This window comes from Equus quagga, chromosome 17, assembly GCF_021613505.1.
Source record: "Equus quagga isolate Etosha38 chromosome 17, UCLA_HA_Equagga_1.0, whole genome shotgun sequence".
NCBI classification, from domain to species: domain Eukaryota; kingdom Metazoa; phylum Chordata; class Mammalia; order Perissodactyla; family Equidae; genus Equus; species Equus quagga.
Window position 1 is genome coordinate 17509157 of NC_060283.1, and position 72089 is coordinate 17581245.

The 72089-nt window shown below is 35.7% G+C and overlaps 3 protein-coding genes and 3 pseudogenes across 3 annotated transcripts; 1 reads left to right on the top strand and 5 right to left on the bottom strand.

Annotated features, from left to right (window-relative positions):
- Positions 1-277: 277 nt before the first annotated feature.
- Positions 278-1213, bottom strand: LOC124229266 (olfactory receptor 5M3-like). Its single transcript, XM_046644401.1, has one exon. The coding sequence runs from the start codon at positions 1208-1210 to the stop codon at positions 278-280; it is 933 nt and encodes a 310-aa protein (XP_046500357.1). The 5' UTR covers positions 1211-1213.
- Positions 1214-23377: 22164 nt separating this feature from the next.
- On the bottom strand, positions 23378-24310 carry LOC124229422 (olfactory receptor 5M9). The gene has a single exon (XM_046644633.1). It carries the CDS (start codon positions 24308-24310, stop codon positions 23378-23380), a length of 933 nt encoding a protein of 310 aa, XP_046500589.1.
- A 7203-nt stretch (positions 24311-31513) lies between these two features.
- On the bottom strand, positions 31514-32445 carry LOC124229539 (olfactory receptor 5M3-like; annotated as a pseudogene).
- Positions 32446-39702: 7257 nt separating this feature from the next.
- LOC124229653 (olfactory receptor 5AP2) lies at positions 39703-40656 on the bottom strand. Its single transcript, XM_046645010.1, has one exon. It carries the CDS (start codon positions 40654-40656, stop codon positions 39703-39705), a length of 954 nt encoding a protein of 317 aa, XP_046500966.1.
- A 9452-nt stretch (positions 40657-50108) lies between these two features.
- On the top strand, positions 50109-55945 carry LOC124229144 (olfactory receptor 1019-like; annotated as a pseudogene).
- Positions 55946-59881: 3936 nt separating this feature from the next.
- LOC124229145 (olfactory receptor 1019-like) lies at positions 59882-66853 on the bottom strand (annotated as a pseudogene).
- Positions 66854-72089: the final 5236 nt, after the last annotated feature.

A 72089-nucleotide genomic window follows, 5' to 3' on the forward strand; every position in this document is an offset into this window, starting at 1 on the left:
CATCCACTGCACTATTGAATAAGAAAAGCAAAATATTTTCATTCTAGCTAAGTATTTGAACAATTCCAATTAGTGTACCTGTGAATTTTGATTCAAATAACCTTTTAAATTAATTAATTTATTATTTTTTTAATTAATCTTTTCTACTTACGTCTGTAGGAATGGGTCATTCTAATTTGTTTCTTTGAATTTGAGACTTTCTCTTATAACTAAACAATAATCAGTTGATAAACAAATATTTATGAAACATCTAAGACAAAATCAACTCAATTTTATTCTATTTTGTTAAACATGTTCTGCTGATCACTTTGTTCATGGCGTCTTTCACATCCTTGTTCCTGAGACTGTAGATCGTGGGATTCAACATAGGGATAACCGTGGTATAAAACACAGCCGCCATTTTCCCCTGCTCCACAGACTCCTCTGTGGGATGTCTGAGATACATAAAGATAAAAGTTCCATAAAATATGATGACAGCTGTCAAATGGGACCCACAGGTGGAAAAGGCCTTCCGCCTTCCTTCCACTGACTGCATCCGTAGAATGGCAACAAGAGTGAACAGATACAAAATGATCACTACAGTCAGAGAATATGTGAAGTTAATGCCTGCCAGTATGATCATTGAGTATTCTTTTACAAAGGTCCCAGAGAAGGCCAGTTTGATGAGAGGTGGGTCTGCACAGTAGAAGTGGTTGATCTCAATTTTCCCACAGAAGTACGAGCCATAAGTCCATAATGTTGCTGCCAGACTGATCACAAAACCATATATGTAAGGGAAATAAATCAGTCGAATACAGACAACCCTTGACATTTTGCTGCCATAGAGCAGAGGGTTTCCAATTGCCATGTATCTATCAAAGGCCATTATAGCAAGAATAAAAATTTCTACATGGACAAGGGCAATGAAGAAAAAACACTGGATTAAACAACCAGTATAAGAAACAGTTTTTGTCTCTGATAACAGGTTTTCCAACATTTTAGGGGTGACGTTGGAAGAAAAGCACACATCAACAAATGACAAATGACTGAGGAAAAAGTACATGGGACTGCTAAGCTGTGGACTGATCTTAACTAACACGATCATGCCAATATTACCCACCAGGGTAATAAGATAGACCACTAGGAAAATGATGAAGGACAGAACTTGCCATTCCCGATGACTGGTTAGTCCTAAAAGAATAAACTCTGTCACTTTGGTGAAGTTGAGCATTTTCTCAGTTCTAAGTCAATATTAGTTACAAATCTCGGTAATAACTAAAAGGAAATTTTAAAATTAGATATTCATTATTTATATATTTATCCATACTCCCTTTTATTGTTTCCTTTATTAAATGTTTATGACTGGACTTTGCTACTCTTTTCAGCAAATCCTTTCCGAACACTTGCTAGATAACAGGCTCTGTGAAACTTACCAAAATGAACAAATACACAGGCCCTGTTACATAGCACTTATAAAAATATTGTGATTGAAATATGCTAGTACTAAATATTGTGATTAGCCAAATTTCCAAGACTACTTTTTAAACATCCCTTGTTTCCAATACTGGCATGTTTGGTAGTTTCATATTCTTAATATATCTACTGAGGGTTATAGTGGCTTCCATCTCTTCTCCACAATTAGAGATGGAAGCCTGTTAATCAAATAATTCATCAGTCTTAAATGTCAGATGAAAAATTATGTTTAATTTAACTTCCTACTTGCAGTCGTTTCAATTGAAGAGGGACAAACTGATCACAGTTGTCCTTAAAGCCAAGTATAAAGGGGTAAACCACTTATACACATTCATATATTGCGCAGATTCCCTAGATATGGACTCTTTTCAAATCAAACATGTACTTATAATCTACCAGCTATTATTATCTGTTATTTCCTAAAGATTCAAAGTAAGGCAAAGAGATTAATATCAGTATTTATAGCAGTATTAATATAAATGAACCGTCTGAAATCATAGTATGTTCTTGTAGAGCTAAATGGGGGAGGAAACTGGGGAATGATTGACCCTTCTTTGGAGACCCAGTGGACTTCTAGGAAAGCTTCTTGAATATTTTGAATACTCTCAAATATGACTGGTATCATATCAACCTCTTCCCAGAATATTTTACAAGTTATTTTCCTGAGAAAAGACAAGTGCCTTGCATGATGTTAATAGGTATTATGGAGAAAGTTTCACAAGTTTTCATTCATCAAATAATAGTGAGAAATCTTCATATTCTATTGAATCTCTTAGACGTAGACAATTTACCAAATAAAATTAAACTATAAGAAGTTTCATGGGAAAGAATTCTGTTATGCTTAGTCTAGCTAGTAATTATTTAGCTTGAAAATGAGAGAGACAGAGATTCCATTATCATAAATGAACATTCATTTCCTTTAGAACACAGAGTATAATTCTATTCAATAAGAATCTCGAGATAGCTTTCAACAGGACAATGAATTTCTTGGAGATGGATTGCGACATGCCACCCAGAGACTAAATGTCATTTCTAAGGAAAATGATTATTTCTAAAATGCTTATTTTAACCTCCAGGATTACACTTAAACTACAGTTTGATGGTTATCCATATTTATCACTGGGTAATGAGCAGGAAAGATAAGATCAGGCAGGAAGATAAACTTCATTGCCATATAAAAATAAAAACAGACCCTTATCACAAAAGTAATCCACTGCTTGCCACACATTCCATTTGTAAAGAAAAGTTTTCTCAAGAGAACAAAGAAAGTTACCAACCAAAGTATATTAGCTGGAGACAAGACAACTCCAGAGTCTAAGGCTCATTATTTAAAAATTGAGGCATTAACTAATGCATTAAAATTTTTAAGAATAATAGCAGTTAAAGTTGTCTAAAATTGGGTAAATTGCCTTGGAAATTATTTCTGTGTAGGCTGAAAACCTAATACTGAGTTGATAAATTTATCTCTAAAATTATTTGTTTTGTGATAAAAATATGGTGGTGATTTTTTGGATCTGACTCCAAAAACAAAAGCAACAAAAGCAAAAAGAAACAAATGGAACTACATCAAAATAAAAAGCTTCTGCACAGCAAAGGGAACCATCAACAAAATGAGAAGGCAACCTACTAAATGGGAGAAAATATTTGCAAATCATATATCTGATAAGGGGTTACTATACAAAAGATACAAAGAACTCGTTCAACTTAGTGGCAAAAAAACAAGCACTCCAATTGTTTAAAAAAATGGACAGGGGATCTGAAGACATTTTTCCAAAGAAAACATACAAATGACCAATGAGTACATGAAAAAGTACTCAACAGCACTAATCATCAGGGAAATGAAAATCAAAACCACCATGAAATATCACCTCAAATTTGTTAGAATGGCTATTATCAAAAAATCAAGAAATAGCAAGTGTTGGTGAGGATGTGGAGAAAAGGAAACTCTGGCACATTGTTGATGGGAATGTAATTTGGTACAACTACTATGGAAAACAATATGGAACTCCTCAAAAAATTAAAAATAGACCTACTATATGATCCAACAATTCCACTTTCTTATCCTAAGAAAAGAAAAACACTAATTTGAAAAGCTATATGCATCTCAATGGTCACTGCAGCATTATTTGCAATAGCCAAGACATGGAAACAAGCTAAATGTCCATTAATGAATGAATGGATAAAGTTGCGGGGGGTGTGTGAGTATGTCTGTATATATATATATATATATATATATGTATATGTATGTATATACGTACATACACACACTCACACACAATGGTATATTGTGGTATATTATTCAGCAATAAAAGATGAAATCTTGCTATTTGCAACAGCACAGATGGATGTTGCGGGCATTGTGCTAATTGACACAGGTTCTATTAGCATCATCACTTTACAAATGAGGAAACTGAAGCACTGAAAGACTAAGAAGGTCTCCCTGGGTCAGTTGTCTGCCATTTGATGAGATTGGGATGCAAACCAATTAATTTGACTGCAGTCTTGTACTCTTAATAACTTCATATTGCTGGTCTTTTGATAACCCATTTTGCTATTCTATTTCTTTCCGTTTAAATTTCATTTTGATTATCCTCCAAGACACAAGAAAGTTACTCTTCTAGTATTTCATCTTTGAGGCTCTAGGATAGCATTGTGTGACCCTGAAACAGGCTGAACTACAGAGATATTGGACCACTTCTTCTCCCTACTCCCCCAAGTTTAGGTGATCCCATAAACTTGGGATCAGGCAACCAAATGACTTCTGAGTTAGATCAAATTTATTACAGACATGTGCATCATTTATCAAGGCAATTGAGAATAAGGAATGTATAATTTATGAATAAGGAACTTTATTTTTATTAACCTTTCAGGAATTTCTCTTGAGGAAAAACAGTGAAGATATAATTACTGGTCCAATTATTCCCACTGATGCAATATCTTCAACTCCATTCACATGGATTTTGACGCAACAATATGAAAATCAATAGTCTTCGTAGAGAAGAGTCAAAGGGAATAAAGAGTCAAATTCAGGAATAAAAAATTTGCAAGTCATGAGTTTGCTTGTAACAATGAACTTGTAACAAGCTCATTCTTATGATATTTTGAATAAACTCTGGATAGAAATAAGAATATTTCCAAGTGGGACCAGCCTGGTGGCGCAGCGGTTAAGTGCCGATGTTCCACTTCTGGTGGCCTGGGGTTCGCCGGTTTGGATCCCGGGTGTGGACATGGCACCACTTGGCAAAATGCTGTGGTAGGCATCCCACATATAAAGTGGAGGAAGATGGGTACAGGTGTTAGCTCAGGGCCAGTCTTCCTCACCGAAAAGAGGAGGATTGGCAGCAGTTAGCTCAGGGCTAATCTTCCTCAAAGAAGAAAAAAAAAGAATATTTCCCAGTAATATAATTCCATACTAAAAGACACTGTGATAATGAATAAGTCTACAAATGAGGTATCAGTCTTCTCTTCAAAATATAAGTAGAAATTAAAAGATTTGACTGCATTCATCTGTACTGTAAAGCACATACAATTTGCAGACCTACCTTCAACGAAGGAGAACAGCAGATCAAAATTTCTCACTATTTATGACTCAATCTTCAACTTTGAGAACATTCAGAGCACCTCCTTAAGCAACTGTCCAGGTAATTATGAAAGAAATACTGAGTGAAATTCTAGAAATACCTCAGGGGTAGGAGTAGTTAAGGAGAGTTAATTGGAACAATAATTCTTAAAATTAAGAAATCAAAATTTTTGATGTCATGGAATAAACTTTTACCTTCACATGAATCTTCCCTGTTTCATTCACACTCAACAATTATGCATCTCAGGAAAATATTCTTGGTTTGCATCACGTAAAATTTTGGTCCGTTACTTTCTTTTCTGTTGTGCTACAGTTCTAATGAGCACCATCTGTCAGGATATACAATCACACAATGCATGCATTCTGCATCTCATAGTTCTTTTTATAGATGTCAGATGCCTCGACAGTGTAAAACACTTGCGAACATGTAGGGAAAATGAGTCCAAGTAGAGGTCATTGGTGAAGTAGTCAATTATAGTAGAAGAATGTCTCATTGAATTTAAGCTTTTCTGGGTGTCAGTAGAGCATTGACTTTGAAGTCAGGCAGATCAGGATTCAAACCTTGCCTCTCCCACTTCAACCACATGGCCTCGGATAAGTAACAATTCTCAGCATCAATACTCATCACTAGAATGGGGAAACTACTATCTTACGGTGTGATGTGAGGATCTGGAATAATATAGAGGTAATTCTCAGCACAATTACTATCCCATATGTAACACTCAAAAAAATTGAAATCGTTTGCACAGTTTCACCACAAATCAGTTTACAATTATGATCTGTCAACCTCTATAGTATTATGATTAATATTATCCTTATGTTGAAGAAAAAATATGCCTATGTTAAATAGTGATGAGGTTAAGATTCCCCACCAAGTTTAGGTGGCTAGTAAGTTAAAGAAGCAGAATGGCAACCTGGGTTGTTAAGAGACTCTAAACTCTATACTAATTAAATTTATTTAGTCTGGAAGATTATGGAAAAAACTTGTGCTCAGGCAAAGTTTTCCTCTGCATTCTTCAGCCACCAAGTACCCAGAATTTCTGAGTCCCTTCTCAGTTATTATGGAGAAAGTCCATGAAATGAACTCATTATCACCAGGGAATTCTGATGTAATATTCACTCTCTCAAGGAAATGCACATCTGAAAAAAAGAAAGTGTGTGTGTGTGTGTGTGTGTGTGTGTGTGTGTGTCAGAGAGAGAGAGCAAGAAATAGAGAGATTGACAGAAAGAGATAAATATGCTTTAGGGTTAGATGTTGGAGATTCTTAAATATAACGAAGTTGATAGATTTAGAAATAAATGTAGCAATAAGATCCATGTTTAAAAGTATTTTACAGAATTATTCTGAATTTTTAGCAAGTGGCAAAGTGCTTTAGGTTCTGCCAAGGAATTTAGACTGATGGAAATATGAGCCAGAAGAGAGACCTAAAAGTTCAGAAAGTACAAGCTAAAAGTTAACTAGATGAATTGCAAAAAGTGACTTCTCCAAGGTCACCAGCAGATTAATTTGAAATTTGTAAACTCAAACCTGAAACATGGTTTAACCATTGACCTTGGCATCATAATTCTCGATGTAACACTCTCCAAAAAACTAACTAAATGTCTTTCCAATAAAGTAAGTAGAGAAAGGATTTCACATATGAAAACAAAGAGATAACAAAGGTCATCCAAGTCTACCTTCTAACAACTATTAAAATGCTTTAAATTTGTATTTTGTATTCTTATCACACACACACACAAATTAACTATATATGGTGATAGATGCTAACTTAGACTTATTGTGGTGATCCATTCTCAATGTATACGAATATGGAATTATTAGGCTGCACACCTGAAAATAATAAAATATTGTATGCCCATGATACCTCAATCAAAATTATTTTTTAAAACATAGTTTGAAATTTATTAGTCATCAGCAAATAATATGGCATTTCAAGAGTTCCCCAATACATAGTTTTATTACCAAAACAAACAACTTTTATCTCACCTCAAAAGTGACATTAAGTATGTGAGATCTTGAATTCTTTAGGAAGTTAAAATTTTGCAACTATAGACACAGGAATATAATTTAATCTGAAATAGCAATGTGTTTATATGGAAATAGCTTTAAAGTGTTAATATAATAAGGTTCATTTCAAGAGCTCCTTCAAACAAAATAGTTGCTTAACGTGATGGAATTACATGCAGCAAATTTGAAAGAGACTGATATGCAGAAAAATTAGTAGAAAAAGAATGGAATTCAAAATGAAAAAAAATTCACGTATTATAGATGGTGTCTATGCTCCTTAAAGAAAAATGAGAGAATTTAGTGATGTAATTTTATAGTTTACTCTTCTCTGGGCTATGATACCGTTGTGATATGGGACTCATAGTAAGATTCTTGTTTGGAGGAAGAAAAAGAATTGCCTTGGTTGAGATATATTAAAAGAATTTAATGATATATGTATATAGATATGTGTATATGTATTTATCTATCTAGGGCAACATTCTTATTATTACCACAAATAGAACTAGCATCCAAGATTTTTGTTGCAGGTACTAAAGGAGACACCGTAATAACTTATTTTTGAGAATATTATAATTAGGCTAATTAAATGTATGTGTATAGAGAGAGAGAAAGAAAAGAGAGAAGAGTGGTTAAGAGCATCCATTCTACAGTTGCACCCTGAATCTCCATTCTAGCTAACACATTTATCAGCTGTGACTTATAACAAATTATTTAGATGCTCTGAGCCTCTCTTATCTGAAATGTGGGAACATTTTTCCTACATCATAGTGTTTTGTAAGGAATAATAATATAATGTACGTAGACATTTTACTACCTTGCCTGGCATGTTATAGGTAGCCAATAAATTTTAGTCAATGTTATTATTCTTATCATTCTACTTGCAATCATTACAGCATCATCAATTCAAAGTTTGATAGTAAGTCAATATCCATTATAGTTTTACTCCTCAAAATTGCCCTGTGCTGTAAGTAGTGTTTTCATGTCTTAACTGAGGATCAGAGTCTATGATCTTCCCAAGAGTACGTGGGTAGATAGTAGAAAAGCCTGAGCATAAGCCTAGATCTGTCTCCAAATCTTGTCTTCTCACTACACTATCTTGTCTCCCAAAGGGAGATACTTCAAGGTAGAGGAGAAAGGCATCCCTAAGTAATCAGATAATGATCTCAACACACTCAAACTAAACTGCATATTCATTACTCTCAAGAAACTTTGTGTTTGTTGAGATTGTCATCAGTTAATATGTTCCCATGACTGAGGGGACATATTAAAACTGAGAAATCAGTCATTAAAAGGCCCTTTGAAACTGATTAGCAAGTAAACCCACTTTTAGCAATGACACTGGGGAATTCTGTTGGCAATGAAAAGTTTGGTAACAAGGACCAGAGAGACAGTTTCATCTTCAACACTTAAGCAAACTCTGATTTCAGTTTGTTTTTACTTAATGACCAGCAATTATTTGATTAAAAGCAACAGATGAAGAATGGTAGCTACAGAAAACGGCATTTTTCTTAGTTTTCCCAGAGATTTTGAACTTTTGCACGGTGACTAGAAATGAAAAGTCTAACCTAAATGCTTTCATATTATGTAGTAGGAACAGGCAATAGGTGCTTGGGAACTTCCAAATGCTGTGGTGAGACACTGCATATTAATCCACCAAATAATTTGGAAATATAGTCACAGATTAAAATTTTTCAAATTCACTGTCTAATACTTTTTTCACAATTAAGGTTTTTGAAGTATGCTATACCAGAAGGCCATGATAGATGCATTAAAGAATACTAATGAATGTTTAATCCTTCTCTTAATAAAGAAATCCAAAAGAGTCAGCTAAGTAAAGGCCTACCTAAATGAAAATAGGATAGAAATATCAAATGTAAAGTATATATATTAGCAATGTAAGAATGGCACATGACACGTGTGCACAGTTTGGATGTAGGTGATGATCAGTGAGTTGCAACAATTTGACAAAGTATTGGTTTCAGTATAGCTTCAGAATATGGATTATTAACTGAACTATGATAAACTGCTTCTAAACTATGGTTTGACTGTTTTCAAGAAATAGGACAGGCCACAAAAAATCTCATCACAATCCAAACATTATATTAACAGATATCAAATTAAGTCACTCCAGGAAAAATAAGTAAAATAAACTTGATTGAAAGAGTAAATCAAATTTTCAGTTTAAAAGTGTCAGAAAAATAATTGCATATGTGTGTGTGTTTAAATAGAAACTTAACCACTACAAACAAGAGCATATGTAGAGGGTTATTCATGCATAGCCATAAACACCTTTGTAGTTAAACAAGAAATGTTGAAACTAGAGACAATAGAAATTAAGCACCAGAAATTGAGTAAAGAAAAAAATTAACTTTATGTAAATTCAGCTAGAAATTCAAAATAAAAAGAAAAATAACTCAATAGAAGTTTCTTTTCTAAGTTACTTTATCTGTAGTTCCTGACATATACGGGGGACTCATAAATTATTGTAAGAATAAATGAATCTCTCAGAAAGTTTTTGGCAATTTGAGTCCCAATAGTGCCAAGCTTCTCATTGTAAAATGATGTTTCCTCTTTCATGTACATCTATTTAATCATTAGTAAAATGGAATAATCTGGCCATTGTTAGCTTTCTGACTTCAATTATCTTAATCTCTATCTCCCCCATTCCCATCCTTCTATCCACACTGACTTCAAATAGTCCAGGGTATGCCACCCTTAGGTGTTTGTATTTGTTCTCTATACATGAAATACTTTTTCTTAGATATCTTTACTGCCCACTCATTTACCCCTGGACACTTTCACATTGGTGAAGTGTGAGAACACTGGAGGCAGTTGATATGGGTCCAAATTCTGGCTTTGCCATTACGTGCCATCACAGTACTTGGACGCATCCTGTGTCCTGTTTTAATCATCTTTAAAAGAAAAATAGTAATAATAACTGCCTCAAGTGCTGCCCTGAGGATTAAAGGAGTTAAAATATCTAAAGATCTACAATTTTTTTTTCTCAGCATCATTTATCACTATGCAATAGCGGGCCCTTGTAAGAATTTTGGATTTTACTCTGGGTGAAATGCCAATCATTGCGAGATTCTCTGCCAGGGATTGAGATAATCTAGTTTACTGTTTAAAAGAATTACTCTGTGTTAAAAATCAGCTGGAGAGGGAAAGGGTGGAGACAGTGAGCCTAGTGAAAGGATGCTGGATAAGACCACAGAGTAGCATTTTAGTTGATAAAAAGTGGTTGTTTGAAGGTAGCACAAACCAGAATTCCTACCAGACTGGGTGTGGAATATGAGCAAGAGGAGTCAAGGGTCACTGTAAGGATTTTTCCTGGAGCAACCATAGGGTTTCCATGTGCTGAGATAAGAAGAGTTTGAGAAAAGCAGGCTTGATGTGGGGAGGGGCAGGGTATTAGAAACTCAGTTTTGGACACTAAATCTAAGATGCTTAGTGCACATCCAAGTAAAATTTGAAGTAGGATGTTGAATATGAGAGTCTAGAATTCAGAGGAGTATACTAGATTGAAGAGCTGCATTGACCATTATTGGCATATGAACATTGTTAAATGGTATAAAACTGAATGAAATTAACAAAGGAAAATGTATAGATATAAATAGACAAAATGACAAAGAATTGAGCTTGCATCTCTCTAATGTTTAGAGGTGAAGGCAAAGAGGAGGAACCAGCCTTCAAACTGAGAAGAAACATCTAGGAGGAAAACCAGGAGTGTGAGAATCCAAGTGAAGAAAGTTAATCAAGGAATAATTAACTCTGCAAATATTGCTGATAGGTTAAATAATGTGACCTTGGTAAGGGGACTTTCAGTTGAAAACAAGAGGTAAAAGGCTTACTGGAATGATTTCTAGAGAAGTGAGAGGACATAAATTGGAGGCAAAATGTTAACATAAACAACTTTACAAGAAACAATGCTAGAAAAAGGGAATTTAGCAATAAGCAAAAAGTTTTAAAGTACACACAGTCTCTTATTCAACATTTCTATCTTTTAATATTTTATCCTAAAAATACTGGATCATTCTAAATAAATGTTGAATAATAGAATTTGTAATAGCATTATTTTACTAATTTGAAAAAATCACAAAATTTTAAAATAGGAACTGTTACAGATGTATTAGAAGGCATGCTTTGGAAAGAATATTAAATAGTGTGTAAAATCATGATACATTGCTGGTTAAAAAATGGAAATTATAAGTAGTAAATTTTCATATGCTCTATGAGCCCAATTTAACAAAGTGCATAAAAATATGAAGGAAAAAAGAGAAAAAAGACAAAACTTAAAGAGCAATTACTTCTAGTGGATGATTTATACATGTATTTTTTATATCTTTCTCTATATAACATTTTATACACAGTATATATACACTTTATATTCTGGAAAAAATTATTTTCTTACAAAAGTAAGGATATATAAAAATGCCCTGGACCTATCAAGGTTTTTAAACTTCAAAGATTTTATGATATATAGAAGCTGGTTGATTTTATTGAGTTATTACAGTAAATTGGGTGATATTTCTAAAGTCTAAGTTAATTGTAAATTAATAAGATAGAGATGGATTATATAATTAATAATACAGCAATTAGCTATTTGGACAAACAAATCACTTAGATGTTTGCCTCAGGTCACACAACAAATTAAGGCAATGTGATTTTAGAAAGTTAAAGGTTAACACTTTAGGATGTAGATACAGAGGATTTGCTACTGTTTTCATGTCTACACTTAGCAAATAAAAAATAAAGAGGTTTGTCTGCTTTATAATGTATAACTTCTAGGTATAAAACACACTATCAGAAAATGGTAAAACAAAAGATTCTATCAAATTCCCTCTGACTAAGAAAGTCAAGAGAAAAGGGACAAATGTAAACAAATGGTAACAATATATTAGACGAGTTTGAGATATTTAAAATTTTTTCCATTTGTTTTTGCTTTTCTTTGTTTTGTTTATACAAATTAAATTGGTTATTCATAATGAAGGACTAGAGTTTTCATGGTCAGATCATTCGATTTAAAATACGGCCTAATACTATTTTTGTTTGTATAGGGTAATCTTTTTCTAATTGAAACTTTCTAATCACAGTTGCACTACAGAGGGTCAGTGACCCTGAGGCTGTCATGTCTGGGGAACATTAGGAATTAACTCTCTAAGGAATATGGACTTCACTATATAAAGGGCTATATCATACATTCACATACACTCACTATCCCAGAGAGTCATTGAAAATGACTCTATGGAAATATTCATATTTTCCCCAACCAGATAGGTTAACAGGTAAGGTTGGTCATTTCCATAGCCCTCCTCTCCCAAATAATCCATAATTTCCCCCATTAAAATGAAAATGGCTGTAGCTAGACCCAGTGGCCTGGTGGTTAACTTCAGCATGTTCCACTTCAGTGGCTGGGGTTTGGTTCCTTGCTGTGGGCTTACACCACTCTGTTAGCAGCCACGCTGTGCTGGTGACTCACATACTAAAAATAAAAATAGAGGAAGATTGGCACACATGTGACCTCATCTTTCCTCAGCAAAAAAACAAAAAAGAAAAGAAAAGAAAATAGATGACCCTCTCTAACTCTGCTCCAACTGAAGCTCATGTCTACCCTCGAGAATGAAATACCCCTCTCAAAATAAAAAATCTCTCTCAGCTGAGCCCTGAGACTTGGGCTTCCTTCAGAAGGAGAAGACACTTTTTATCTGTTGATAAAACTTCAGAAGCCAATTCCTTTGGAAGAACAGCATTTGTTCTGTGAGAGTTGCCTTTCTCTTAGAAGAAAAATTTGATGGTTTAAAAAATGTGTATCAAAGACATTCTTAAGTGAAAGAAATATACAAAAATTGGAACTTGTCTTTTCAAAATTTGAAATTGATGAGGATGTGTGGGAGTTGTGTTTTTTTCCTTTTATTATTGATATACAGAGAAGTAAAATCAGTCTGTTTCCAGCGTATGAGCAAAAAAAAAAAGAAAAAAAAAACTCAATACAAAAACTTCCACTAATTATTTCTAAAATGCCCAAAGTGATATTAATCATGGAAGACCAAAAGTGGGACCAGACTCAATATGTTCCCATGTCTGCAAGGGAGCAAACGCTGGCTGAATCAATACTTCCTCATTTCCTCCTTCATTATATTCCCAGAATAGTGAGTTATAGTACCGATAGCTGTGTTAAGATGCCAGTTCAGGAAGACAAGGCAGTTCAAACACACCTCTCACAAGGTGGGCTTTGAGTCCACTCAGTGAAAAGCAAACAGATAAGGGAGAAAATTATTTTCATGTGAGATTTTATGTACACATGTATGTGTACATATGTTTGTGTTTTCATATATGCATATACATATATGTATGTATGTGTATTTGCATATGTGTGTGTATGTTTGTTTTGATTTTGGAGAACATATTATGTTCAAGTTATAGTATTAAGCTGTCAGTACAAGGAGAAGAGAAAATTAAAAGGACAGACTTTCTGACCCCTCACACCAAACTGTTAAAAAGGAAAAGTTTCTCTTTAGGCAATATCTTTGAGCAGGAAAAGGAATTATGGTTCTTATTTTACACATTTTATTTTTTTATTTTGATATGCTGAGAGTTTCTTATTCTTTACTTTCCTCCCAAAATTAAAGTTAGCTTTTTCAGTTTCAGAAGTGGATAGAGGTACATAACACCCAGTAACACCATGCAGGTTACATATCATAGGACAGAGTATTACTTCCAGAAAATCCTTCTTTCTCTTGTCCAAGAGATTACTAGCTTTTGAAAGCAGGATGTATACTATTGTTTCACTGAAGTTTTACCAGAGATTGTAGAAAACACTCTTGATTATAGATGTTGGAAGTGATTAAAATACAACACTATAGAACACGTTAATATAGAGAACTATACTTTTAAAATATCTATATTCTAGCCCTAATATGAGTGTATTTTTTTAATTTTTAGAAAGCAGTATTTTAAAATAAGTTAATTACATATGAATTCAAAATTTGCCTGATTCACAAGTAGAAACATTTTAATGGCCTCATTTTTTCTCCCCATTGAATATTCTGCTTAGCTTTTAATTTAGCCTGATAAATATTTGTTAAACTACAATAAAAATATCTATTTAAAAAGATATAAAATTAGTACACTCAAGTTTTGCTTCACCAAAAAGAAAATAAGGGAGCTGGAAATAAAAATTTTTCTTATCCTTATCAAATATAATTTTAAATGATCTGAATATAAAATATTAAATATCTTTACAAACAAAAAATGATTTGTTTGTTTTTTTATCTTTACTGTGCAGCTTTCAGTTGATTCATTTTTATTGGCCCTCAACTTTTGTCCTTGTAAATGTATAAACGGATAGAGAGGAGAGTTTGAAATGGGATGTATTTGTTTGTTTTGATATTCTACTGCAATGAACAATAGTTTTTTGAGCTAAAGCACACAAAAATTGGTGTGTGATGACAATTCCTTAGTCCCAATGATTTCTGTCTTACTCTATCTTGTCCTTTTTCAGCAGTGGAGAAACTGGAATAAATGACTGAAAGTAATAGCACAAGGGTGATGGAATTCATTCTTTCAGGCTTTTCTGTCCATAGAGAGATTGAGATCATTCACTTTCTGCTCATTTTGGTGGCATACACTGTAACTTTGGTAGAGAGTGTGGGGATGATTTCATTAATACGATTGGATTCTTGACTTTACAGACCCATGAACTTTTTCCTAAGTAATCTGGCCTTTGTAGACCTATTTCAATCCTCATCAATAGTCCCCAAGTTCCTGGAGACCATCCTGGCCAACCACAGGTCCATAACTTTCTATGCATGTGCAACACAGCTGGGCTTTTTCCTGAACTTCTTTATATGAGAGATCTTCCTTCTTGCAATAATGGCTTATGATCACTTCTCTACATGGTGATCATGCCCCAAAAACTGTTTATGCAGCTGTTAGTGGGTCCGTACTTAGACAGCTTTTCTGTTGCTTTGCTCCACACAGTAGTTACTTCCCAACTGGTCTATTGTGGCCCCAACATCATCAGTCACTTCTATTGTGATGACATCCCATTGATGACCCTTACCTGCTCAGATACCAGCTTCAAAGAAATTTTGATTTTCATCCTTGCTGGATTTAACATGATCAGCATTTTGTCCACCGCCCATAGTTCTTACTTGTACACTGTGGCTGAATTTTGAGAATCCAATCTACAGAAGGGAGTTGCAAAGCTTTCTCAACTTGTGCCTCTCATTTGACAGCTGTGACTATATTCTATGCGACTCTGATCTTCATTTATCTGTAGCCAAAATCAAACCATTCCCTCCGCACAGACAAAAGAGACTCTGTGTTCTACACAATAGTCATTCCCATGTTGAACCCCATGATGTAGAGTTTGAGTAACCAAGAGGTAAAAAGTTCCTTGAGGGAACCCATTGAAAAATATTATGTCCTGCCTCTAACAAACTTTAAGAAACGACTTGGAATAATGCCTGTCTTGGAACAACGCCACACGTAGATATGTTGTTTTTATAATCTTTTGATGGAGTAAATTCATTTTTACCATTCTTTATATGAGTAAAGTTATTTTGTACATAAGTTCTATTTTTCATATAGTCTAAAATAAGATGAAATGTTTAAAGGGGTAAAATTTAAATTCTTTCTTTATAAATTCTTTTTTCTTTTTGGGGAAGATTAGCCCTGAGCTAAAACCACCACCAATCCTCCTCTTTTTGCTGTGAAAGACTGGCCCTGGGCTAACATCCATGCCCATCTTTCTCTATTTTATGTGTTGGATGCCTACCACAGCATGGCCTGCCAAGTGGTGCCATGTCTGCACCTGGGATCTGAACCGGTGAACCGAAGCACTGCCAGAAGCGGAATGTGAGCACTTAACCACTGCACCACCGGGCCGGCCCCCTAAAATTTAAATTCTTAACAAATTGCTGCTGTTTGAGTATGTAACACTGATAGCTTTGACCTGGAGAGTTCCTATTCAACTGATAATAAGATTTATCTGCTCCTTTCAAAAGTGTTTCTGTTTTGTGAATTAGTGGAGGATAGAGAAGGAGTCAAGAAAGGTGATGAGATAAGTTTATTGTCCATCCTCCCGTCATTTTATGCTATAGCCTGATCCTCAACTGTACCCTGTCTATTCCTCACTCTGTGTCTGACCACCACTAGATTCACTAGTGATGACTCCCTGAAATTACATAATTATTATGTCCTTTAAAAATGTTATTTTTCACTATGCAGATCTGTGAGTCAGGATTAGTGTTTGGAAAGCCATATTCCCTTTTATTACCCTGTCAAAGCAAAAAAGCAAACATCCTTAAATTCCCTTAGCAAAGCGGTACTCTGTAAATGTCCTTTGAAGTTTTGGTGATATGAAGAAATTACAATGGTCTTGGGGACAGGAAGGCATAGCCTAGAACCAAGTGATAGATATGGTTGCTGTTAGATTCCAAGAATGTAGCTCAATGTTGGGTGATTATAAAGCAACATAATCTAAAACCCACTTAAACCTTCAACTGTGAAGTAAGAACTTTGTCTGTTTCACTTATAAAGTCAAATGTTCAACATCTACCCTGTGCTTGATATTGTGCACCATCAATAGAGAGCAAAAACTAACACATTCTCCTCCTGATAGTGCTTAATAGTCTGGTAGAAGGGGCATATATCTATCAAATAATTACAAAAATAATTGTTTAATTTTAATATGAGTTAGTGAGACTCAGAGAGAGCTAAAGTGTCAAAGAAGGGTGATTAAGACAGTTAATGTGCAAACAAGGCAAAAATTCCAGTAGCATGAGCTACTAGCCACAAGTACCTTGTGGAGTCCTCCAAGTGTGGGAGAATTGAATCAGGCCCTTAGGAGAACAAGGGCATATGTGGAATAAGGCAGTATTAATTTGGAAAAGAAATGTCTTAAGCCTGTTAAAAATAAATAAGGGACAAATTGTCAATCTTGATTCTTTTTCTTGTGAAGCCCACCAGACTCTAGTGTAAATATAACTTCTGCCTCATCGGTCTGCCAAGGTGTCATGAAATGCTTAAGTGTGGCTTGTGTACAGAGTTTAGCCTTCCAATCTGACATACTTAATTCCTGGGATACTGTAGGACGAATTTATCTTCTACAGTTTTTGACTCCTAGTGTCTAATATGACCCCTGTAACCATTCTGAATGATGGCAGAAAAATGAGTGAATGAGTCAGGAAGCAAACCAAATGGACACGATTTAGACTGTTTTCCTGCTTACAATAACCCTTCCCCTCTGAGAATCTCCCTCCTCACAGAGGTGGAATGTGACATCCACTGTTGTCCTACTGATTCTACCCCTATAAGCACATACCCCTATAAGCACAGTACACTGGAGTGGTCACGTGACTGAGGACCAGCCAATCAGATGTCTTTCAAGGGAATTTGAAATTGTAATCTTGTAATTCTAGTGAGTCTCAACTGATCACTTAATCTTAGGTTAAGTGCTTTCTGGAGCTGAGTGAGTTTTCCATTGTATACTTTCCTATACACTGAGAAATAGAAAGCTGGTTTGTAGAGAAAGAAAAATAAATTTACATGGGAGAAATCCATGTGGGTTCAACAAACGAAAGAGTGTAGCTATCTTTGTTTCTAGTGTCCAGGGCCCAAGTACGGTTTTTTGTGAAGCCTGGTTATGTTTCCCACTCTTGAGTCTTGTAACATATCACTGTGATTTTATTCAAAAATAAAAACAAAGATACAAACGACATTTATTTTTATTAAGCCATTTTGAGTGGTTTATGTGGGTTTTTTAAAATAATTTTTTAAGTAACTGTTAGTTCACAACCTCAGGAGTTTCCCCAGAAAAATCTGAAACTGAGCTCCCTACAAAGAGGGCAAAGAACACCAAAGAAAGAGACAGTCCACTCCAGATTTGTAGGTGGCAGCTTTAACAAGGAAGGGAACTTACATATGACGCTTCTCTTGGGTGGCTGCAAGATGAGATCTCCACACCCATCCACCAGAATCTTAAATATTTATACACAGGGCTTATCTGAGTGAGGTCACATATATCGTCCAGGTGTTCTCAATGCTTTACTCTCTCAAAGCTATGTCCTTGGAGCATTCCCCATTACGGGAATGGTGAGTGGAACATATATTCCAGGACAGAAGAGGGAGTGAGTAGCCTCTGATTGCTCAGGTCCAGCTGGAGAGTCAACTGGCAGTCTCACCCTCTGGATGACCTCCTCCAAAAATGAGGCAAGTAGATGGTGAATGGATTCCAAAGTAAATGTATTGATCAATGTAGTGAATTATAAGTCTGTGTTACTATGACCTATGTGCTACTGTAATAGGTATCAGAATGGATCTAGAGACCCAGGAAATGTATTTTGTTCATTTGACAAGCAAGTCATAAACAATAAAAAATGAACAAAATGAACAATGGACAAAATGAAGTTTATTATCAAATGAACAAAATGAAGCCACGCTGTTGGTACATGCCAGGGTTACTATGACCCCTTTCCGATCATGAGCTGATTTCCTCTTTTAATTTTGTCATTCCTGATTTCATCTCACCAAAAAGCTCACAATTCAGACCCAGGCATGACCAGTGATCAACATCTGTCTGCATTCAAGCTGTGGTATCTCAGTGAAATAGAAAGAAACTAGTTCTTGGAATCTTATAATCTTGAGTTCAAACCTAAGCTTCATCACTTCTAGCTAAGTGACATTAGATAATGTCTCTGTCTTCTTCAAAACCACCTGTGAGTGGTGGGAAGAAGATGAAAAGTTGATTTGACACCATTCATTTCTGGGTGAGTGGTACTCATAAAGCTCAGGAACTCAAAGTTGGTTCTATTCTAGATTTTTAGTTCCTTGAACAATGAAGGAAGCACAATGGATATCTGAGTTCCCTCCAAATCTGTTTGAATATTATATGACTAATATTAACCAATAGTATAACAACAGAGACTTTCACAACAGACTTACTGAATTTTCAGTCTCACTTGAATCACTTAATAGTTTTGGGCAACTGCAGAAATTATTGAACTCTAAAAAAATGAAAATAGGGTATTTATAAACCCAATAGGAAATAGTGCCTGATAGGCAATTGTATCCCAAGAGGTTGCTGTATTTATAAACATACACAGAATTGTATATATATACATATATACACAGACATATTATATATTTTATATATTATATGTACATGTGTATATTATGTATATTATATATGTGGGTATATATACACGATTGTATATAATATATACATATATTGTACTATATAATGTGTATACTCTAACTATATATGCACATATATGATAGGTAGAGAGTGTGTGTGTGTAAGATTGTGTTGACTTTGTCATAGGGTTGTGTTTTCTGTCTTTTAGTTATTGTTATGATTTATGATTCTTCCTACATTGGCATATCACATTTATTATTTGATTAGCATATTTTTCTTAAATTGACTAGCACTTTATTTAAATAAATCTGAAAACTAAACTTTATATAACCACTGCAGATGAGAAAAATGTCAATTACCATAAATAGAAAATAACAAAAATATATATACTCAAACATTTCAATTAACTAAATGTCTGTGTACTATATAAAATTACACCATGTATTGTATTTTGGGAAATATTGGCAAAAGAAATTACTGTATAGAAGTAAATCAGAAGCCTGTGCTAACCAGGTTAGCTTAAGTCATTCAAATTATCTTTGTATGGATTGCATGGTTAAGTTTAGATTTTAGGTTTATGTGAAGACATCAATATTGAAATATTAAACTACGCATTTCAAAAATTATTTTTATATCTGCCTCATTCTACCCCAACACCACCATTAAGGCAACAATCAGGTGTTTGAAGTGAATACAAATTGTATAAATTCTGGAGAGAAAGCAGTGTTACAAATATGACTTTCCACTTCTTAACCTGATTTCTTCATTTTATTTGAGGAAGCATCATAGCAGAGAAACTAATCTTGGATGTCATTGTCAATTGCCAAGGGCACAAATTCGAGAAAGGAGAAAATCTTTGTTGCTGTTCTTTTGGTTTTGCTTGTTTCCTAATTCCAAAGCATAACATTAAATAGGTAAGAGAAGAGCACAGAGGTTATATGATAAACTGAAAAGTAGGAAAGAACTCAGAATGACAAAAGAGCCATTTCCCTGACCACAAGTAGTAAAGTCTCAACCTGAGATTGGCAGGCAGTATGAGTAGAGTTTAAAGTTATTGAATTTTTGAAAAGGAATCTTGCGCCCCTTCCTCTGGGGAGCATACCAGAATCAGGTGAGATTGTTGCAAAATCACACAGTTCCCGAAAGAACATTCAGTTAAGTTTGAAGAAGAGGAAGGATGATAGCTTACCCTGCCAGGGTATAGCCCTGAAGACTGAAAAAGAGCCTCATAGGAAAACCAGAGTTCTAATATGGCAACAAAACAGTAATGTATTAGTTTTATCAGCCTGCCTTAACAAGTACTGCAAAGTAGATGGTTTAAAACAAAAAAGATTTATTCTCTCACAGTTCTGGAGTCTAAAGTCTGAAATCCAGTTACTGGCAGGACCACACTCCCTCTGCAGCTCCAGGGAAGTATCCTTCCTCGCCTCTTCCAGCTTCTGGGAGACCCAGGCACTGCTTGGCTTGTGGCAGCATGAATCCAACCTCTGCCTCTGTCTTCACATGGCCATCTCCCTTCTATGTCTGTGTCCAAACTTCCTTCTTCTTGTAAGGACATCAGTCATATTGGATTAATGGCCCACCCTACACCAATATGATCTCATCTTAACTAATTACATCTGCAATGATCTTATTTTCCAATAATGTCATTCTGAGGTACTTGGGGTTAGCCTTCAACATACCTTGTTTGAGGACACAATTCAAGCCATAATGAGTAACAATAGCTAAAGATGTGCATTGGCTAAAATGTTTGATGGAAGCTCACTTAGCCTATACCTACAAACACATTGTAAAGAAAATGGCTAAGAATTATTAATCCTAAGAAAGTATGTTGTTAAGTATCTGAAAATGCTAGTAGAAAGAAGTGGCCTAGAAGTTGGGACAAAAGGGTTTCACAGGCAACTAATGTGACAACTGGAGATTGTGACAAGTCCAAAGACTCATTAGGCAATGTGGCAAAAATGATATAAACTAATATCTATGGCCAGAAGTTTGAGTTTTTACCTCCTTCTGATTTAGACAGATCATCAGATGCAATGCACTCAATACCAGAATAGGCAAGCATCTGAGGAGACTTGATTGTCCTCAAAGCAAAATTTGCCTTAGAAAGTAGTAGATGCAGAGGTGAGATGCCAAGGATCATGTTTATGGAAGCTGTTATAAGAACTCTTGGAGGGAAGATTAGGATTCTGGCTAAGTGCTATTACAAGTGAACCTCCAAAGTATCTTGACTTAATAAGATAGAATTTTATTCCTTTCTCAGGCAACAATGTGAGTGAGAGGTTTGGGTAAAGCAATTAGACTCTCAATATATGGCTTCCATATATGAGTCTAGGGCAACCACTTCAGTGACATTTTCAAGTGGGAAGGGGGAGGAAAATGTCCAAATCTAGCACCTTTGACCTTGAGGAGATGACCCTTAGGTCTTATACATAACTTTCTACTGAAAGCTTATTGCCAAAATTTCATAAAAACGTCTTATACTTGGCCTGAAAGGAAGATGGAAACTGTGTTCAATAGCTGAATGGCCAGTGCTTTATTGCCAGAAGCAAAAATGAAATAGTAGACTAAGGAATATCTCCCATAAGGATCCCAGAAAATATGATCTTAGAATGTCAGGTTATAATGTCAGTCTCTGTGAAAGCAGTTGCTCCTTGAGCAGCCCTGCTTTTTGCTCTTGACTTTAACACTTTAGAAGCCAATTTGGGTAGTTCAAAATTATGAAAATCTTTGCTAACATAATTTCCAATTCTATCCAATGGTACCCTTTCTTCCTGCTCAGAATCTAAAGTTATGAAAGAGAACTCTCCTCCCCCTACCACCACCTGCCTCTCTTCAAATCCATTTACAGGATAGTTGCCCACAGTTAATTAGTACATTAGCCTGAGTAACAGTACTCTGCATGAATTAGTCTATCTTGCCAGTGTTTTTACCACAACTGTATGCTACTTCTCAGTCCTCCTTCACATCCTCAAATGTACATTCCCTTTAATTGGATTAGCAGTTACCCAAAAATAAACTCACTCATCAGGAATCACTTCTAATACCCATTTTCCTTTATCCTGGTAAATTAGCAAGAGTAGTCAAGGCTAGACAACGTTGTATTCTACCTGTAGCAAGAATGGAAGGTAGATTAAGTATGCTATAGATGCACCAATCTAGATAAATGGAACAGTAATCTTTTGAGGATTTTCAACCTAGCCCAAAGGGGATAATATTTTGAACTATATTGATCAAATCTGAATGCATGATCAGTATAAGAGCACTCAGTTAAACAGTGCTTCTAACCTTGTAGATACACTCTAGGCACTGAAAGTTTGATTTAAGCTGCTAAGTAAAGAACCAAAGAATGTAGCATTAGTGAGAAGAAATCGGAATCAAACAATAGCTTCAAATCATTTTCAACCAAAGGTTTAGCAGGACAATGTACTATGGCCAAAGGTCTTATTTTAATATCATAAAATTCATACTAGTTCACTTTTTTATTATGAGGAGGAGAGGAAAGCAATTTATCAGAGATATTTCACCCTTTTAACATCAAGAAATGTATATCAGGATCCAAACCTAGGAATAGAATTAGGATAATTAAATGGACTATTAAAAGATAAACATTGTTAAATATTGAACAATGCATACTGAGGACAAATCTTGTGATCGTACTGAGAGAATAGTTAAAGATTCTGAATACAATTTCATTTTAAAAAAATCCTTGTATATTTAAATATTACAGAACACTTTAGGTAAATCAGGGTCCATCAACATCCTGTAGTCCTGGAAAAGAGATGAATTCTTATTCTTTTTCTCAAGAAAGTATATATTTCATGTGAAATCTAGGTCAAGGAGCATGTGCATATAGAAAATATTCTAGGACGTCATGTTTGACTCTAAAAAGGGTACCTCAAAATTAACATTTCTTTATCTAAACTTATTTATAAGTTCCTCCTATAACTAGACTTAGCACAATTTTAAATACATTGTGAATAACACTAATATGTCAGTTTCAATAATATGATTACATATGTAGGATAAAGCAAGCTTAGTAATTAGAGTCCGTTCATGGGATACAGCTTCAGGGTATTAGATTGGACCTTTTAGTATTTGTAAGTGTTGGCTTTAGAAAGTCCTTCTTCAGCTAGAATTTTTATGCCTCGATATTTATAATAGGTAGCAGCATCATATAAAAATATCTATTGCAGTTTCACTGCCCCAAGTTTGCTTTGATGATTGCTTTGTTGACAGCCTCTTTCACATCCTTGTTTCTCAAACTGTAGATCATAGGATTCAGCATGGGGATCACTGTGGTATAAAACACAGTCACCATTTTCCCCTGCTCCACAGAATCCTCAGTGGGCCGTCTGAGATACATGAATATCAGAGTCCCATAAAACAGGCTAACAGCTGTCAAGTGGGACCCACAAGTGGAGAAAGCCTTTCTCCTCCCATCAGCAGAGTGCATGCGTAGCACAGCTACTACGATGAGAGTATAGGAGGTGAGGACCACTGAGAGAGAATATGTGAAATTAATTCCAGCAATAACAATCATTGTGTATTCTTTGATGTGGACACCCCCACAGGCAATCTTGATGAGAGGAGGATCTGCACAATAAAAATGGTTGACTTCAAAGTTTCCACAGAAGTACAAGCCATACGTCCACAGTGTGCATATTAGACTCACAGAGAATCCATAGACATAAGGTACAGAGATGAGCCGAACACAGACAGTCCTGGACATTTTACTGCCATAAAGTAGAGGTTTGCAGATGGCCATGTAGCGATCAAAGGCCATCACCGCCAAGATATAGACCTCCACGTGGACAAGGGCAATGAAAAAGTAACACTGCACCAAACACCCAACATAAGAAATGGTTTTTGTCTCTGATAACAAGTTTTCCAGCATTTTGGGGGTGACATTGGAAGACAAGCACGCATCCACAAAAGACAAATGACTCAAGAAAAAGTACATAGGGCTCTGAAGCTTGGGACTGATGCTGATCAAAATGATCATACCAATATTCCCTAAAAGGGTGATCATGTAAACTAGTAGGAACACCACAAAAAAGAGAACTTTAAGTTCCTGACGACTGGTCAACCCCAGAAGAATAAATTCTGTCACATCCGTGAAATTTGGCATTGCCTTCACATAGGCTCAATGTGTATTGCCTAAGGACAAATAAAAAGCATGAATATCTTTATTTTATTCTTGAAACTTTTTTTTTTGTACCAATTACTTCTCTGCTTTCTTTCTTTCTTTTCATTTTTTAAAGATTGGCACCTGAGCTAACATTTGTTGCCAATCGTCTTTTTTTTTTCCTCTTCTTCTCCCCAAATCTCCCCAGTACATTGTTATATACTCTAGTTGTAGGTCCTTCTGGCTCTGCTATGTGGATTGCTGCCTCAGTGTGGCTTGATGAGCAGTGTTACTTCTACACCCAGGATGCGAACCGTAAAACTCTGGATCACCAAAGGGAGTGCATGAACATAACCACTCGGCCATGGGGCCAGCCCCTTCTGGAAAATTTTGAGTCACATTTATCCTTATTACAATTCATATAATTTAAAAATCAATGCAGATTTTGCACAATGTCCAAGATGAGAATGTATAAGTGTAATGTTTTGTTTAATAAGACTTATAGGTAGTTACAATTAATGTTTATCAGTTTTCTAACAGTAAAATAGCATATTACATTCATTGATAACATATATTATTAAAATTAGACATTTCTACTTTGCTAAATTATTACAATATGATATCACCACAGGGCTCAATTATGACTAAAGCCAGGCTAGGACTTGTCAGTGGTAATTGGTGTTACAATCTAGTTATTGACATAATTATCCTCCATGATGCAGCATATGATATCATATGCTTTCAACACATGAAATCCCTAGTCATCTTATTTTGTTTAGCTAAACGTTATGCTTGTTTAATTGCTACTACTCTTAGCAGTAAAGGGATTTAACAGCTCAGGCTCTGTCAGTTGTAAACTACAAGTGGTTCAATGACCTAGCACACACTATCAACATTATGTCAATAGATAAAGGTCATGAGGCAAAGTTTAGGTGACAAGTTTTAATAACCACTGTGTCTGGTTTTCAGAAGCAATCAATTCAATTTATAATTATTGTATTCAAATTTAATGTCACTACAAGGGAAATTTTCCCTCCAATATTTTCTCCTTTTAATACACTTCCCCAGTTTACTTCTTTCAAGAAGTAAAAACTTGACATGGATCTTAAGGATGTGTCTGTAGGATTAGAATCATCTTGGGAATTTAAATTCTCCATAGGAACAGTGAAGAATACAGTATTGATTTATACTTGGGCTTCTGTTTATACTTGCTTATAATAATTCATATTATAAATATTAAAGTCAATTATATGTCAGATATATTTGTTATATCTAGAAATATTCTAAATTTTGGGAATATGAAGATAAACAAGTAATACAAGATTCTGGCTTGCATCAGGATCTCTTCTTGTTAAAAAGGAGTAAATAATAAACAAATATACAAATTAGATATTTTACAGAGTGGAGCTGCTATGAGAAAACTACAGCATGCTAGTAAGATAAGAAATAAGGGGAGGTGAGGTACAGACAGAGTGATCAACGAAGATCTCTGAAGAGGTGACTTGACTTGGCAAGAAGAGCCAGCTATGCAGACATATGAAGGAAGAAGGGAATGCAAATGCAAAAGCTCAGAAGAGGAAATAGTAGCTTGGCATGTTGAAAAAGAGTGCTGCTTGAGATATTCCTTTATATATTAAAAAGTATATGAGCTCTGATTCTATCATGACCCCCTCCAATTAGTAGCATAGTGCATTTGGGAAGTTAATTAATCTCTACGAATTATTTTTTTACCCTTAAATTGCTTAATATGGAAGTTAAATATACCATACTTAATGTAAACTGAACATATAACATAGTAGACGCTAAAGTTTTAGTTCTGAACTAAACTTTCCTTTTCTATAGATTTCCTGGATTGTAGCTCATCTGTTTTGGCTCCTTTTAGGTGTGGAAATACTTACCCAGATGAGAGCTACAGACTCTGTATGGGAAATAGAGCTAAGGTCAGAAATTTCTCTTTGTAAAAACAGCTGGTCCCTCGCCATGAATAGATAACTCTGTAATTAACGATTAATGGTACTATTAAACTGTTTTAAGTATAAAACAAAGAAAAAGCATCAAAGCATCTAAAAAGCACAAACTAGTACCTCTCCAATCTTAGTTCATGTATAATGTGTGTATTTCTCTTCGTTACACATAATTGTTAGTTCTGTGGTAGTGTTCTTTGTCTCATTTATTTTGGAATTCTTAAACTGTCCAGCTTATTTGCGACATTTAACAGATATTCAGGAATATATTCACACATATGATTTTTTTAAAACATATTGATGTCTAGATCAGCTTCACATATCACATTACAATATTCCAATATTATTAAAACGATCCAAGAAAGATTGCTGTAGGGGCAACAGGTTGAAATGTATAATATTAGTAGGGATAGCAACATTTATTGAATGCTTACTAAACCTTTTGCATGACACAGGATAGTAGCATCATCACTTTACAAATGAGGAAACTGAAGCACTGAAAGACTAAGAAGGTCTCCCTGGGTCAGTTGTCTGCCATTTGATGAGATTGGGATGCAAACCAATTAATTTGACTGCAGTCTTGTACTCTTAATAACTTTATATTGCTGGTCTTTTGATAACCCATTTGCTATTCTATTTCTATCCATTTAAATTTCATTTTGATTTTCCTCCAAGATGCAAGAAAGTTACTCTTCTAGTATTTCATCTTTGAGGCTCTAGGATAGCCTTAGTGCGACCCTGAAATAGGGTAAACTACAAAGATATTGGACCACTTCTTCTCCCTACTCCCCTAAGTTTAGGTGATCACATAAACTTGGGAAGAGGCAACCAAATGACTTCTGAGTTAGAACCAATTTATTACAGACATGTGCATCATTCATCAAGGCAATGGAGAAGATGGGATGCATAATTTACAAATAAGGAACTCTATTTTTATTAACCTTTCAATAATTTCTCTTGAAGAAAAACAGTGAAGGTATAATTACTGGTCCAAGTATCCCACTGATGCAAGATCTTCAACTCCATTCACATAGATTTTGACACAACAACATGAAAATCAATAGCCTTGGTAGAGAAGAGTCAAAGGGTAAAAAATCATAAATAAAAAATTTGCAATTGGTAAGTTTGCTTGTGACAATGAGCTTGTAACAAGCGCATTCTTATGATGTTTTGAATAAACTCTGGATAGAAATAAGAATATTTCCCAGTAATATAATTCCACACAGAAGAAGACTGTGATAATGAATAAGTCTAAAAATGAGGTCTCAGTCTTCTCTTCAAAATATAAATAAAAATTAAAAGATTTGACTGCATTCATCTGTACTGTAAAGCATATACAATTTGCAGACCCACCTTCAGCAAAGGAGAACAGCAGATCAAAATTTCTCACTATTTATAACTGAATCTTCAACATTGAGAACATTCAGAGCGCCTCCTTAAGCAACTGTCTGGGTAATTACGGAAGAAACATTGAGTGAAATTCGAGAAATATCTCAGGGGTAGGAGGAGTTAAGGAGCATAATTGGAACAATAATTCTTATAATAAAATTAAGAAATCAAAATTCTTGATGTCATGGAATAAACTCTAACCTTCACACGAATTCTTCTCTCTTTCATTCACGCTCAACAATTATGCATCTCAGGAAAATATTCTTGGTTTGCACCACGTAAAATTTCGGTCCGTCACTTTCTTTTCTGTTGTGCTACAGTTCTAATGAGCACCACCTGGGGGCTGGCCCCGTGGCCGAGTGGTTAAGTTCGCGCGCTCCGCTGCAGGCGGCCCAGTGTTTCGTTGGTTCGAATCCTGGGCGCGGACATGGCACTGCTCATCAGACCACGCTGAGGCAGCGTCCCACATGCCACAACTAGAAGGAACCACAACGAATAATATACAACTATGTAGCGGGGGGCTTTGGGGAGAAAAAGGAAAAAATAAAATCTTAAAAAAAAAAATATTATAATGAGCACCACCTGTCAGGATATACAATCACATAATGCATGCCTTATGCATCTCATAGTTTTTTTTATAGATGTCAGATGCCTCGACAATGTAAATCACTTGCGAACACTGGTGGAAAATGAGTCCAAGTAGAGGTCATTGGTGAAGTAGCCAATTATAGTGAACAATTTGTCTCACTGAATTTAGGCTTTTCTGGGTGTCAGTAGAGCATTGACTTTGAAGTCAGGCAGATCAGGAATAAAACCTTGGCTCTCCCACTTCAACCACATCATCTTGGGTAAGTAACAATTCTCAGCATCAATACTCATCACTAGAACCGGAAAACTACTATCTTACAGAGTGATGTGAGGATCTCCAATAATATCGATGTAACTCTCAGCACAATTCCTATCCCATATGTAACACTTAAAAAAATTGAAATTATTTGGAGAGTTTGACCACAAATCAGTTTACAATTATGATCTGACAACCACTATAGTATTGTGACTAATATTATCCTTATGTTGAAGAAAAAATATGCATATGTTAGATAGTGATGAGTTTAAGATTCTCAACCAAGATTAGGTAGCTAGTAGGTTAAAGAAGCAGAATGCCAACCTGGGCTGTTAAGAGACTCTAAACTATATACTAATTACATTTATTTAGTCTGGAAGATTAGGGAAAATTATTGTGCTCAGGCAAAGTTTTCCTCTGCATTCTTCAGTCGCCAAGTACCCAGAACTTCTGAGTCCCTTCTCAGTTATTATGGAGAAAGTCTATGAGATGAACTCATTATCACCAGGGAATTCTGATGTAATATGCACTCTCTCAAGGAAATGTGCATCTGAAAAAAAGAAAGTGTGTGTGTGTGTGTGTGTGTATGTCAGAGGGAGCAAGAAATAGAGAGATTGACAGAAGAGAGAAAGATGCTTTATGGTTAGATGTTGGAGATTCTTAAATGTAATGAAGTTGATAGATTTAGAAATAAATGTAGCAATAAGATCCATGTTTAAAAGTATTTTATGGAATTGTTCTGAATGTTTAGCAAATGGCAAAATTGCTTTAGGTTCTGCCAAGGAATTTAGACTGATGGAAATATGAGCCAATAGAGACCTCAAAGATCAGAGAGTACACGCTAGAAGTTAACTAGATGAATTGCAAAAAGTGACTTCTCCAAGGTCACCAACAGATTAATTTGAAATTTGTAAACTCAAACCAGAAACATGGTTTAACCATTGACGTTGGCATCATAATTCTCCATGGAACACTCTTTAAAAAACTAACTAAATGTCTTTCCAATAAAGTAAGTAGAGAAAGGATTTCACATATGAAAACAAAGAGATAACAAAGGTCATCCAAATCCACCTGCTAACACCTATTAAAATGCTTTAAATTTGTACTTTGAATTCTTATCACACACACGCAAATTAACTATATATGGTGATAGATGCTAACTTAGACTTATTGTGGTGATCCTTTCTCAATGTATACGAATATGGAATTACTAGGCTGCACACCTGAAAATAATAAAATATTGTACGCCCATGATACCTCAATCAAAATAATTTTTTAAAACATCGTTTGAAATTTATTAGTCATCAGCAAATAATATGATATATCAAGAGTTCCCCAATACATAGTTTTATTACCAAAACAAACAACTTTTATCTCACCTCAAAAGTGACAGTAAGTATGTTAGCTCTTAAATTCTTTAGGAAGTTCAAAGTTTACAACTATAATTTAATCTAAAATAGCAATGTGTTTATATGGAAATCGCTTTAAAGTGTTGCCCAAGATATATGTGAGTATGTGAAAATGAGTTCATATTCATTTCTAGTTTCTCTTAAGGAAAATGAAAACTCAAAATTGGACAAAGAGAAGGGTTTTTTCTCATATTGCATCAATTTTGTTCTATAGATGCTTCTTTGCAGATGAATTTGCAATTAATTAAATGTGTAATTTAAACATATGTATTAAATTTCTTTATGTGTTTCCTACAACAAAATAAAAGATCATCTATGTATATATATATGTATGAATACACTTTTGTGTGTATGTATGTTCATATTTATTTGTGTCTTATATTTATTTATATTTATTTATGGGACATAGAGACCAAAGGAAGTCCAAGTGACAAAATTGTTGCCTCGTGCTTATACTTCCTAAAAATGAAGTAGAATAAAAGTGTGAACCAAGTCCTGTTAATATATTATGGCAGCATATGTTATTTTTTAACTCTCAATAGGCCATTCTAAATGCTTTATTTCTTTCAAACACAAAAATTATTTTAAAATATTTAAGTTCCATATCTTAGCTGCAGATGTGCGAAATACAATTTATTAAGTGGAATCTGGAGAGCTGTGCTTTCAAAATGACACATCTATCCACTAATTCTACCCACTCTTCAGTGAGACCGAAGACACTTTGGCGGGGACACATGTGAAGTGCACAATTCTGTCCCTGGCAACGTTGGAGTTGAAATATGGTGGTTACTGGAATCTGTAAAAGAAAGACACTTATCATATTGTGGCTTGTAAACACCAAAAATGTAAAAAAGAATTAAATACAATAACATTGCTATTTCCAAAGCAGTACTCTCTGGACAGACCAAACCTTCACAATGAAAGAAGCCTTAAACCTTAAACAATCTCATAACCATCAGAGAGATGACTATTTTTATGGCCTCATGCTGGACAACTAAATGAAATATGCTGTCACTTTTCTGCCCCAAATTACTCTCTAAGTGGGCAAATTGATAAGTATTTCCCAAATTCGTACTCTTTATTTATTTATTTTTTTTGAGGAAGATTTGCCCTGAGCTAGCATCTGCCACTAGTCCTCCTCTTTTTAGTTGAGGAAGAGTGGCCCTGAGCTAACATCCATGTACACCTTCCTCTACTTTATATGTGGGATGCCAAACACAGCATGGCTTGACAAGTGGTGCATAGGTCCACACCTGGGATCTGAACCAGAGAACCCCATGCCACAGAAGCAGAATGTGGGAACTTAACCCCTGAACCACTGGGCCAGCCCCTCATCCACTTCATTTTTGAATAAGAAAAACAAAAGCTTTTTGTTCCAGCTAAATAGTTGATAAATTTCAATTAATGTACCTATGAACTTTAGTTCAAATATCCTTTTCAATTAATTAATTTATTATTTTTTAATTAATCCTATACTCACAACTACAGGAATGGGGTAATGTACTTTTTCCTCTGAATTTGAGACTTTGTAAATGAGCAATAACCAGTTGCCAAATAAATACTGATGAAACATAGAAGACAAAATTAATTCAATTTTATTTTATTTTGTTAAACATGCTCTGCTGATCACTTTGTTCATGGCTTCTTTCACATCCTTATTCCTCAGACTGCAAGTCATGGGATTCAACATAGGGATCACTGTGGTATAAAACACAGCCGCCATTTCCTCCTGCTCCACAGACTCCTCTGTGGGACGTCTGAGATACATAAAGATAAGAGTTCCATAAAAATGATGACAGCTGTCAAATGGGACCCACAGGTGGAAAAAGGCTTCCGCTTTCCTTCTTCTGAGTGCATCTGTAGAATAGCAATGAGAATGAACAGATATGATGTGATAATTATACTCAGAGAATACGTGAATTTAATGCCTGCAAGTGTGATCATTGTATATTCTTTTACAAAGGTCCCAGCGCAGGTTATTTTGATGAGAGGTGGGTTTGCACAGTAGAAGTGGTTGATCTCAATTTTCCCACAGAAGTACAAGCCATAAGTCCATAATGCTGCTGCCAGACTAATCAAAACACCATATCTATAAGGGAAAGAAATCAGTTGAATATAGACAACCCTTGACATTTTGCTGCCATAGAGCAGAGGGTTTCCAATTGCCATATATCTATCAAATGCCATCACAACAAGAATAAAAATTTCCATATGGGCAAGGGCAATGGAGAAGAAACACTGGATTATACAACCAGCATAAGAAATAGTTTTTGTCTCTGATAACAGGTTTTCCAACAATTTAGGGGTGACGTTAGAAGAAAAGCACACATTAACAAATGACAAGTGACTGAGGAAAAACTACACAGGACTGTTAAGCTGTAGACTGACCTTAACTAACATGATCATGCCAATATTACACACTATGGTGATAACATAGACCACCAGGAAGAGGGTGAAGAGAACTTGCCATTCCCGATGGCTGGTTAGTCCCAAAAGAATAAACTCTGTCACATCAGTGAAATTGAGCATTTCCTCAGTTCTAAGTCAATATTAATTACTAACTCCATTGATAGCTAAAAGGAGATAAATTTTGAAATCAAGTATTGATTATTTATTAATGTATATCTTTATCCCTGCCTCTTTTCATTGTTTCCTTTATTAAATATTTGACTGCACTTCGCCATTCTTTTCAACAAATCATTTCTGAAGACTTGCTAGGTAACAGACTCTCTAGAGGATACTAAGATGAGTAAATACACAGGCCCTATTACTCAGTGGGCATACGAAATATTGTGATTGAAACCTGCTAGTACTAAATATAGTGGTTAGCCAAATTCCCAAGACTTCTTAAAGATTCCTTGTTTCCAATACTGCTGTGTTTGGTAGTTTTATATTTGTAAGATATTTATAAGGGTTATAGATTTCTTTTCGACTTAGCTCAAAAATAATTACTTCACCTCTTTTTCATTCTAAGCATATTCCCCATGATTAGAGGTGGAAGCCACTTAGTCAAATAACTTATCAGCCCTAAATGGCAGATAAAAAAATCCTTTGAATCTAACCTCATGCTTGCACTTATTTAAATTGAGGAGAAACAAACAGATCACAGTAGTCCTCAAAGCCAAGGATAAAACCACTTATACACATTAATACATCATGCATATTCTCTGGATATGGACTCTTTTGCAAATCAAACACATAATTATAATCTTCTAGATATCATTAACTGTTATGTCCTCAATATTCAAAGAGAAATGACAGAGAAATTAATGTCAGTATGCATAGCAGTATTAATGTAAATAAACTTTCTAAAACCATGATATATTGTTACAAAATTATAGTGGGGGCAGAAGTTGGGTAATGATTGACCCTTCTTTGGAAATCCAGTGGACTTCTAGGAAAGCTTCTTGAATATTTTTCAAATTTCCTCTCAAATATAAATGGTATCATATCGACCTTTTCCCAGAACAATAGTTCACTAATTATTTTCCTGAGGAAACACTAGTGCCTTGCCTCATGTTAACAGGTATTATGAAGAAAAATCCACAAGTGTTTACTCATCAAATAATAGTGAGAAATCTTCGTGTCTTATTCAATCTCTTAGAGATAGACAATGTACCTAATAAAGTTCAACTATGAGAAGTTTTGTGGGAAAGAATTGTTATGCTTAGTCTAGCTAGAATTTACTTATCGTGAAAATATGAGAAAGAGAGAGAGATTCCATCAGCATCAATGAATATTCACATTCTGTAGAACATCGAGTGTAATGCTATCTGGTAAGACTCTCAAGACAGCCTTTCAACAGGACAATGAATTTCTTGGAGACGGGATTGTGATAAGCCCTCCAAATGCTAAATGTCGTTTATAGGAAAATTGATTATTCCTAAAAGCCTTATTTTAACCTCCAGGAGTATACTTAGTTCAACAACAATTTGATGGACTTTATTCATAGTTATCACTAGGTAGTGAGCAGGAAAGATAAGAGTAGCTGAGAAGATAAACTTTATCCCCATAGTGAAAATAAATAGGTTCTTATCAACACAGGTAATCTATTGCCTACCACTCACCCGATTGTAAAGACACTTTTTCTCAGGAGAAAGAAAGCTACCAACCAAAGCATACTAGACTGAGACTAGATACTGCAGAGTCTCAGGCTAATTAATGAAAAAATGAGGTGTTAATGGTTTAAAAATGTTAAGAATAGTAACAGTTAAAGTTATCTAAAATTGGATAAACTGCCTTGGAATATATTTATGTATATGCTGAAAATCTATTACGGAGTTGGTAAGTTCATCTCTGAAATTATTTTCTTTATGATATAAACAGTGTGATAATTTTTTGGACTCAACTCCAAAAGAAAAGGCAATAAAGGCAAAAATATAAAAGTGAGAGTACATTCAACTGAAAAGCTTCTGCACAGCAAAAAAAAAAAAAAAAAAACACCAACAAAACGAAAAGGCAACCAATTGAATGGGAGAAAATATTTGAGAATCACATATCTGATAAGTGGTTGACATCCAAAATGTATAAAGAACACAATTAACTCAATAACAAAAAAACAAACAATCTGATTAAAAAATAGGCAAGGGATATGAATAAGCATTTTTCCCAAGAAAAGATACAAATGATCAACAGGTACATGAAAAGATGCTCAACATCACTAATCATCAAGCAATTGCAAATAAAAACCACAATGAGAGATTACCTCATATCTGTTAGAATGCCTATTAACAAAAAGACAAGAAATAAGTGTTGACGAGGATGTAGAGAAAAGGCAACTCTTGTATACTGTTGATGGGAATGTAAATTGGTACATGCAGTATGGAAAACAGTACAGAAGTTGCTCAAAAAATTAAAATTAGAACTACCACATGATCCAGCAATTCCACTTTCTTATCTGAAGAAAAGGAAACACTAATTCTAAAAGGAATATGCACTCCCATGTTCATTGCAGCATTAACAATAGTGAAGATATGAAAACAACTTAAATGTCCATTGTTGGATGAGTGGATAAAGATGTGTATAAAGTAGTATACACAATGGTATACTACTCAGCTGTAAAAAAAAAAGACGAAATCTTGCCATTTGAAACAACATGGATGGACCTCGAGGGCATGATCCTGAGGGAAATAAGCCAGACAGAGAAAGATAAATACAGTATGATTTCGCTTACATGAAGAATCTTAAAACAACCAAAAAAACCCCACAAACAAGCTCAGAGATACAGAGAACAGACTGGTGACTGGCAGAGGTGGGGAGTAGGAGGTGGGCAAAAAGAGTGAAGGTGGTTAAAAAGTACAAACTTCCAGTTATAAAATTAATAAGTCATAGGGATATCATGTACAGCACGGTGACTACAGTCAGTATTACTATGTTGCATATTTGAAAATTACTGAGAATAGATCTTAAAAGTCCTCATCACAAGAAAAAAATGTTTGCAACTACACATCAGGATGACTGTTAACGGGACTTATTGTGGGAACCATTTTGCATTATGTACAAATAGAGAATTATTATGTTCTACACCTGAAATTAATATAATGTTATATGTTGATTATACCTCAATAAAAATATTAATTGGCCACATATAAAAAATAAATAAGATGAAATTGTTTGTTTTATGATATAAAGAACACCAGTATTTCTGTATAATCCCAGTGTCTTCTCCCCATCCACACTCAGCCTCAAAAGTTTATGTTAACTTTATTGGATTCACTCTCCTGTCAAAGAGGTTTTCCATGGTCAATATGACATTGTTTGATTTTAAGCATACAGATTTACATACAGATTTACAGAGACAAATGAAGCTTTGAGAATATACATGATCACATTGACTTGGAGTTGAGCATCAATCTACTGTGCGTAAAGCAGAGTTTCCATTAAATTATATTGAAGTTTAATTCAATGGTGCTCACTTTGTTACTGTTCGGCTCACCATTCAAATCAAAGCATGTGTATTAATAAACTGGCCAAAATTCTTTATCTATCAATGTATCATTCATGTTACAAAATTTAAATTACCGTCTTAAAGGAATGTTTTTTCAAGTGTTTGAGCAATAAAAGATAGCATGAAATCACAGGGCAGAAAGTATTAACATATAATAATATTTTGTTTGGGGTTTTTTATTACATATTTTCTCAAATATGTATGGTAATTGTCTGTGGCATTTATACAACTTTCTTTTATTTTTGAGGAAGATTAGCCCTGAGTTAACTACTGTCAATCCTCCTATTTTTGCTTAGGAAGACTGGCCCTGAACTAACATCCATGCCCATCTTCCTCTGTTTTATACATGGGACACCCACCACAGCATGGCTTTTACCAAGCGGTGCCATGTCTGCATCTGGGATCCGAACCAGCGAACCCCAGGCTGCTGAAGAGTGGAACGTGCAAACTTAACTGCTGCACCACCAGGCCAGCTCCTATACAACATTCATAAAGCTAAATAATGAAAACTAAAGGCAGAAAAATTATAAATCAGTTGCATTTTGACTAGCAATTAAGTGAATATGATGGATGCGTTGCTTTGGTCCCAACAGTGTGAAGTAAATGTGTTATAAACTGCTACTGCGCTTTCATATAAGACCTGTGATGACTCACTTCTCCCTAACGTTTCTTTTTCTCTTTTGAACTTCTGTAGAACCTTTCTTATATAAATATAAACCTAATTTTAAGCTAATTTTTAAATATGGAAGCCCACTAAAACGATAAACTAGTTGTTCATCAAAAAATTGTTTTCATTTTTTAGGGGAAAAGAAAAAAAGCTCGTACCAAGCAGGAAGACGGCTTGATAAAGTAATCCCCCTCTCTGCTGTGTATCTGCTCTGTAGAGTGTTGCTGTGTTCTCAGGTTTGGATATGCTCCTTGAAGCTCTGGAAAGGAGAGGACACGTGTTTTGATTATTTGTCTCAAGCATGCTGAGCATTATTATGAGTTGTTCGTGAACATGTCCAGTCCACAGGAACAGGAACAAGAAAAACAGGTCACAGATAGACTGCTCAAGCAATGCTAGCTTATTTTTTAAAAATGCATTTAGTTTTGAAACAAATAAACTCCCTAACCAAGAAGAAATTGGAATTTTAAAGTTTCACAGGTTCATGCACAAAGAAAAATTAGTGAAAAATATGTTTTAGACATCATCATAGATGTAGAGGAAATACAAAGAAGAGAGATTTTTGTATCTAAAAAGAGGTTATAAACATGTCAACAGACCATGCTGATGTCTGAATCAACAGAATACACCTACAGCTGCCTGTGTTTTCACCTTTATGCATTTTGCAAAGATTTGCTATAGAGGAATTCTTCTTTGGAAAGTCAAATCTGACAGCATGGTGCCAAAGATATTAGCACAAAAAAAGATATAAAAGATATTGGTGTTAGTTCTTCACAAAAGCTGAATACATCAAAACCTGAGTGGTGGTTAGCCAGGTAACAGATCATGATGGTGAACTTGTGGGGAAAGTGGAATGGTTAGATCTCATCTTAGGGAGTATGAGGTCTGGAAAAAAGCAGAGGGTTTGTGGACCTCTGAAGCACTTAGAAGATTTTCCGTACAATCTAAAAGGAAACATATATACACAAACCTCCCATATTATCTCACTCTGTATTTCAAATTAAATTCCTAGAAAATGAGGACTTTTTCCCTCAGACCAGGCATAAGGAGAATTCCTCTTAAAGAATTCTGTTTCTATTGTCAGTCCTTTGCTGAATTCTGGCTCTATAGCTTATTTTATGAACTTGGGCAGCTTTTACTCTTGTTTCATTATGTTTTTGATGTCTCTATGCCTTAACGTGATGCAAGATTAATAATAGCATTAATTTCATTGTGTGGTTAAAAGAAAAGTGATATTACACATTAACATAATAAATATGCAAGGCACAATTATTATTAAATGCATTCCTGGAAATTGTAGCTTGCATGAAGAGTTTGTAATAATCAAATAATGAAATCTCTATAGAAAATTTATTTTTCCCTCTCTCTTGTAAACACATACACATCTACACAGATAATATTTATAGACTAATTAATGTTAATTACTGGTAATTAATAAAGAGTAAAAAGTAAAATCTAAGATGCAAGCTTCATCAGACAATTCTAGATAAATGCATTTTTATACCAACCCCAGAATGAAGAGAAATATCCTCAGATAGCATGCAGAATTGACAAGTGAATGCTCCATGAGGGATGGTAAACAACGTATACCAGGCAAAAGAGAAAGTGGAAGTCCACAAGGGAACTTTCTTTAAATGCCTGCCTTAGGATAAAAGAAGCAATTAAGAAGCTTCCCCTAGACGCGACCCTGAAGATAGTACATCTCTAGAGAAAGACCTGACTGTTACATTTTATTTTGTTAATATCAGATTTGAACAATTTTATTTTTTCCTCAAACTCGAGTTATTTTGATTGTGTCCTGGGATCAAATAACAAAATTTGCTTTGGGTTTGCATCACACTAAACTTGGTGTTGGTGTAATTCAGCCTCCACACGCCAATCCTATGTTCTGTTTTTCATGTTCTGTGTCACTTGGTTTTTCCAGTGAAAGATGCAACAAGTATTATTCCCTATAACTAAAACTATAGTGTAACTAGTCTTTTTCAGGGGTGAAGTAGTCTCACTTGAAGCATGTGGAGCACTAGTATAATCCCTCAGGGTCTGGCATAGATAGTAGAGTTGAAAGAAACAGGGAGTAGGCATTTACCTGATTCCAAATCATTAGGCTTCCTTCAACATGCTATCTCATCAAAAAAGATTGTTTCCCCATTGTCCCTACATTGACAGCACCCCACCCCACTACAATGAGCAACAGATAATTTAATTTAATAAATATTTATTGAAAACTATGTGAAATATGAGAGACGTAGAGATAAAAAGTTAATCTATGTTGATTACTACCCTCAAAATATTCCAATTAAATCACAAAGTCAGTAAAATATTCCTGTTATTGCTGTGGCACCATATATCATAAAACTTGATAAGGCTCTTTCTTGTATCTTACCTGGTACATTTGGCATCCATGTGAGTGGAATCATTTTATTATTTATTATGGATGATGTAGTACACCACCCAGATTTGCCTTTCAGCATTGATGTATTTATGTCCCCACCTTCTAAGTGTATTGCAACTGACACTTCACAGCTGAATTCTGCTCTTGCAATTGTCCCTGCTGAAATGAATTGCAATGCCCCAGATTATACCGTCTCCCAGTGGGTGACTCATATCCAAAACTGGTCATTATGGAGGTACAAACTAGTCATTATAGCCTTCTTTTTTTCACAATTTGGGATATCTCTGAAGTATCATCTCAGTTCCAGAGCTCCATGTGGCACTGGTTGAGTACTGTGTTGCAACTTCATAACAATTCAACTTCTATCCAATCCTGCTTCCATCACTCCCTCGCAGGTATTGTTCCTGGAAATACTCTCCAGTAAACTTCTGGCAGACAGATATCTATTTCAGAGCCTATTTGCCCAGATCTCCATCAAAGACATCAATGCACATATAACAAAACTAAGATTAATAAAAGATAAATATGTAAATTGGAACTTAAACCCGGATTAGCTAATTCCAAGTATTTTGATACTTTTTTTACCAGACATCACCCTCCCCCACTGTGTTGATTCATAATGTAGGCCTAAGGATAGACATTGATGACAACAGGAGATTAAGAAGTAGCCCTCATTTTAAACAATCTTCTTTAAAACGGAAAAAAAAGCTTCAGTAATCAGAAAATAAAATTAATAAGAAAATATATTTTCTTCTTCTTAACAGGATGGTATGTAACATGGCTTTACAGGATGTATTTCTGTAAGATCTTCTTTAGGGCCTCTTTCACATCCTTATTTTTCAAACTGTATATGAGAGGATTTAGCATAGGGATCACTGCTGTATAAAACACAGAGACAATCTTGTCCTGCTCCATTGAGTAGCTAGATGTAGGGCGCAAGTACATGAAGAGAATTGTCCCAAAGAATATAGTGACAGCCATGAGGTGGGAGGCACAGGTCGAGAAGGCTTTGTGCCTGCCCTCTAATGAGCACATCCTCAAGATGGCAATGAGGATACACAGATAGGAAATGAGGACAATCATAACACAGCTGATGACAATAAAACTGGAGAAAGCCATGATCACAATACCATTGATGTGGGTGTCAGAGCAAGAGAGTTTGAGCAGGGGTGGGGTGTCACAATAGAAATGGTTTATGCTATTAGGGCCACAAAAGGACAATCTGAAAGTCATCCCTGTGTGTATGGCTGCATTTCCAAAGCCTTCTAGGAATGAGGTAGCTACTAGCAAGAAGCAAATTCTCCCAGATATAAGAACTGGGTACAGCAGAGGGTTCCAAATGGCTGCATAGCGGTCATATGCCATCATGGCCAACAGGAAGCATTCAGTCCCTAAGAAAGAGGCAAAGAAGTAGAACTGGGCAACACATCCATTAAAAGAAATGGCCTTATTGTCAGCCACAAGGTTCACCAGCATCTTAGGAGTTACAGAAGATGAGCAAGAGGCATCAACAAAGGAGAGGCTGCTGAGAAAGAAGTACATGGGGTTGTGGAGAGAGGGATCAATCTTAATTAACACAATCATCCCTAAATTACCCACGATGGTTGCCATGTAGATTAACAAAAACAATTCAAAGAAGACAACTTGTAGATCTGAATTATCTGAGAGTCCTAAGAGAATAAATTCTGTCACTTCTGTTTGATTTCTGCGTTGGACCTCTTTCATATATCCCGTCATTTTAGCTGCAATAAGAGAAAATATGGAAAGTGGTATTGGGTCAGATGAATATATGACAGAGATATAAACATCTTTTTACTGACATATACATATACAAATTCTACAGAGGAGTGCAAAGTGAAAAAGATAGTAAAAAGTATGTTGGACTTAATGGCATGTCAAAAGACATTAAAAGACTGGGTCTGTGTTCTATGTGTATTATCTACTAACTAATGATATTGAAACATTAACTAAGATCAGGTCTGGCATTAACTATTTATTTAAAAATTACAGGAACTTATCCCTAAGAAGTATTTGTCTTCCCTTTTTATGATAAATAAATTAATTGATATATCAACATGCCCTCTACACACAATTTCTGGAGAAACATGGTGAAACGAATTCAGGCCACTGACTATTCCATGATAATACTAATGGAACAAATAAAAAATATTGAAAGTTAGCAAAATTAATCAACGGTGTCAAACAAGAAGAAAGAGTTGAATTTCCTGGGGGATAGGGGGAACTTTAAAAATTGATGGCCATGTAATGAAACAGGATATTCCCATGTAGCTGTCATGGATCAAACCTTGCCCTAATTTCCTAGTGTCAGCATCTACCTACAGAAAAAAAAAAAAGGTGTTAGTTAAATATTGAGAATTTTGAATAATTACCCCCATTATTTAGATAATCAGATTGTAAGAATGAGTAGAATCCCAGACAAAAGTAATAGAACAAGCCACAGCAGTGAAAACCCCTGCCTAACACTCAGGTTCACAAGATTACAACAGAACCAGAAAACACCAAGCAGCAGGTGGAATATTTCAGCCACTGTACTGAACTGGGGGATAATTTACCTCCAGATCATCTAAGCAGAAATAAGATCCACCCCTCATAATCTATAATGAAGCCAAATACAGGACCAAAAAAAGAAGAAAAAGGACAAAGATAACTCAAAATAGATGCCCAACCTAGATCTTACAAGTAAAAGTTTAGCAACAGCTCCAGTGGAATTCTTCACTTTCACGTCAGTCCTCTATCCCTTCTATGACCTTAGATTATTGAACAATAGATAAAAATGGACTAGGCTAACTGTCAAATCATAGCTCAAAGTGTTAAATCCTTTATCTCTCACAGCAGGAAGTTATTTGACACTGTCTAAAATGAAAACATGTGACCAAAGTAACCTAACAGCTGTGTTAACATTGAAGATAATGGATCTACTCAGCAAAGTTGGGGAGAAGAGTGGGCAGGAACTGGTTCCACTCTCACAGACACTGCCATACACAGAAGTGCTTACCCATGCTCTGCTACACCTACTTTCCATTGGGATAGGGGCTCAATACCCTAAAAAATAAAAAAAAAAAACCTAGTAATTTTATAAAGTAATATAATGCTTTCCAAGTGTCGTTGCACTCATTATCTTATCTGAGCCTCACAACAAATCAGTGAGGGAGTGAAGTATAGGACTTTCTCAGCTAATTGGTGGTGAATCCTGGCCTAGATCGTAGATCTCTCAATGCAAAATTATTTGTTATTCCTCAATACTACATTGCCTCTCTCTCTACTTTACTGGACAGATAATAGAGCCTGGGTCTTCTTCCTTGGAACAAGCTTGTTCTTTCAACTTCAAAGGACAGAATCACCAGAAGGAATAAAAAATAAGGTATTGATATTTTACTCTCATCCTCAACCAGCAAATTTCACTGATTGTATAATTTTATCAGAAATAGTGAAAAGAAATGACATAGAAATTTTTCGTGTGTGTGTGCTAGACTCACAAAGAAAAGTATTCATGGGTAAAAATAACAAGTAGTAAAATCTACTAAAATATGTTTAGTCTTTCCTATCCTGCACAAGAGCGCTGTGTTAAGTACTTTTCTGCTATATATTTACATATATATGTTTCTTTTTCTTTTGAGAAAGATTAGCTCTGAGCTAACATCTGCTGCCAGTCCTCCTCTTTTTGTTGAGGAATATTACTCCTGAGTTAACATCCATGCCCATCTTCCTCTACTTTGTATGTGGGATGCCTGTCACAGCATGGTTTGAAAAGTGGTGCATAAGTCCACACACAGTGTTTGAACTGGCATACCCCGGGCCGCTGAAGTGGAGCATGCAAACTTAACCACTATGCCACTGGGCCAGGCTCTCTGCCATATTTTATTCAAATCTTATGACATAGGCAGTCTTTTAATCCTATTTTTTCACTTAAAAGGTACAAAAGATGTATGACTCTTGCCCAGAATCACAGAGTTAGGCTAAGGGAGTCTAACTTATACCCAACCAATGTAACTGTTTTTCTCTTAACACTTGAGGTCGTTTAGAATGACCTTCTTGATTATAGATGTAGGCACTAATACACAGAACAATTGATATTGTAATTCTCAGAGCTTCATTAATAGGCTAGAATACATTTAGTTACATTTAAAAAATCCATGTATGTCCTAAAGAACAAATATAATTACAGTTGCTAAAAAATTGTCTTTTTTAGAACTTACATTCATTAATTGCATTATCAGCAAAATGCCATTATTTTAACATCTGGTTCTTTGAATTACATGTTTCTATCTCCCCTCTACTCTGGCAAATATATTTCTCTGCAGGAATACACCTCCCCTTGCTGAGATTCTGCAATCAACCCTTTAGTCCAGAGATTCTTGATCTGAGTTTCCAATTTCCAACATTTGTGAAAATAATAAAAAAGATTGCATGAGAATTACTTTGTTTAAACACGTGTTAAAATCATATTATTTATTGCTAGTTATATTATCCTACTGACTTACAAATCTTGTTATGATAAAAAGAAACACAGCATTTAATTAACATACTGCCTTAGCTTCTCAGTGCTCTTGCTATTTTGAGTCTATGAGTGACTGGAGAAATTAACGGGATTGTGAATTTTATTTTTAGGTCAGTAAGTTACATAGGCAAAACCCTTTATATCTTTGTCTTACCTTTCTTAACTCTTGATTTTTATTTGATCCCTTTGCTTGTTTGTATCCAATGCCTAAATTCACCAAACAAACAAAAAGTAGAAAATCTTCTTCTTAGCGAAGTCATTCACTCTAATTCTCCCAGGTTAAGCTGTAGGCAGAGTTGGAATGGACTTTAGACATGATGTGTTACAGAGATAGGAAAACTGAAACTCTTATACCTTCCCTGTCATAAGACAGTTACTCTGAATTCAACAGAGATTGAGTTCTTCTTTCTTTTACTTTTCCCTAAAGATAAATATCGCAATTTGTTATATCAGAGCAGAATACATTTCAAAATATAGAATATATCATGGCAGTTCAGCTCTAATATTTTTTTTGTAGTTATTTCCAGTTGCAGAGTCTCTGGACTAGACACTAGAGTAAGTATCCTAAGCTATTTTAAATAAGATATATTTCTTGTCCTTTAGTCTTGGGACTTCATCCCTCATGTCACCTCATTTTATCTACTTATTTTTCCCTTCTGAAACTAAGAGAATCACATGACCTTTTCACATTTCTCTCCTTTACCCTCAGGACACCTGGGCCCAATGGAGAAGGAATTTTCAGTTCTAAATTCCTAACCCCAATTAAATATCCTTTTTCTGTCTCCCCAGAGAGTTGGTGGTCAGGTCCCCTTGGTACCATTGAAAGAATCCGCAAAATTGCAGGTTAGCTATTAGAGAGGTAGTAGCTGTACCTCTGGTCCTGCCTTCTCTAAGGACTTTGTGTACATATAAGAAGTTACGCTACTTGGATTATGATGAAGGTCTGACACCAGGAGAACAGGGCTGTCTTGGATTTCAATCCTGGCTGCATGTCTCACGGAGTGTAGATTTTGGATATTGTGCTAAATCTCTTTGCATCTTAACTTTTTCATTTCTATGTGAGAACACTAATGCCTATCTCAGAGGGTAAGTCAGTAGATAAAATAAAGGAATGTGAGTTGCTGCATCGAATGCCTATAGATAGATGGTTAATAAATAAGAGTCTCCTCATTTTGACACTATTCCCTACTGTCCAGAGTAAGAAACAGTTATCTGCCTATGCAGCCTAGATGGAAAGTTACCAGGTTCCCCATTTGCCCAAATATATCTTCCATATATAACACACATAGTCTGAAACAAATCGATCAATATCTGATGATCATTTACGTTATCTATGCCACTTTGAGAAGACACTAATTAATTTGTCTCTCAGTACCATTTAATCAGTGCAATTTGCACTAAATGCTGGGGGAGACAAAAACTTAAAAGATGTGTTGCTTTATTTCTAGCAGTTCAGACAAGGTTTGCTTTATTTTGATTAAGTCTTAAAACCCCACTTATAGTTTGTTACCTTGGAGGGAAAATAAAGTAAGCCTCTATCAACACAGAGTCTGAAGCATAATTAGAAAACAATGAAGATTTGTTTAATTAGTAAATAAATTAATGTTCCTCAATTAAATGTGAATTCGTTATTATATAGGAACAAATTGTGACAAATTAAGTGAGATTAAGTTTTGTGCAACTGGAGCACGGATGGAAGTTTGCAGAAAGATCACATGGCACTAAGAGGTCAGTGGTTAGGGACACAGGTTTTAGGACTCTAGGTGATAACTGAGTGGTAAAAGGAGACCATTGGGCAACAAAGGAGTAATTAGTCATGAGCATCAGAGGTGGTGGGTCCTAGTCAGCCCCAGGCTAAGGAAATCTCAACAAGCTTCAGAATAAGAAAAGAACTCGTTTTTAATCCTAGCTAGAGTGTCATTCAAAGAGTCACTAAGTGATGCTATATCTCTCTATCCCCAGGATGGGGATTGTCAGAATTTAGGCTGCAATTTGATCTCCATGCATTCTGAGAATTCACTGTGAATATGTGGCTGTGATCTTGGTACCATAGGGGATAAATCACTGACAGTTAGGGTTCATGGAGAACCACTGGGCTCTAAAGTCCATGAAGCAAGCAACAAACATTTATTGGACAACTAATAGAGGTAACGCTGACTTCTATCTAATAAAGGTGTGACTCCTCCTCTAGAGCAGCTTATGTGTTAATATGAATTATTAATAATGATGAGAACCTTTTCAGCCAGGCTTCTTCCAGGTCATAATTAGAGGAGACTATGGTCGAGTAATAATAGCAACTAATATTAACTGAGCATGTACCTCCTAAATATATGCATTTTCTAACTTTTATTAAGCACTTTCTCACAGGTAAGTGCACTGGGGACTTGAGAAGTAAATTATCCAAATAGTTAATACAGATCAGAACTGGGATTCCAACACAGTTTTTTCTTACTCCAGAATGTACTTTGCTAATCATTTTGTGTTACTGCAGCCCAAAAGTAGCAAAGAGTTTGTGAAAAATATCCTTGCATGATAAATATGCATTACTCATAAACTGCAATAATGGTTACAGTAATGGCTTGTTAGATGTCCTCTGGACAGGATAGGGTAACTAGGGGGTAATGTATGGTAGTTATGGTTAATTTATGTAACAATTTGACTGGGCTAAGGGACTCCCTATTACTTTTAGGTGAGTCTGTAAGGGTGTCTCTGGAAGAGATTAGCATTTAAATTATAGATTGAGTAAAGAATATCAGCCCCCACCAATGTGGGTGAGCATTGAACAATACCTTGAGGGTCTGAATAGAGCAAAAGGTGCATGAAGGGTGAATTCTCTCTCTCTGCTTGAGCTGAGATATCCATCTTCTCCTGCCCTCAGACATGAGTGTTCCTGGATCTCAGGCTTTCAGATTCACACCAGGATTTATATCATAGCCCCCACTCCCACCCCATTCTCAGGCCTTTGGACTTTAACTAAATTACATCACTGTCTTTCCTAGTTCTTCAGCTTACAGATGACAGATCATAGAACTGCTTGGCTTTCATAACTGTGTGAGCCAATTCTTACAATAAATCTCCTCATATCTATCTATCTATCTATCTATATCCGCCAGTCTTTCTGCCTCTCTGTCTATCTATTTATCCTATTGGTTCTATTTCTCTGGAGAACACTGACTAATAAAGAAGTCTTGGTGGTGTTCATTGCTCAGAGAAAAAGTGAATCAGAGGTATTGGATTGGAAAGGTGGAGTAGCTAAACGTCTAACTTAGTAAGCTATATCGCCTCTTAGTTGAGAAGGATTATGTAATAGCAGATGCCTAGATATTCAAGGAGAAGTTCTCAATGTAAGTGGTATTTTTCCTCTGGGAACATTATGGAAATTTATGGATGTCACAGTGATTGGGATACACTATAGCCTCCAGTGGGTAAAGGACAAGGATGCTAAAAGTCTGCTATATGCAGTACAGTTCCTAACAACAAAGAATTATCCATGCCTCAACTGATTTTCAAATATCCTGCCAGTTGATGTATGTGATCAAATTATCTAAGGCTTGAATCTTCCTCCTTCTTACATGTAAACACATTTTATATATAAATATGGAGTATTATTGAATGGATTTTGTATATAACAAATTTGTCACAAGTGCATCTGTTAAGTAGCTCATGGGGAGAAAAACTTGCTTGGGACTTTACTAAGAGCTGTCCATCATTCCAGAAATTTATGTCATGAGCTGGAATGTTGCAAGACTGTTTGAGATGCCTATACAAAAACCTGTATCTGCCTGCATTTTTAACTGTCACATTTATGGAGATTTTAAATATATATGCAAGCATCTGCCTTTTTCATTATGTAGCTATGTCTGTCCAGTTACTTCCTAAACTGTGTATTATTTTACTACAAATTATTTACCTTTTATTTCTCCTCTTTAAAATATGTGTGTAGGCAAATTATCTATGAATGTCATTAAGGAGCATGGAGGGTCAATGTGAACTATTTGCTATAAAAAGATGTCATTTGGGTCTGAAAGAATATAGATCCACTATTCCATAGGACACCTACATACTAGTCACTCTTCAAATAGATATCCTCCTAATAAATTTTATGTCATTTGCCAAAACCAAAAAGAAGATTCTCTTGTTAGGCTTTGGAGGCTCATTTTATTTTAAATAAAGCTTTATTTGGCCAGTGTAAGATGTAGCTACATTTTAATACACCACATATAAACATCATCACTACTATTACTACCAATAAAAAAAGATAGAGAAAAAACATTAGCAAATTAGCAAATGTAAACTTAACCTACTAACCTCATGTAAACAAACAAATCTCCAGTAACAAAACTTAAATGCAAGAGAATGTCCCCATTTATGAGTGACAAACAGAAAAGACCTAAGCATAACCTAATAACAAATGGTCAAAACCTTTGTGAAGAAAAAGAATAAAACTTCAGAAAGATACAAAAGTAGATCTGAATAAATATGAAGACATGCGTGTTTTTGATAGCAAGACTTGGTGACATAAATGTGGCAATTCTAAGTTAATTTATGATTTAACCTTGTTCCAGTAATAATATCCTCATATTTTCCTTCTAAATAAGTTGACTACAAAGTTTAAGTGGAAGATGAAAAGTATTATAAAAGAGCCATAATTACATTTATATACATATTTATACATATATATAATATTTATATAATTAAATAATGTATTATTGACAAATTAATTGTATAGAACTGTTGAGAGAACAATGTAATAAAATAAAAAATACAAATATTGAACAAATGAAATGAAATGAAAATTTGATATATGATAATAGCATATCAAAACAGTGGAGAAAAGATAAATTTTTGAATGAATTGTTCGGACAACTGGATAGTTTTCAGGAAAAAAAGAAAACTGAGTCTTTTCTTCTTATGAGATACCGTCAAATTTTCAATGAATCATAATTGTAAATATAAAAAAAGAAAACATACAAGTCCTAGAAGAAAACACAGAGAAGTCCTTTGTAAATGGAAACAGTATTTAATATATAAACAACAGTTATTTTTTGTTTTACATTATCAAATATACCAATTATAAATTTAATTGCATCTGAAATTTTAATATAAATAGGACTCCACATCTGGAAATAATAAAATAAAAAATTGATAAATTTGACAACATAAAGGAAAAAAGAAAAGAAGAGAAGGAAAGGAGAAAGAAGGAAAGAAAGAAAGAGAAAGACAGAAAGAAAGGGAAGGAAGAAAAAGAAACCTATGGTAATAAACTTCTTAGGAAAATCAAAAGACAATGATAAATTGGGGAAAATTGTGGACTAGACCAATAGGTGACGTCCCCAATATATAAACAATACCTAAAAGTTAGTAAGATAAACGTTGTGATGAAATCCAAAATACAGAAGAAACATACCTTGGAAAAATGGACAAAAACATGAATAAACATTTTACAAAAACAGAAGTGCAAATGGCCCTTAAATATATGAAAATGTAATAAACATTTGTATCAGTCAGCATCCAGTCAAGAAACAGAACACCACTTAGTAATTCTATCAGGTAAAATTTAATATAAAGATTAGTACCTGACAACAGGAGATTAACTATCAAGTGATCAAGCAAAGTCCAAAGTCTATAGGAAGAACAGATATAGGGAGCTGCTGCTACCTCTGGGCAATTAATCAACTAATAGAGGTAATGCTGACCTCTAGCACCAAGGAAGAAACAAACTTGGAAGAGGACCCCACCTCCAAGACTCCATCAGACATGGTTTTGTTGGGTGTGGTTGTAGCTTGCTGTATGGCAGAGACATTCCCTGGCCAGGTCTGCACAACAAAGAAACACTCAATAGGGTTCCACTGAAACCTACTGGGTAGCCATCCCCTGGGGTGCCAGCAAGAGTTACTAAAAAGCCACCTTTGTGGTGCTGATGAAACTTGATGGGAAGCTACTTCTGGGAGTGCTGGTCAACCTTTATGAAGGGTGAGCACCACTGGGTATCTCACATGCTGCTGGCTACAACATGCCATTGAACCACAAGGAAACAGCACACCACTATCAGAAAGAGAGCCTTTTCCTCCTGCAGTGTCCCTCCAATGTTCTCCACTGACCAGCATAATACTCTCTGGCTGGAGAAGGGGAAATGTTTACAGTATCCAGGTCCAGTATCATTAAAGCAAGGCAAAGATGGATGGATTTGGAGCTGAGACAAAAAATGTATAACTGGCATACTATTCTCAATAAGATAAAATACAAATTATGACTACTTTCAGAGAATATTTTCTAACTGATCACACAAAGAAAAGTGCCCTGCAGAGTCTCTAGCAAACACATGTTCTCAAAACATGTTAGTGTCCTTTCCCCTTTCACCAAACTATGGTCTTAAAAAAGATAAAGTCTCATTAATTTGTTTTGTGATGTTAAGTCAGACATGTGTCCCTTATGGCAGATTAAGATAGTTTAAATATGGGCACTTCATATAACATGGAAAGAATCAGCCATTTTGAAAGGACTTTCTGGCATCAGCAAACAGACCTTTCTAAATTATGGCCAAAGTCACAACATATAGACAGCTTTGTGCCAGCACTGGTGGTCTAGTGGTTAAGATTTAATGCTCTCACAGCCATAGCCTGGATTTGTTTCCAAGTCTGGGATCCACACCACCCATATGTTGGTTGTCATGGTGTTGCAGCTGCGTGTTGCTATGCTGCTGAAAGGTATGCAACTGGTATTTCAAATATCAGCAGGGTCACCCATGGTGGCTTGTTTCAGGGGAGCTTCCAGACTACACACACTAGGAAGAGGTATATGGCCATGTACTTCAAAAAAAATTGGGGATGCAAACCTATAAATAGCAGGAGAGCACTGTCTGATATAGCAGTGCAAAAAGACAGAGCAAGGTTCCACACTCTGCTGTACATATGGTTGCTAGGTGTCAGAATTAACTCCAGGCACTAACAACAACAACAAGGAAGCTTTGAGCTGGTAAAGAAAAGTCACTGTAGCAGTTAGTCTTGATTCAGTCATCACAACTAGAATGATTGAAAAATCCCCTTGTGTTTCCTTCTTTTATTATTAAGGCTTAAGGAAGACATAATTAAATTCCTTAGGGGATGACAATTCATCAAATCTTTGGGTCTTTTGTGAGTGCAGAACGCATTTCATCACATTTCTTCTGAGGATTATTTGTTACTCTGAGATTTAAATACCTCCTGCACAAAAGAGCAAAGGTGGGATGAGCATGTAGTTAACTCAGAGACAACCATCAGAGTGATTCACTATCGTTGGATTTTTCTCAGAATATCTATTTGGTATAACTTGTCAAGAAAAGAAGACATATTCGAACTCTTACCAACAGGTAGAAAACGAGTCAGATCACAGGTGAGTATTTCAGACAGAAAGAGACAGAGATATTACCTTTTGGGAGTGGAGCATTCCCCTGCCCAGTGTTCCTTTGAGCAGGGGTTTGCTTGGCACCAGGTCAATGCCATTTTAAAATGCCAAAAGGAGAAATAGACTATGAGTTGGGCTTTTAGGTATCTCATAGTAAGTCCAAATGCAGAAAATATGAGAATTGGAAAGTTCTGTAGGGGTTGCCCTCTTCAACCCATTCATTTCACAGATAAGGAAACTGTAACTAATATAACAATTCATCAGTTAATTAGTACAAAAAAACAAAACTACAGCCAGGATTCCAGACTCTTACTTCAGTATTCTTTTCATGAAAATAGGCCAAAGATGGCAATACATAGAAATCTAAAATATATTTGGCCTGTATTTGCTTTTATGACAATACTTTTGCTTGTCTTTTAAAAATATTTGAATTTAGTAACTATGGAATATGCTTATTTACTCATTGTTCTACCATTTCTTCAAGAGTGAGATCTGATGAACTTTAGCTACATGAGACTAAAAAGAAAAACAATAAAAGTTTTATTATCTTTTGTCTTAATCAGAAATGATTTTGAATTTTATAGCTTCATCTCTGCTTGTTTTATCCTTTAACAGAAGTGCTGTAGAATTAAACTACAACTTTCCTATAGGTTGAGGCAATCCATGATACATCACCCCTGTGGAGAAGCATTGAAACTTTTTTTCTGGGAATTATGAGTGCACACTCATCTGCTGAATTAAATCATCTACACTCACATACAATTGCTAAATTCATGAGCACTTAGCACATGACAGTCACTGAATGCCCCAGTATGTGCCCACGCATGTGCGTGTGTGTGTATTCTAACCAACTTGTTTGTGGAAAGTTATTAAGCTAAGTGTTAATCTCATTTAACAAATGTAAAACTGATTCCAAGAAGATAAGTAGTGTACTAGAAATCAATAAGAGTAAGTGTCAAATACTGGATTTGTCTGTACACTGTGAGAGAGAGCAGGCAGGGTGCTTTATGATTAGTGAAACATCTCCTCATATCCTTCCTCAATTAACTGGAACCTTGAATCTATAAGGGAGGAGAGAGCCATTTTCTAATCACATACTCTAACTGAAACCAATGAATTGGTCAGCACATACCCAGTTGTGCATCTGTCCTGACTCCTTGTTCCTACCAGGCATCTCGTTCTCCTCTAAGTATTGCAGTCTGGCATCAACCCTGCATTTTCATGCTTGGTGTCTGAGGCTGTTTCCTCATTTATAAAATTATGATATTGGACTAGTGTCAACAATAGGACTTTTTTTGGGGGGTGGGGAAGATTAGTCCTGAGCTAACATCTGTCACCAATCTTCCTCTTTTTGTTGAGGAAGACTGGCCCTGTGCTAACATTCGTGCGCATCTTCCTCTACTTTATATGTGGGACACCTGCCACAGGATGGCTTGATAAGCAATGTGTACATCTGCACCTGGGATCCAAACCAGACAACCCCGGCCGCCAAAGCAGAACCTGCGAGCTTTAAGTGCTGTGCCACCAGGCTGGCCCCAACAGTAGGATTTTTTACTCTCTCACTAAAGCGGAAGAACAGATGATAAATGGAAGGACTACAGTATATCTTTTATTTGTTCTTTTTTCATGGTGAATTATTTTAAAATTCCTAATGAATACAGGTGGGGGAACACAGCACTATATATGAAATCGGCAGTCTCACATTCAATTGCTGATTCTGTAACTAACTCACAAAATAACTAAGTGTGTGTCTTTGAAAGTCCCCTCAGCCAAAGTTTCTCTTTCCTCACTAACATAACCTATGAAATGACATATTCATTCACATGTAGTAAGAAGGAGCTGAACCGGGGAAGGTGACAGCTTTATTGAGGTGTAACTGACATACAATAAATTGAATAAATTTTCAGTGTAACATTTGATATGTTTTAAAATATGTATAGACTCGTGAAACTATCACCCAATCAACCCAACACCCCCCAAATGTTCTTCATGCCCCTTGGTCATCTTTCCTTCCTGCTCCTCCTCTCACACAGCTAACATTGATTGACTGTCACTATCAATTAGCTTACATTTTCTAGATTTTTATAAATGAAACCTTATAAAGCATACCGTTTTTTATCTGACTGTTTCCTCTCAGCCTAATTATATTAAGATTCTGTCATCATGTTGCATTTTGCAATAGTTTATTCCTTTCTACTGCAGTGTAGTATTCCATTGTGTGGACATACTATCATTTGTTTATCCTGTCACCTATGGATGGGTCTTTGGATTGTTCCCAGGTTTTTTTAGAATGGTTGGATCGTAGGGTAGCTATGTGTAGGTTGGAGTCTATACTGCGAAAGTGTTTGTACTGTTTTACATTCCCACCAACAGTGATGAAAGTTCCAGTTCCTCCACTTCCTTAACACTTAGTATGGTTCATCTTTTTAAATTTTAACCATTCTAACATATTTGTAGTGATATCCCATTGTGATTTTCATGTCCCTAATACAAATTATTTGAGCATTTTTCATGCATTTATTTGCTATTCATATATTTTCTCTGCTGAAATTTCTGTTCAAATTTTTGGCCCATTCTTTTTGGATTGTTTTCTTATTATTGTTTTAAAGTTCTTTGTGAGAAATAAACTCTTTATATGAAATATGTTTTTAAAATAATTTCTCCAAGGTTTGTCTTTTCATTCTGTTTCCTAACTGACCTAATATATGAAATGATGAACACATTCACAACATTTAAGAATGAGTTGAACAGATATAAGTACTTTATAAACTATAAAATCTTAGCCAGATATACAGTGTTGATTATTCATTATTAGAGCCCCTTCTCTTCTTTCTTGCAGTTGATTATATTCTATGCAGAAATTGAGAGATGCAGCACTACTTTCAACTGCCCTAGGATTTAAGATAATCTATTGTGAATGTCCATACTCCTGTGAAAGACACGTTATAATACTCTGCTGTCTTGTCTTTCTTGAGCCGTAAACCAGTTAAAGTAGATAAAGCCAAAGTTCTCACTTCCGGTTTAGGTAGAGGATGCTACTTATTTCTAAATTATTTTGTGGTTTATTTGGTTTGTTTGGGTTTAGTGTTACTTTCTTCCTTCTTAGAATTCTTCAGTGGACTAGATATTCATCCAACCAAACACAAAATGTATAACAAATGCACGCTCATGTGTGACCACAGAGTTGGATAATGCCCTCCCTATTCCCATCGAGTGAGAGATCCTTGAATCTTAACTCTGAACTGAGCTATACAACAACCTGTTGGTTAGACAATAGAATTATCTAAAGACACAGCTGTGTCTTCACCCTGATCATGTCCCATGCCAAACCACTGGGTGCTTCTAAAGATCAGGCAAACCAAAAGACTAATTCTGTCTACATGCATGATAGGCAAGACAGGAAAAAGAAAGTTAGACACAAAAATAGAGAGGTTTAACCTCCATCAAATCACATATACACAGAAGACAATAAAGTGAAGTGGACTCTAGAGTCAAACAGACCCAGCTCTGCTACCTACTGACTGTTGACCTTGTTAAAGTTACTTTATATCTAGTCTTGTTCTTTTCAGATATGAGATGGAGATAATGATGGTACCTACTTCATACAGTTGTTGTGAGGATGAAATTATGAAATGTATAAAGGACTCAACACTGGAATATAGTTAGCACTCAGTAACTCTTGGATTTTTAAAACTGTAATTATCTATTACCTTTTCTAATATTGCTCACCTTTTGCTCCAAGTATTTAACTTTCTGTATATGTGTGCATATGATATGTTATACTTTGAGATCTCTGAGTCTTTCGTTTTTCTTTTCGTGCCTACCTTCAATGAAAGTTGATGTTTATTCATTATGTGTATTCATATTTGATTTGTCTTAGAAAGAAGGAAAAGACACTCAAAGCTGCTCTTCTTTCCTAATTAATAAGGCAAATAATTGCACAGATAAGGTCAAACACTGGGTACCATGTGATAAATGACCTCAGAGCACCAAGGTCTTCAGAGAAGCCGAACTTACCATCCCAAGACGCTAACATTCTCTCCTATTTTTACTGGGCACCTGGAGAGGATCCATGACCACTACCTTCTCCAAAGTCGTTTGACTTATTCCAGGGGTCACAGAATCTAATTACTGGAAAGATTTTTAAGAATCACCCCAAGTAATAAAGTCCAGGCACACATAAAATTGAAGATAACAATAAATAAAACCACTCAATGGTGACTAAATTTATCTTTATGGGCATCACTCAGGACCCTCAACTGCAGATCATCTTTTTTTCGGTCTTCCTTTTGGTCTACCTGATCAATATAGTGGGGAATCTTGATATGATTATCCTGATCATAAAAGACACTCAGCTTCATACACCCTTGTATTTTTTCCTCTGCAACCTCTCCTTTGTTGACCTGGGCTACTCCTTGGCCATTGCCCCAGAACGCTGGCTAACTTCCTAACAAAACACCAAGTTATCTTGTTCTCCAGTTGTGCCACTCAGTTTGCTTTCTTCATGGGTTTTGTGGATGCTGCATGCTGTGCACTCAGTTCCATGACCTATGGTTTTTTTGTGGCCATCTGTCGACCCCTCCCCTATAGCACTCTCATATCCAAGCAAGTCTTCTTGGCTCTCAAGCTGGGCACTTACATGCCTGGTTTGGTGAGTTTAGTTATTCACCCTTCCCTCACTTTCAGGTTGAGTTACTATGGTTCCAATATCATCAATCACTTCTTCTGCAAAATACCACCACTCTTGGCCTCTCTTGTTTAGACACCTACATCAGCAGTATCTTGTTCTTCAGTCTGGGTGGATTCATTGAATTCAGCACCATTCTCATCATCTCCATCTCCTATGCTTTCATTCTCATGGCAATCATCATAATGCTCTCAGCTGAAAGCCACCTTAAGTCTATCTCCACCTGTGGGTCTCATCTCACTGGCATCATACTTTTCTGCAGCATAGTCATGTTTATGTATCTGTGGCCAACATCCAGCTACTCCCTGGACCAAGACAAGTGACCCTCTGTGTTCCACACTATTATCATCCTCATGTTGAATCCCTTCATCTACTGTTTATGGAGCAAGGATGTGAAAGCTGGTTTCAAAAAACTAATTGGCAGAAAATCTCAATAATAACCAAAAACGAAAATATCTTATCGCCACAGGTAGACGATAGTGGTTGAAGGATAGTGGCACCAGATAGAAAATGCAAATAACTTTCCAGTAAACACTACCCAAATTATCATCCATTTCCTGAGTGAATCTTAATTCCTGAAGATTTTTCTGTAAAGCTTAACTCTATAATCTGAAGGAAATAAAAATTAATATTTTTGAAAGACATATATAACAAGTATATGTTATAATTAAAAGAGCAGTTGCTTTAGAATCAGGAAGATCTTTGAATCTCCTTTTACATCTCTAATCAGTGACAGTGCTGTGAGAGGACCACCTTTTCTTTTTCCTAATTGATTGTCGTATCCAGTCAATAAACACAGCACTTTGAATTTTATTAATTTCTTACAACAATTATTAGAGATAGGCCTTATCCTCATTTTTAAAATTATAAAAGTAAAGCTCAGACAGGTAAACAAACCTTTCAAAGCTAAACAATAGAATCAAAAACTGATCCAAGGGCAGTTCTTTCCCTTCTGACTAATCACAAACATTCAGGCTTTGGAATATTTAGAAAGAAGTTCTCATTTGTCTCTGCTACTTTCCAGCTATGTGATCTTGGGCAAGTTACTTGATGAACATAAGCCTCAGTTTCTTCATTTACTAAATGAGAATAAGAATGCTTATCTTGTAGCGTTTTTCAATGGATGTACTGCGATCTCTATAAATAATCTGTCAAATGAAAATACTTAATAAACATTATTTGGTTTTATTTTCCTTCATTTATATCTTAACTATCCATAATTATGCAATGAAATTAGGAAATTAATTTTTTCCATGTAGTTGGTGGTAGAGCATATATATCAACTTATATTGGCAAAATAAATGGATAGAAATGAGGTCACCTTGGTCTTACTCCCACCCCCACCAACAGTTATCTCAAATCCCTTAATAGCTCTGTACTTCAGTTTCTTCATCAATAAAACAATGACTGTTATTTATACCTTATTTATCCTGTTAGTTTAAGTGATAAATAAATGCCTTATGTTTGAGAAGAACTGAATACTCTTTCATACATTAAAATCTGTCCAGTAAAAAAATCATAACAAAGGTAAATATGTCAATCATGTTCTATATAATAGACTGCAAAAATCACGTGTTAGTATTTTTTTCAATCAATGAAGAGTTTTTAATCACTGTACTAGAGGCTGTGAGAGGCAAAAATTGATGCAAAATTGGCTAAGAAGGGATATATCAGAGTGAGATGAAGCTGAGATTCAGTTATGCTTCCTCCTTGGCCAAGTTATATAACCTCAGGTCACATTTTATTTTGTTTTTGACGAAGATTAGACCTGAGCTAACATCTCCCACCAATCCTCCTGTTTTGCTGAGGAAGACTGGCCCTGAGCTAACATCCATGCCCATATTCCTCTATTTTATGTGAGATATCCGCTATAGCAAGGCTTGACAAGCTGTGTATAGGTCCATTCTCGAGATCCGAACCAGCGAACCCCAGGTTGCCGAAGCGGAACATGTGAACTTACCTGCTGTGCTACTGGACCAGCCCCTCAGGTGAGATTTTTTAAACAATCTGTGGGTAAGACTTGGTGGACAGTATGATATTAAATATAGATAGATAGATAGATAGATAGATAGGTAATAGGTAGATATAGACAAGGATGTATGTATTTCCTGACCTCATGCAAATAATATCCATAAGGAGATAAGATAAATGCAAATATCTTGATTTACAGGAAAAAAAAATGATTAAATGCTAAAAGAGAATTGAAGATAAAGTGCTGTGGCAGCTCACACTAGAAAGATAGCATTTTCTCTTGGGGGAACAAGATGTCTTTCTGAAGAAGGGGGCAACTGAGTCGTTTTTGAAGCATGGGCCAAAATTAAAGAAGGAAGCAAATGAGGTAGTGAATGTCAGATGGAGAAAACATAGTGAACATTCAAAGAGGCTGGAACTATGGGACATGTCCATGGGCCATTTTGCCTGGGTGTGCAATGGAAGGGTTTGATGGTGAAGCTGGAATGTAGCTGAAGATCTGGCACCAATTTAAGGACATGAAACTTATTTGTTGAGGAATTTGGAGTTTATCACTTGTGGATTCTGGAGAAGATTCCTCCTTGCTCTCTGAAATTCTGTCACATATCCATTAGCAGAGCAACTTTTGGGGAAACCAAACTATACTATAGCCTTAGGCTGGTAAATCTGAGTAGATTCTGCTACTTCAACAGGTTTTGGATTGTGTGCTTTTCTTAATGGAGCTTGGATAAAGCACTTACATTTAGCCTTAAATCTAGTCTTCTCCCAGAGGAAAAATTTAAACTTAAGTCCATGCCTTTAATCTCTGCCTTAGATAGGATAGCAGGAATAATTAGGGTCTAAGATTTTTTATCTATCCTATAACTACCCCTGTTCCCTAACTCAGGAGCTATAAAATTCCCAAAGTCCTCTGCGCAGCATTTCCAGGTCTCCGTCTTCCTTAAACTAACCCTCTGATATTATTCCTCCCTGCTCTTGTTGCAAAGCAGATTCTTCTGTAAAAACATTTCTTGAGACTTTCAGATTTTCCTACCTCTATATCCTTCCCAATTCTCTCCTCTCTCCATTCCCTGCTTCCTTGATAGTCCCGAGTCCATGCCTCAGAATGTCCAAATACATCTCTTCCTTCAAGGACTAGCTTAAATATCCCTCCTTGAAAAGCCCTTTCTGAGCTACTGGACTGGTCAAAAACAAAAAACAAACACTTCTTCAGAACAACAACATCCTTTAATTTATACCTTTCTTATGGTTCTGCGTGCGGATATTAGGGAGCTGCACGTACGTGTGTAAATATCATAAAGGGAGACACTATGTAAGACATATGTGGGTTTCTCCCATTGCAATAGTGAGCTCATAACAGACACCTATGGAATTCTTACAAAAGGAAAGGAGTGAGATGACATGTTTGTTGGCTAGACTGTTTCAAACAGCTACATGCACCACAAAAATGTACAGCCATATATGGGGCTCTAGAAGCAGCTATATAGGTGTCTGTGTGCTTAACCCTGTAAGATTAAATGTCACGTCCCTTGATGATCATTTCCTTTATTGCATTTATCACAATTTGTCAGTATAAGTGTATATACTACATGTATATTATAAATATATATGTATAAATAAGGAAAGGAAGTGTTTCTATTTTATTTAACATTATGTTATATAGTCATTCAGTAATATGTAGAGAATGGATGAATTAATCTGTTAATGAACATTTGACCAAATCTTCGGCTTATGATAGCCGTTATCTCCCTGTCCATATAATCAGCCTAAGACCACAAGGAACAAGAAGATAAAATCAGATTTATTGATTCATTGCAAAGAGGAATACAATATACCAGGATTTTGAGGGGAGGGTGGAGTTAAGACGAAATTTAAATGAGGCAATATTTTGGCAGGTTCATTGCAAAACAGGGCTGTATGTAAAGGGCTCAAAATCAGATCTAAACCACAAAGTAAGTATAGAGTCTTGTTGTCTTGGAAACTACAAAATTAAGAAAGATGTGAAAGCACTTATCTGAAGTTCTGCTCCTGAGTTGAAAATTAATAATTCTTCTCTATATCAAGGTGCTTTAGATCCTACAGGCGGGAGTGAGAAGTTTCATCTTACTGGTATAATTTCAAACAATTACTTCCAGATAATCTATCATTTTAGATAACCGAGATTTCTCAAAAAGTAGAGAAACAGTAGTCTCTCAATGAAGGGAGTTGTTTTGACACATTAAAGCTGTGGTTTGTTCTTGGGGGAGACATATTTCCTGTTGAATTTGCAGCTGGATTTATGTGTCTTTTAAGAACTACAGGGCAGATGTGGACAGTCCAATCTATATTTTACTCTCTCACTTCATATTCAGAAGTCAGTTGTCTTAGATTAACAGTTAACTGTAGTGTCCCTTTAAGAGCTCTCATGTCCTGTGTCTTGCAATATCTCTCCTTAAAATTCATTTCACATCCTGGGCCCTTAGGCTGTAGATCAAGGGGTTGAGCATAGGTGTGATCACAGCGTAGAACACTAAAAAGGTCTTGTCCCCAGTGCTGGAGGACTTCGACTGGAGTCTCATGTACATGAAGGTGGCAGTTCTGTAGAATAAGGTCACCACTGTAAAATAAAAGGCACAGATGGACAGTGCCTTGTGCCTCCCAGAGGCTGACTGCATCCTGAGAACTAAAGATTCCAGCATAGGAATCAACAATGAGGAAAAAAAGAATGAAGGTAATAATAATAATACACAAGATAAAAACAACTAGCTCAGTAAATTAGGTATCAGTGTAAGCCAATCTCAGGACAGAAGGTACCTCACAAAAAAAGTGATTCAGGACATTGGGCCCACAATAGGGCCAACTCAAAGGGAGGAAATTGATAATCAAAGAGCTCATGAAGCTACTGGACCTAGAAATGGCTGCCAATTGAACACAAGTGCTTTGGTTCATAATGAAGTATAATGAAGAGGATGGCAAATGGCTACATATCTGTTATAAGCCATGACACCAAGGAGAACATATTTAATCGTTCCAAAGGAGAGGGAGAAGTATACCTGAGTGGCACAGCAGGAGAATGCGATGGTCTTCTTTTTTCCCACCATGTTGGATAGCATTTGTGGGACATTGGTGGACGTGTAGGAGACATCCAGAAAGGATAAATTAGCAAGTAAAAAGTACATGGGATTTTGGAAATGAGGTTCTATCTGGATAATGGTGACAATAATAATATTACCAGCCACCATTAGTAAATAGAATAACGAGAACATCATAAAAAGAATGAGCTGCATCTTTGGCTGAGATGAGAGCCCTAGGAACACAAATTCAGTCAGTGTGAAGTTTTTTTTTTTATCATATCCATTTTTCAGGCCACCTCCCTCTTACAGAACTATCCACTCACATGAAGACAGAGAGAAAATGCCCTTTATGTCACCATGTTGGAAATTCAAGACATAAGTAAGAAAGCAAGGAGAAGTATTGGTCTGGGATTATATCTTTTGAGTATCTGAATTGTACCACAAATGGAAATATGTCCTTTGGATTTTGGAGGGAATATTCTCTTGATAAGATTAAGAATTTTAAACTTTAGCACTGATTAAGGTAAGCAGATATTTTTGCCCTTTCTCTAAGAGTATGCTCATTTGCCCATTCATAATCTTTCTAAACCCTACTTATTTTTCAAAGCCTTACTCACGACTCATTTCTTCAAAAATATCCTATTATGTATTTTTTTCTCCACCTATCAACATAGCAGCATGATGCAGCACTCAAGTAAAAAGCAGTGAAGGACATTGCTTCATGTGACATGCATTAACTTAAAAGTAAAGGCAGAAATAGCAGCCTATTGTTCTTCTGTATCATCCTGATGTGACCCTCTAGTGCTTAGACACTGTGATACCATAAAGGACAAAGACTGTGAACACCAACAGCAAAAACAGCCATGGATCACACTAGTTGCCAATTATCCCAGCTTCACCATTTCCATATTGGAGTGTCTTGGATGGTTTCATTATGTATAAATTGAAAATAATGATCTAATTGATTTTTTGAGGATTAAACTAATGTGTATAAAAAATTTAAGACAATGTCTACATGTGGGAAACAATCCACAAATAACATCTATTATTAATAGCCCAGTACTACTACATTTATCTGGAATTCACTTCTCTAATAAAAACCATTTCAGAGAAATAATATTATTAAAAAAGATCCAGACAAGTTAAAAATACTAGTTCTATTCACTGAGAGCTCCTTAGTGACCACTCTGTGCCTATTTACTCTTAGTTTATGCGTAGATTTACTATGTTTGGTTAACTGTCTTTTACCCCATCAGAAAATTAAAAGCAGCAACTTACAAAGATATGGGGTAATGAAGACTTCTGGAGATAGGCACAGTCAAAATAGCAAGAAGCTGCTGCCAATCATTCATCCACTCATTTGTTCATTTCCTTTTTTATTTTCTTTCTTCCTTCCAAAAATATATCTTTGATAATCTAATATTTACCAGATGCTAGGCACAGTCTGGGTACACGTAATAGACATTTTCAATCTCTGGTAGAATTTATGGTCCACTGGAAAGTTGCAATGAAGGGAAAAAACTGATTGCTGAGGGAGTGGAGAATCTTATCAAGGTGACATTTAAGAACCAAGCAAGTTGTTGTGCGCCATGAAAAAGATCACTTTATGCAAAATATGCATTGTCAAACAATATTGATTTGCATGTAATATATTTTAGAGGGTTTTTTTTAATATTTTGATCTAAGTCAGGGCTTTTCAAATCAAATAATTCAATGAACTGGTTAACTACATATTTAATATATGAAGTCCAGGGATAAAGGAGGGAGAGGCCTGGAAATAGGAGAGAGAGAAGTTAAGTCGCAGTCCTGTTTTATTAGAAGTAGCAAGAAAGGGAGTAAGCAGGAGAGGTTGCAGAGTTCCCTTCAGGCCCTCCAAACAGCGGTAAATAGTTCCTCAAATTAAGAAATGTTTTAATGATTTTTAGGAGGGATTATAATGGCAACAAATGGTATTCACAGTGTGTTTCTCAGCTGACAACAAGATGGCACACAATCAGGAGATGACATGGCTAGTAGTGAACTGCATGGGATCCGCCCTTGGAGAGCTGGGGTTGTATGCCTGGCTCCACCACGCATCAGCTGAGAGCTCTTGAACAATTCAAGCCAACAGTCTATGCCTAACCTTCCTCCTCTGTAGGATGGGGGCAAGAGTAGCAGCCTTATGGAGTTGATGGACAAAGTAAATGAGATAATGCACATAAAACACCTAAAAGAGAGTTAGACATATATCGTGAGTGCTCAATATATTTTAACTATTATTATTATGATCCACATGATCCTCATTAGAGGATGATTGTTAAGTATACAGAACAAGAATTATTGGCACTCCCCGCTCTCCCTCGAAAGACAGACAGACTAAGGCTTTCAGACAATAAACAACTTGCCCAAAATCACATGAAAGGAACTACTGAATATACATGTAAGCACCTACAATACAATGTATATAGTATATCTATATGTATACCTATATCTATAGTAAAAAAAAAAAAAAAGAACACCAAAAATAATAGTCTTGGTTCCATAGGCATGTATCTGTATGTAGAATTGTGTTCACATAAAGGAACATAAATATATTGGTTCAACATTTAAACACTGTCTATATTTAGAAGACTAAATAAAATAAGATAGTCCCTTAGATCCTCTAAATGCAAGCTGCCTCAAAGAGCATTTTTAGTCACTTTATGCCTGCAATGACTGAAAGTCAGCTAGAAGCTATTCAATTCTGTTTTTCAAGATATAAATTTTTTTCCATTCTTATCAGAGCACACAGAGTTGTATCTCCAACATAAGCATACAAGGAATAAGGATGCTTTTCCATATAAATATGACATCCACAATATTAAGCAAACTCTTCAAATCAAATATGGGGCTGCAAAAGCCCTAGGTGTTTTTAATTACCTGTAGATTCTATATAGGCATCTCAATCAAGCAAGCAATCACCTAGTTACCTGTAAACCCTTCATTTTACCTCACTAGGCAAAAGCTACTATTGCCAAATGCCTTCTTCCAACTTGTCTGCCTGGAAAACTCTTATTCAGGCCTTTAAATACTAGGCATACAGGCATCCTCTTTAAAACACCCCTCAATTTAACTCACCCAGACAGAGTTAAATCAGACAACCCTCTGCTGAACCATTTCCATTCTTCGAACAGACTCTATTGTTGTATGTATGTGTGTGTCTGTGCGTGTGTGTGAATAAATATTTATTAGACTATCATCTCTTCTGTTGACTATGGATTTCTAGGGATCCTGTCATTTTTTTAATGTTTTTCCAATCCTTAGCACATAATAAGCACTGTTAAATGTTGATAAAACTCAAATAAACCATTCTTATTTGTTAAGTCCTAATCTTCTTAAGTCTTGAGCTCAAATTAAGAATAAACTCATGGTAGCTATGATTTTAGTCAAAGAATAAAGTCAGGCAATGTTTATAATATATATATTTTTTCTAGTAAAAATATTGTGAAAAAAGCCTTTAAGGACTCAACTGGGTACCATCTGAAGAGATTCTGATTTAATTGTTTATTAAGTTTGATAGATAGATTTCATAGATGGTAGTGATATTCTTAGAGGATTTATAGAGTTCAGTCCATGTTTCAGAGTGAGAAAATAAATAGCATGTACGTGAAATTTTCTGTTGTGTCTAGAAAACGTGGATCCTTCTACAAATGATAGAGGCAGGGTCGAAAGGAATCAACCTGAACAGTCTCATGCTGGTGAAATTGTGACATTCTGAGTATCAAAAAAAAATAATGATAATAACCAAAATAATATACTTTTAATTGTAATATATTGAACTAATGAAAGGCAAGGATTTCAAGATACTCAAAATGAAAAGAAAAACATATATATATATAATATTAGAGGGTTGTAATAAAACAAAAGAAGGCAAAATATAATAGATTATAACATTTTGATTGAATTTTAAAAGGTAACACATGATTAAATAGGTATACAGTGTATAGAAATATATAGAAATTTGAATAGTTTTAGATATGCCCATGTTTTATTAGTGTAAGCAGCAAATAATAAGTGTAAGCAACAATGTTTTAAAATTAGTTCCAGTAAAATTAGGTGGTATACAAACATCAGGAAGGAATAGTCAGTGCTGCTGAGTACTAATGATAGTCATAATCAGCAACAATTGTCAAACAGAATAACCAAGTTGAAACAGGGTATTTCCAAAATGTTAAATGAAAAGCTAATTATACAGACTCAATCTCTGATATAATAGATGAACATCGAGTATATTTATTAATTGGAATAAACTTACTACAAGATTAAACCATTCTTGAATAATTCTCGTATATTGTTAGCATATAATAATAACATAAGATGGTTTATTTAATGATGGCTGAGAAATGAAAAAATAATTTTATAAGGAGATATGATTTCACAGAATAAAATATCTTTTGTTTAAAATGGTGGATATAAAAATTTATTCTGGTGCCAGCCCAGTGGCACAGCGGTTAAGTTCACATGTTCGCTTCTCAGCAGCCTGGGATTCACCAGTTTGGATCCCGGGTGCAGACGTGGCACCACTTGGTGAAAGCCATGCTGTGGTAGGTGTTCCACGTATAAAGTAGAGGAAGATTGGCATGGATGTTAGCTCAGGGCTAGTCTTCCTCAAAAAAACAAAATATACATTGAATATATTTACATTAAGTATAAAATTTATATTAACTATAAAGAAGGAAAATAAACCTTTTGGCACGTTGCTCTTGTTTTATTTACTTTAGGAAAACTGTTTTATATTCCAAATAAGAAACCACTGCTGACCTGAGAAGATATTTGTCTTAATTGACTTAATTCCAAGAATGGTCCTAATATTAATAAAACATAAAAAAATACAATTAGCATATAAATAATCTTAGGAAGTTATAACACTAAGTATAGACATAATGAAGAAATTAATTAAGACTATGGTGTTGATGTTAATAATACATTTTGTCATCATTGCGTTAGGAATGTTTTGTCTTCACTAAGTATTTAAACAGTCAAAAGAATCCATCATATTGAATGCTTAATTATAGTATAAATTCATAAAGTTATTTAATTCAGTGAATTATTGAATCCTATATGGGTGCACCTGTGTTGATAAATTTGGCTTGATTAACCCTTACATTTCATTCTTGGTTTCACACTTTTAGAACCAAATCTCATGTATGCTTTCCAGATTCCTGTAGCATGCAACCAAAATTATGGTTGGATGCATCTATCACTGGGAAACCAAAGTCTCTAAACAAAACTTTTCTGAGTCTTATTACAATAAGATTGCCCCATGTTTGCCAATGCATAATTTTGTTTAATTGCCTTGTTTGCTATTTCCTCCAAGCTACAAAGCCATGAGGAATTCCATTGATATAAAACCCTTGCGATCTACTGTTATAAGAGATTCTAGAAGCTGATTTGAATATTGGAATGCTGGAATGAGGTCGTCCTATGAGTTTTGATAAGTTGTGTGATTCAGGTATTACTAGTGGCACAGAAATTTTGTTTTATTCCCACAATGACTCAACACCTGTTTACATTCTGCTGTATGACAGGAGCTACAAAGCCTCATTTTCATATCCCTTCATTATTCTATGGCGTCTTCTGAAACTGTTGAGAGTAAAAAGGAGACTCAGCATTCTTTACTATTTGTGGTGAGAAAGGAAAATTTATATTAAAGGAAAGAATGAAAAATAAAACTAAACAGTTGACCCCCCCCACACACACACACACACAAATAGCTTTTGAGAGCCACTCACTAAAGGAATGAACTTTTATGAATATCTCAAGAGACCTACAGGGCAGCAGATTATAGCAAGGTGCCTATACTCATGCTCAAAATAAAACGTGAAAAGTTTAATTTTCAAAAACTTATGTTTGGAGGGGTGGAGCAAAATGGCGGGTGAGCTGACCCGGGATTCTCTCCCCTCCAAAATACAACAAAGGATTGGAAAAACTGAATTTCAGAGAATAAGTCTAATGCCAACACGTTAGAGACCTACAATACCAAGAAGGCAGAGATCATAAACCCTACTTATGGCCTCGGAGGCACTGGAACGATAGGAGAGAACATCGCTCCCTCCCCTAGGGTCTGTGATCGCTGCTGTGCCAGTCGGGAAGGAGCAGGGGAGGGGCCATGTGACCGGAGAATCATCCAGGACTCCTGCCACTGGTTCAGTGGAAACCTGCTGATGGGGGGAAAGCATCCATGTGCAGGGACCCCATAAATCCAGGGTCTTGGGAGACCAGAGAACAGAACTGATCTGAATCCAGATCAGGGCGCAAGAACAGCAGCCCCTCCCTCCCGGCAAAGCCACTGGGTGCAGCCATCTTGCCTGAAGGCCGGAGAGCTCAGAACACGTGGCTCTCGACCCCCCATCTAGTGGCGACAGGCTGTAACTGCAACCGAATTCTACCACCATGCGAAAAAACTGCTCCTCTACCATCCAGCAATTTATAAAAGCCCCAGACCAGAAGGAAAACAATAAAAACATAGAATTAGGCCCTGAGGATTTGGAATTAGGTAAACTAAGTGATAATGAGTTCAGAGCAGCTATAATAAAAAAACTCAATGAGGTAGAGAGAAAGATAGATAAACAAGCCAAGTTCTGGAGTTACTTCACAAAAGAGATTGAAATCATAAAGAAGAATCAAACAGAATTACTAGAGATGAAAAACACAATGGACCAGATAAAACAGAATACGGATTCCCTGAATGCCTGTGTAGACACCATAGAAGAGCAAATTAACATAATTGAAGATAGACAGGCTGAATGGTTCCCAACAGAGGAAGAAAGAGAACTAAGAATTAAAAAAAATGAGGAAAATCTGCAAGAGATAGTGGATTCAATGAGGAGTAAGAACATAAGGATCATAGGAATTCCCGAGAATGGGGAAAAGGAAAATGGAGCAGAAAGTGTGCTTAATGAAATTATTGAAGAGAACTTCCCAAATCTAGGGATTGACAGAGAAATGTGTGTAGAGGAAGTTTTCAGATATCCTAGATTTGTCAATGTAAAAAGACCAATTGCAAGGCACATAGTAGTAAAATTGGCAAGAAGGAAAGATAAGGAAAGAATATGCAGGGAAGTAAGAAAAAAGAAGAGAATAACCTATAAAGGAGACCCTATCAGACTGTCAGCGGATTTCTCTACAGAAACCTTACAAGCTAGGAGAGAATGGAGTGAGATGTTCAAAGCTTTAAAAGATAAAAATCTTCAGCCAAGAATACTCTATCCAGTAAGAATTTCCTTCAGATATGAGGGAGAAATTAAATCTTTTCCAGACAAACAAAAGTTAAGGAAATTTGTAACTAAAAGCCCTCCACTACAAGAAAACCTCAAGAAGGCTCTCATGCCTGAAAAAAGAAAAAAGGGAGAAAGGGGACACAATCCACAGACTAGGGAGACCGATGGATAGAAACAGAACAGGATAGCAAATATTCAACTATAGCATTAGGGTAAAGGTAAGGAAACTACCAAAGTAAGGACAATCTTATCACTCTAACAACAAATTCATAACACGAGTTGGAATAAGAAATGAAAATAATTATTTATGAGGGGAAGAGCAAAGGGTCTAAATCAGCATTGGTCAAGTAAGTAAGAGACCACCAGAGAAAAGACTATATTATACAGGAGATTCTAAATACAAACATCAAGGTAGACACTAAAATAAACTACAGAACAGAGTCACAAATCATAAATGAGGAAAAATCTAAGAAACCCAGCATAAGAAATTACAGTATTAAATGGGTAGTCTAAAGCACACAGGAAAAGAAATGCAGGAAAACAAGATAATGAGTGACAGATTGACAGCATTAAGTCCACATGCATCAATAATGACCCTCAATGTAAACGGATTGAGCTCTCCAATAAGAAGACACAGAGTGGCAAAATGGATTAAAGAACAAGATCCAAAAATTTGTTGCCTCCAAGAAACACACCTCAGCCCCAAGGACAAACACAGACTCAGGGTGAAGGGTTGGAGGACAATACTTCAAGCTAATAGCAAGGAAAAAAAAGGCAGGTGTTGCAATTCTTATATCAGACCAAGTGGATTTCAAAATAAGACAGGTAAAGAGAGACACAGAGGGACAATATATAATGATCAAAGGGACACTTCATCAAGAAGAAATAACGCTTATAAATATCTATGCACCCAACACAGGAGCACCAAGATTCATAAAGCAACTATTAACAGACCTAAAGGAAGATGTTTAAAAACACCACAATAATAGCAGGGGACCTCAACACCCCACTCACATCAATTGACAGATCATCCAGACGGAAAATCAACAAGGAAATAATGGAGCTAAATGAAAAACTAAAACAATTGGACTTAATAGACATATATAGATCACTTCACCCTAAAAGAGCTGAATACACATTATTCTCAAGTCCACATGGAACATTCTCAAGGATAGACCATATGTTGGGAAACAAGGCAAGCCTCTACAAATTTAAAAAAATTGAAATAATAACAAGCATCTTCTCCAATCACAGTGCTATAAGGCTAGAAATTAATTACAAGAAAATAGCTGAGAAAGGCACAAGGATGTGGAGACTAAACAACACACTACTGAACAAGCAATGGATCATTGAATAAATTAAAGAAGAAATCAAAAAATACCTGGAAACAAATGAAAATTATAGCATGCCATACCAACTCATATGGAAGACAGCAAAAGCTGTATTAAGAGGAAAATTCATCACAATACAGGCACATCTTAACAAACAAGAAAAATGCCAAATAAGCAATCTTAAGGTACACCTAACTGAACTAGAGAAAAAAGAACAAATAAAGCCCAAAGTCAGCAGAAGGAGAGAAACAATAAAAATCAGAGCAGAAAACAATACTATTGAAACGAAAAAGGCAGTAGAAAGGATCAATGAAACAAAAAGCTGGTTCTTTGAGAAGATAAATAAAATTGACAAACCCCTAGCCAGACTTACAAAGAAAAAAGGGAGAAAGCTGAAATAAACAAAATCAGAAATGAGCGAGGAGAAGTAACAACAGACTCTGCAGAAATACAAGGGATTATAAGAGAATACTACAAAAAACTATATGCCAACAGAATGGATAACCTAGAGGAAATGGATAAATTATTGGACTCTTACAATCTCCCAAAGCTCACTCAAGAAGAGGCAGACAATTTGAACAGACCAATCACAAGGAAAGAGATTGAAACAGCAATCACAAACATCCTAAAGTATAAAACCCCAGGACCAGATGGCTTTCCTGGGGAATTCTACCAAACTTTCAGAGAGGATTTAATACCTATCCTTTTCAAGCTATTCCAAAAAATTAGGGAAGATGGCATACTTCCTAACACATTCTATGAGGCCAACATCACACTGATACCAAAACCAGACAAGGACACCACGAAAAAAGAGAACTCCAGGCCAATATCACTGATGAACATAGATGCAAAAATTCTAAACAAAATTTTGGACACCAGAATTCAGCAATTCATCAAAAGGATCATACATCATGATCAGGTGGGATTCATACCAGGGACACAGGGATGGTTCAACATCCGCGAGTCAACCAACATGATACACCACATCAACAAACTGAGGAAGAAAAACCACATGATCATCTCAATAGATGCAGAGAAGGCATTTGACAAGATCCAACAGCCATTTATGATACAAACTCTGAACAAAATGAGCATAGAAGGAAACTACCTCAACATAATAAAGGCCATATATGACAAACCCATAGCCAACATCATACTCAATGGGCAAAAACTGAACACCCTCCCCCTGAAAACAGGAATGAGACAAGGATGCCCTCTATCACCATTCTTATTTAACATAGTACTGGAGGTCCTGGCCAGGGCAATCAGGCAAGAAAAAGGAATAAAAGGAATCCAAATAGGGAGGGAAGACGTGAAACTCTCGCTGTTTGCAGATGACATGATCTTATATATAGAAAACCCCAAAGAATCCATTGGAAAACTCTTAGAAGTAATCAACAACTATAGCAAAGTTGCAGGGTACAAAAATCAATTTGCATAAATCAGTAGCATTTCTATACTCCAATAACGAACTAACAGAAAAAGAACTCAAGAACACAATACCATTCACAATCACAACAAAAAGAATAAAATATTTTGGGGTAAATTTAACTAAGGAAGTAAAGGACCTATATAATGAAAATTACAAGGCCTTTCTGAGAGAATTGGATGACGACATAAGGAGATGGAAAGACATTCCAGGTACATGGATTGGAAGAATAAGCATAGTTAAAATGTCCGTTCTACCTAAAGCAATCTACAGATTCACGCCATCCCAATCAGAATCCCAATGACATTCTCTACAGAATTAGAACAAAGAATCCTAAAATTCATATGGGGCAACAAAAGACCCCGAATTGCTAAAGCAATCCTGAGATAAAAGAACAAAATGGGAGGCATCACAATCCCTGACTTCAAAACATACTACAAAGCTACAGTAATCAAAACAGCATGGTACTGGTACAAAAACAGGGGCACGGATCAATGGAACAGAATTGAAAGCCCAGAAATAAAACCACACATCTATGGACAGCTTATCTTTGACAAAGGAGCTGAGGGCATACAATGGAGAAAAGAATGTCTTTTCAACAAATGGTGCTGGGAAAACTGGAAAGCCACATGTAAAAGAATGAAAATTGACCATTCTTTTTCACCAGTTCACCAAAATAAACTCAAAATGGATCAAAGACCTAAAGGTGAGACCTGAAACCATAAGGCTTCTGGAAGAAAACGTAGGCAGTACACTCTTTGACATCAGTATTAAAAGGATCTTTTTGGACACCATGTCTTCTCAGAGAAGGGAAACAATAGAAAGAATAAACAATGGGACTTCATTAGACTAAAGAGCTTCTTCAAGGCAAATGAAAACAGGATTGAAACAAAAAAACAACCCTCTAACTGGGAAAAATTATTTGCAAGTCATATATCTGACAAAGGCTTAATCTCCATAATATATAAGGAACTCTCCCAACTCAACAACAAAAAATCAAACAACCCAATCAACAAATGGGCTGGAGACACGAACAGACATTTCTCCAAAGAAGATATATGGATGGCCAATAGGAACATGAAAAGATGCTCATCATCGCTGATCATCAGGGAAATGCAAATCAAAACTACACTAAGATATCACCTTACACCCGTTAGAATGACAAAAATATCTAAAACTAATAGTAACAAATGTTGGAGAGGTTGTGGAAAAAAAGGAACCCTCATACACTGCTGGTGGGAATGCAAACTGGTGCAGCCACTATGGAAAACAGTATGGAGATTCCTCAAAAAATTAAACATAGAACTACCATACGATCCAGCTATCCCACTACTGGGTATTTATCCAAAGAGCTTGAAGTCAGCAATCCCAAAAGTCCTGTGCACCGCAAGGTTCACTGCAGCATTATTTACAATAGCCAAGACATGGAAGCAACCTAAGTGCCCATCAACAGATGAATGGATAAAGAAGATGTGGTACATATATACAATGGAATACTACTCTGCTGTAAAGCAGAACAAAATCATTCCATTTCCAATAACATGGATGGAGCTTGAGGG

What these genes read in the sequence shown, in the direction of transcription:
- LOC124229266 (XM_046644401.1), bottom strand. Translation starts at nt 1,210, where the DNA reads ATGCTCAACTTCACCAAAGTGACAGAGTTTATTCTTTTAGGACTAACC.
- LOC124229653 (XM_046645010.1), bottom strand. Translation starts at nt 40,656, where the DNA reads ATGACGGGATATATGAAAGAGGTCCAACGCAGAAATCAAACAGAAGTG.
- LOC124229422 (XM_046644633.1), bottom strand. Translation starts at nt 24,310, where the DNA reads ATGCCAAATTTCACGGATGTGACAGAATTTATTCTTCTGGGGTTGACC.